Source organism: Hippoglossus hippoglossus, chromosome 3 (assembly GCF_009819705.1).
Source record: "Hippoglossus hippoglossus isolate fHipHip1 chromosome 3, fHipHip1.pri, whole genome shotgun sequence".
NCBI lineage: Eukaryota > Metazoa > Chordata > Actinopteri > Pleuronectiformes > Pleuronectidae > Hippoglossus > Hippoglossus hippoglossus.
The window spans coordinates 32,173,131-32,245,219 of NC_047153.1; the positions used below are offsets into that span (position 1 = coordinate 32,173,131).

General features: G+C 43.5%; 2 protein-coding genes and 1 long non-coding RNA gene across 5 annotated transcripts; 2 read left to right on the forward strand and 1 right to left on the reverse strand.

Moving 5' to 3' along the window:
• The first annotated feature begins 24,574 nt into the window (after positions 1-24,574).
• On the forward strand, positions 24,575-56,766 carry pdcd7 (programmed cell death 7). 2 transcript variants are annotated; one of them, XR_004613466.1, is made up of 6 exons: positions 24,606-25,676; positions 30,234-30,372; positions 30,632-30,862; positions 30,941-31,025; positions 56,402-56,627; positions 56,674-56,760. XR_004613466.1 is itself a non-coding variant. In XM_034581544.1 (5 exons), the coding sequence occupies exons 1-5, from the start codon at positions 24,702-24,704 to the stop codon at positions 56,520-56,522; spliced, it is 1,551 nt and encodes a 516-aa protein (XP_034437435.1). In that variant the 5' UTR covers positions 24,575-24,701; the 3' UTR covers positions 56,523-56,766. The 2 variants fall into 2 exon arrangements, 1 of the variants encoding a protein (XP_034437435.1); XM_034581544.1 differs by having other exon boundaries at positions 24,575-25,676; positions 56,402-56,766.
• LOC117759430 lies at positions 35,813-37,901 on the reverse strand. 2 transcript variants are annotated; one of them, XM_034581564.1, is made up of 3 exons: positions 37,736-37,901; positions 36,339-37,188; positions 35,813-35,898 (listed from the first exon to the last, which is right to left on the reverse strand). In XM_034581564.1, exons 1-3 carry the CDS (start codon positions 37,880-37,882, stop codon positions 35,894-35,896), a joined length of 1,002 nt encoding a protein of 333 aa, XP_034437455.1. In that variant the 5' UTR covers positions 37,883-37,901; the 3' UTR covers positions 35,813-35,893. The 2 variants fall into 2 exon arrangements, with proteins under 2 accessions (XP_034437455.1, XP_034437456.1); XM_034581565.1 differs by having other exon boundaries at positions 35,818-36,030; positions 36,457-37,188.
• LOC117759462 lies at positions 37,786-41,436 on the forward strand. Its single transcript, XR_004613480.1, has 2 exons — positions 37,786-37,901; positions 41,398-41,436. It is a non-coding gene; the product is annotated as an uncharacterized LOC117759462 (long non-coding RNA).
• Positions 56,767-72,089: the final 15,323 nt, after the last annotated feature.

Sequence of the window (72,089 nt, forward strand, 5' to 3'; positions counted from 1 at the left end):
AGTCATCTCACGCCTAGACTACTGCAACTCCCTCCTGGCAGGTCTACCTGCTAGTGCTATCCGACCTCTGCAGCTCATCGAGAATGCAGCAGCTCGACTGGTCTTTAACCTACCTAAGTTCACTCACATTACTTCGCTCCTCTGCTCCCTTCACTAGTTACCAGTGGCTGCCCGCATCTGTTTTCAAAACACTATTACTTGCTTACCATGCTGTGAACGGATCGGGTCCAGTCTACATCCAGGACATGTTCAAACCTTTCATCTCAGCCCGTCCACTCCGCTCTGTATCTGCCAATCGGCTTGCTGCTCCCTCACTGTGAGCTAGCCACCCCACAAAATTACGACTGTTTGCCGTCCTGGCTCTTAAATCACATCTTCCGCCGCAGACTAAAGACACATCTCTTCCGACTACTGACTACTTGGATAAAAAACAAATAATAATAATTTAGTTGCACTTATATGGCACTTACATGTAGCACTTGAAGTTTGGCTTTTTTAAAGCAAATTGTACTTACTTGATTCCTGTTGTTTGGGGTTTGTTCCCTCATGGTTGAATGCACTTATTGTAAGTCGCTTTGGATAAAAGCTAGAAATGTAATGTAATGTTAGTAGTGCCCCAAACTAAAATTATAGAATAAATATCACAGCGGCTGAAAGAACTCTGTTAGCAATCAGCTAAATAGCTGGAAATCATTATCTCAAACTCAGGCTGTTCTTCACTTTGCTTACATTGCGCCTTAATAATGTGGGAGTATATCCGTCAGATAAAGGGGATTTCCCTTTTTGTGGGTGAAAGTCCCATTGAACTTTTGCAGTCTTACCATCACACACGTTGGGCATGCTGGCACTGTGTGGAAAGGCTTGTTGATGATGGTAAACACAGGCTGGCAGTTTTGATAGCTATTTAAACATGTTAATCATAATTTAATGAGAATTATAATTTTGTACAATGCACCTGGTAGACTGTCAGTAGCATTCAATAGAAATTGTTTTCAAAATTGTATTTGGTAATTTCTGACTAAAAATACATATACTTTCGGGTGTGGGGCGCCAGCCAAACGAGAGTTAATGTAAGTGCCTAAAGTTTTGTCAACCAAGGGACCTGAGGCTGCTCTTTAATTGGCTGTTGCAGATTTTCCACGGGACGCAGCTCTTTGCTCCCCAGCAGCGAATTACACTGTATTTCAATTCACATCCGCCGTCATTGAGGTTACTCCCACTTCTTCACAAGAAGATACATCATATGTCAACTTCAAGTGGAACTGCAATGAATGCTGTAATTTCTTTAATAAAACACCCTTTCACAGGGCGTTCACTGGAAGAAAAAAAGAGAGAATAAAGGAGATTGGTCTGGACCGACCGGATTTACAGATTCAGCAGCCTGCAAGTGATCGAGGATGGGCTTACATCCGAAGCTTCTACCGCTCTTGTTATGAGAAACGGAGTTGGCTAACTTGATGTGTTGTAAGTAATGCCTTTTATTGCTTCCCCTGTTTACTTTTTCACAGTGTCGGCATGGAGGTACTGTGGAGAACGACGGGGGTGCGAGACCTGTAACTCTCTGTGTTGATCCTTTCTGCAGAAAGCCCCTATTAAAATACACGTAGATAAATTTGGTGTTCCAGCCTCTTATATTTTCAGATTTCCATCACAGACCTTAAACACTTACCTGAAAAATGCAAACGGCATGAAAGTGGCCGCAGCCATTTAGAAAACAAAATGAGACTGTAGTTTTTCAGCATGCCTAGCATTGCTCAGCAGCTTGACAAAGGCTACAGGATTAGCATTAGAAGGCACAACAAAGAGGGGACAAAAAATCAACACATTCTGTCCAGAGTCATAGTATGTTTGAAACTTTGTGGAGCCTTTGAGTTAGCTTTGCTTGGCCAAGAGTCAGAGCTCCGATAAACCCTGGGATTTTCCATGTTCCACTGTGTTTAAGGGAACTTAAAAAATTGTGCAGAACGAGCTACTGGATTATGTACTGTATGTTGTCTGTTGTGAGGGAGAACATCTTTAAAGAAGACCGGAGTTGTGACTTTTTATCAATCCAGGCAGATGAGACCATGGATATTGCCACACAGTCCCAACTTGTGCTTGTGCTGCGCTTCATTGATGATAAAAACAGCGTACAGGAAAGATTTTTTTTGTTCATCCCTTTGCAGTCAGCTAGAGCTGAACCCAGAGTGGGAGGTTGTTCCACAGGAGAGGAGCCTAATCCGTGTGTCATTCGTTCTTTTCATATTCAATTATAAAACCAAAATCGGAAAATTTAAAAACAAGTCATTTTTGAGTTATTGAATAATTTCACAACAAAACTTTCCATAAATTATGCAAAATTAAACATCTATTTTCGGTGCTGCACTTTTTAGATGCACTCGTCTCACAGTCGAGCTGTGTCCGGCTCGGAGGACAGCTCATATTGATGTTGTCTACCTTACTACTGTGGGAAAGAGGCGGCGTTTGTGTTTTAACAACATTTCGCTTATGACTTATTCATCCGAGTAATCTGACTTACTTACTTCGGCACGTGACCCGTTTTTCATTTCCTATTTTCGATCTGAGAAAAAAATCCAAACTCCGAAAAAAAAAAACGTTATTCGTTTTTTGATATCAAAATAATGACTTGTTTTTTAATTTTCAGATTTTGGTTTTATAATCGAATATGAAAAGAATGAATGATACATGGATTGAATAGCGCCAAATCATAATATACATTATCTCAAGGTACTTTAAATTGGAGGTCAAGACCTTAACCCTCGTGTTGTTCCTGGGTCGGATTGACCCAGAGTGTGTGTGTTTCTGTGTGTGTGTGTGTGTGTGTGTGTGTGTGTGTGTGTGCGTGCGTGCGTGCGTGCGTGCGTGCGTGCGTGCGTGAGTGCGTGCGTGTGATCATACGCAAGCCCTGGCCGGTCAGGGTTAGGGTTAGGGTGACCCAAGGATTGTCATGATCCAATTCTCCTGGGGTAATTCAGACCAATGGTTTGTCATTCTCGATTCTCCTGGGAGGTCATTTAGACCCCCCAGAGAGGGCGCTGTGGTGCTCTGTGGGGTCATTTAGACCCACACCTGATGCCAATTACAATCTAGGGGGGTATATTAGACCCGCATAGAATTCTCCGTGTGCCACTCTCTCCCGGACCATGACACGATGTCACGTCAGGAGCATTTCACCAGAGAACAGGTTCTCCAACAGCTATTCTCCCAGCAACCATCCTCTGAACCCGAAGAGGACGCGAAAGAGCCAGACCGATGGTGTGCCTTTCGGCATTCAATAAATTTGGTTATCAAGATAAAAATATTAAATATTAATATTTTATTATTAATATTAAATAATAACTTTAATTGATTAAAGTTACCTCGGGGCACCACCCTTCAAAGGAAGGCCAATTTATTGATTAAGTCTCATAAAGGTTCTAACTACAAATTTGGAACTCTGATTAACAATTAAATTAATAACTATAACCAAAATTACCATATAGATAGTTAGCTAAGTTGAAAGATATGGGGTTCTTGACAGTGTAGAGGTTGGCGAAATTCACTTATGCAACATTAATAAAAAAACATTTGTGAAAGAAAAACATTTATTATGAATATAATAAAGTATAAAAACACAAATTACTAACGGTCTAATTGCTAAACAAAGATAGGTATGTGTGTGTGTCTGTGTGAGTCAGCGTGCTTTCAAGATGGTGGCTGGCCAAAGAGATAACACCCGTCCCCCACCTATTGGAATGTTTACGACCTGTAGAGCTAATGAGGTGAAGAGTTATGCGTGTGTCTGTGTGTGTGCCAAGTTAGAGGAAGTTACTAGATTGGATGCAACGAAAGTGTGTAAGGGAATAACAGACTAACATTACTTTCTCAATAACTTGTACCCAAAATATCACAACACCACAAATCAAACTTATAAACCTCACACAGAATCGAATAAACAGTCTTGCTTAGCCTAGTATAATTATTAAGCCCAGTTGTGTTACCAGTCCGTGGAAAGGGGAAAACGGAAGTTGCTGTGCAGTTCGCAGTTTTGTGTCGTCTTGCTGGTTTCTGTTGAGTTCAGTTCAGTTGCTGGCTGAAGTTTGCAAGCAGGACATCGAGTCGCTGCTTGAAGGGTTGGCAGAGCTTGGAGTGCGAAGAAGTTTCCTTGGTAAGATGAGCTGGAAGCTGCACCTTGGTGCTCCCCTCGAAGAGTTGGATGGGAAGAGAAGATGTGAGCTGGAGAAGAGGCTCCACAGCCTTCCCTCCTGTAGAAGGATTGTAGGAAGAGGCAGGACGAGGCTCGACAGCCTTCTCTCCATTGAGGGAGTTTAGAAAAGAGACAGAAGAGTTGGATCAACCTGGCTTTATATTGGCCCGGTGACCTCACAGGTCATGGGGTCCAGAGTGACCAATGGGAGTTGAAACCTGTGTCCCTGGGGGGGGGGGGGTTTCACCCTCTGTGCCCCCTGGGAGACTGAGTCTTGGAGGAACATGCGGCTTCAGGCTCTTGACTGAACATGTAGGCCGAAGTGTGGTTTCACAAAGAACCATGGCCCAACACCGAGAAGCGGACGGACAAGGAGATGGAGAAGCAGACCGAAAAGCAGACCGAGAAGAAGACAGAGAGGACGGTGACGACGGCGACGGTGACTACGAAGACGACGACGGCGACGAAGACTACGACCCAGTGGGGGATGCTTCTGCAGATTCGTCATCCTTGGAAGAAGAAGAAGAAGAAGAAGGACAAGACCACGGTGACACCACCACCACCACCACCGGACTCGTGGAAAGAGAGACCTTCCCGTTAAGAAACCGGGAAATAACATGGTCCTTGAGGGCGTACGACAGAGAGGAGGGCCACTGCTCCTCCTCCTCCTCCTCTTCCTCCTCCTCTGCTGCGGCTCAAAGCGGGGTCCCCCGGGGCCCCACGATCCACGCGACGTCCCGCACCAGTGACCTAGCCTCGACGTTCAGCCTGTTCATCACGCCGACGGTAGAACATCATCCTGGAGATGACGAATCTGGAGGGTCGTCGAAAATATGGCGACGAATGGAAAGGGATGGACGAGACCGACCTGCGCGCCTACGTAGGGCTGCTGATCTTAGCGGGCATGTACAGGTCCCGGGGCAAGGCCGCCGCCAGCCTGTGGGACGCCGAGAGTGGCCGGGCAATATTTCGTGCCACGATGCCCCTAAAACTCTTCCACACGTACTCCAGACTGCTGCGCTTCGACGACCGCGAGACGAGACGCACGAGACGAGCCACGGACAAATTGGCGGCCGTGCGAGAGGTCTGGGACGTGTGGGTGTCGCGGCTACCGCACCTCTACAACCCGGGGCCCGAAGTGACCGTGGACGAGCAACTGGTTCCGTTCAGAGGTTAGTCTTTTTTTTCGTTTTTTAAAAAAAATATTATTATTATGTTATGTTATGTTATGTTATGTTATGTTATTATGTTATGTAGATAGCGGCTGCTAGTCCTCATCCTCATCTCATCTCCTCTCATCTCTTCTCCTCCTGTTTTTCTCCCTAGGCCGGTGTCTGTTCCGTCAGTACATGCCCCGCAAGCCGGCGAAATACGGGATCAAGTCGTGGGTGGCCTGCGATGCGAAATCAAGCTACGCTTGGAAGATGCAAGTGTACACCGGAAAGCCGAGCGGCGGACGCCCAGAACGGAACCAGGGGTTGCGGGTAGTGCTCGATGTAACGGAGGGACTGCACGGTTGTAACGTCACGTGCGACAATTACTTCACCTCCTACGAACTCGCGCGGCAGCTCCTGGAGAGGAAGCTCACCATGGTCGGCACGGTTCGGAAGAACAAGCCCGAGCTCCTGACCGGGCTGCTCGCGGTCAAGGGAAGAGAGGTGTTCTCATCCAAGTTCGCATTCACGCCCACCGCCACTCTGGTGTCCTACATCCCAAAGAAAAACAGGAACGTGGTGCTCCTGAGCACACGGCACCCCAAGGTCGACATCAGCGACCGCGAGGACGGGAAACCGGTCATCGTCCTGGACTACAACCGCAACAAAGGTAGCGTGGACAACCTAGACAAGGTGATCGGAACGTACAGCTGCAGGAGGATGACCGTGCGCTGGCCCCTGGTCGTCTTTCACAACATTCTTGACGTCTCTTCCTACAACGCCTTTGTGATATGGAGAGAGATCAACCCAGACTGGATGCCGGGCAAGCGGAACAAGCGGAGGGTGTTCCTAGAGCAGCTGGGAAAGGCTCTCGTGACTCCGTTCATCGCACGAAGGGAGCGCATCCCCCGCACGGAAGCGTCCGCCGCGGTTGTGAAGGCTGTAAAAGCCGCCGCCGCCGCCGCCGCACAGAGAGCTCTTGACTACGACGCTCGATCCGAGCGTCCGGCCTCCTCCATAGCCCTAGCAGCAGCCCCGCTCAGGGCGAGTAAGAGGAAGAGGTGTCAGATATGCCCCAGGAAAAAGGACTGTAAAACTCACACCGTGTGCCGCGGGTGTAACAAATACATCTGCAAGGGCTGCTCACTTGTCTATTGCCCTACGTGTGCGTCCTAATATGGGGTGGGCTATGTGAGGGGGCCAACAGCCGAGGGAAGCAGGGACAGCACAAGGGTTAAAGAAAATTTAAGGAGCTGTATGAAAGCTTATTTGTTTCTGAATCATCATTTACAACACATAATTTATTTCTTTGTCACTGTGTGGTCTAAACTTGATAGCTTGGAGCGTGATGCATGATTAGTGGGCTTGGTCCAGCGCCTCGTGACGGACGCAGGAGGTGAAGTGTTTATCCCTTCCGCGGTGCGCAGAATGCAGAAACACTGAGCCGTTTCACCCGGTCCCCGTCTGCCCTCCCCCCACGACCACATCAGGTCCCGAGTTCGCAAGTGCTCGGGCCCGCACAGTGCTGCTCGCAGCCGTAATTGTTCTTGTCTTTTGGCTAATTAGCTGTAAACTTGAGGCACTTGAGCTTAGTCCTTTGTACATCACCACTCACTTCCACACATGCAAAAAAAACACCACAACGGGGACAGGAGCTGGGAGGTTTGAGGTGCTGCCTGCCTGTCTGACGTGACTGCCAATGACTGTGTGCTCACCACTGTGCAGGAGACCTGGAGGGAGGGTAGAGAGGGCATCGGAAGTCGACAAAGTCTCATCTCCGACCTGATATTTTTGATTTGTTATTCAACCAATATATTAGTTTGACAGGGAATCTGTGCCCAAACAGGAATATAATATTAATTTATAAAAATAAAATAAAAAGCAGCCCCAGAAAAAGGAAAAGGAACAAAAAGGGCAGGGGCTCAAGCCCCCTTTGATGTCTATGTGTTCACACGTGCCAGCTGCTATGCTATGTCGGTTGCCAGATAAGTGAATTTGAAATGTCCATCACATCATTCCTGTTTTCTGTATTAGTGTTTATGTAAATAATGAAATCAATAGTAGTGTAATTATTTTGACTATTTCACATAAATGTACTCAGGCTTGTTTCATGAAAAACTCTTGATTATAACCTTTACTTCTATTTATTCAAGTGGCCCCTCTGGCTGCGCCACTGCATCCAGGCGCATTCCGCAGCATCGGGCAATAAGAGACTCTGCTCCTCTGGTTTTTTCCAATCACTCACATGTTGCACTTGTCTTTATAAAAACCTGCTGAATTCATATTTATGTTCATGGAAAACAGGGCGTCGCTTCTCCTGCAATGATGATGGTAGAACGCTATGTTGCGTCATTATCTGCACAAAGAACTGCTATCCTGTTTCTTCCCGTCTCAGTCGCTAAAACGATCACAATAATTTAGTAATTAATTGATGATGTTGGGACCTGGTATTTGTGAACTATAGTTCGGCCTACATGTTTAGCCAAATCCTGACCACATGTTTCTTTGTTCTGGAGACAAAGGAGAGCCTCCAGAACTCAGTCTCCCAGGGTGCTTCAACCTCACACCTAGGTGTTAAAACTGCCCCTGGACACAACTTTCAACCACTATTGGTCACTCTGGGCCCCATGACCCATGAGGTCACCAGGCTAATATAAGCGCAGTTCCTACTCTCTTCATGCTCTTTCGACTCAACTTTTCCACTCAACCCTCCTGGAGGAGAGGTGTAGCTCTCCAGCTCACCTAGCCAGGGACTCTTCCTCCTGATCCAAGCTCTACCAACCTTCAAGCAGGCCTGCCTGGAGCAGACTGCTGAAACCTTCCAAAAGGCAGCGACGCGACAGCCTAAGAACTTCAGCACAACAGCTGAATCGCACAGCAGAACCACAACAACAGAAGCCACAAATCAGCAAGACCACTTCACTGGACTTCAAATAGCACATCAACCTTTTTCCCCTTTTCATGGACGGGTAACACAACTGGGCTTAATAATTATACTAGGCTAAGCAAAGACTGTTTCAATTCTATTCATGTGATGTTTATAAGTTTGATTTGTGTTGTTGTGATAGTTGGTAATAAGTTATTTGAAAGTTAATGTTAGTTATGTTATGCACAGTCCTTCTTTGCATGCAACTAACTACTTTCTCTAACCTGGCACAACAATGATGTCACTGTAACCCTGATGTCCTGGCTTTTTTTCAATGTGTATAAATACATGTCTCATAAACTCTGGAGCGAATCTAACAAACACAAAGTAAACTTCAAATACTGTATGTGTCCTACTTACTTCTGATTAGTGATGGTGTTTATTGTTAACGGGTTAAAGTGAGCGCAGGTCAGCGAGGGAGTGAGGAGGGAGGACATGGTACAGGGTAATACAGCACAGTAACAAGGATACCGGGTCTATAATGTGTGTCTGCCGTGACCCTAAAGCAGCGGTGGCAATCATTTTGCAGCGCCACTGTATATTATTGCTGGTCAAGTTATCAGTTCAAGGCAGGCCAAAAAGACCACCAGAGGAAATTTCTGGGAGGAGGCTCAAAGTCACACTTTTTAAACTCACTCCCATGGTCACATTTCTTAACTTTAACCAATAAAGGATAGGATTTATAGTTTTTGAATAAGAGCAAGTTGTACGAGGGCTGCACTCAGAGCTTAAATTTCTGTCTTTGCCAGGTGCAAGCAGTTAGTGAGTTTCCATGGCAACGTGATACACACACAGAGCAGGAGGGGGAGGGGATAGTTGAACTAATGAATCAAATCTTACCCTCTTCCTTGTATGTCGACTCCTTCCTGAACTTTTCAATGCTGCTGCCTGAGCTGTAAGGTCGGGTTGGCTGTACCGGAAGTTCCTTCATACTGTCTCATAGTACATCTTACATGCAGCTGGAAAACACCATGAGTATGTTATAAATAAAAGGAAATAGCCTTGCTAATTCACCGTAAGAAGATCCACAGTAAAAAACACAATTACCACAGTCACTTACATACAATGGCGTCATTTTCCACACTGCAAAAAACTTGTAGCGAGAGCTTCGACCAAATGCACAGTGACTGCTTTGTTGTGAGGGGAGCAAAGACTGAAAACATAATGATAGAAATAGATCAGATAGAGTAAACTTAGAGAATGTATTTTATATAGCACAATGCAAAAGAAAGGCGCTTGGCCGCGTTGAGCACAGCTTCCTGTGGAAAGTAATGGAGAAGTTTGGGTTCAGTGCTTGTTTCATAGCTAAGATCAAAGTACTGTACCGTGAAGTTTGTCAGGGATGCTCTACGCACTCTCCCTGGAAACCTCTCCTCCACAAAATACGTTCCAGCCTTCGGAGATAGGTTTTTCCTGGTTTTGGTAGAAGCATGATTTTATGCATGCAGACAATCCTATTGTTTTTATTAGAAATCTGATAGATGTGGACCTTTTAGCAGACCTCCAGTGGGAAAATGTACACGGTGCCATTGCTTCTAATGATTTTATTTTGGTTCTTAATCCTACTGTTCTTAACAAATGTCCATTTTGTGATCTGGGTGAGACTGTTTTCAATGTTTTTGCAGAGTGCAAACGACTGTCAGGTTTCTTCTCTCTTTTAACAATGTTTTTTAGTCTCTTTACGCGTTTTTTACTGAAAAGGTTTTTATCATCGGAGTGGGCTACAAAAAAATGTATAGAGAGAAGTGACAGCTCCTCAATTATCTCTGAGGTGAAGCAAAAATGGCAATTTATGTAAGCAGAAAGAACAGGGTCAAGAACAGAGAAGGGCAGGAAGCGAAGGCAGTGTGGCTGCTGATCCTCAGGGCAAGACTCTGGCCAGAGTTCAGGTTTAACAAACATGTTTCTGATCTAGAGTCTTCTAAAAGATGCTAGTGTTTTAAAAATATCATCTGTTCTGTAGTCAATGATCAGCAGTCTTTTCCACACTTGTTAACCCAGGGGTGGGCAACCCGCAGCTCTGGAGCCGCATGCGGCTCTTCAGCCCCTCGGCAGTGACTCCCTGTACAGTGTTGTGCATGAACAATTATATTTACCGTGAAAGATGAACTGAATGAATCACTTTTCATATGATGAATGTGAACGTGAGTAACGTTCACTCCAGCGAGAGTGAGGCTGCATTTAAACATCATGAAAAATGACTCGTCAACATTTTGTGCTCAGTACAACACGAGACGTGATGCACACAGTCATTACTCAGTATTAAAGTGAGCGGAGCGACACACAGACATGATCCGACATCATCGATTAATAATTAAACACATAAATCATCCCGATAAAAAATGGAACAAATGAACGTGAACTAGTTCATTTTTGTAACCGTGAACTTAGTTCAAAATTTGCTATGAACATGAACTAGTGTGTACTGGCACAACACTGAGTATCAAATATGTTTTGCGGGCCCAGACACATTTTATTTGGTGGAAGAGGGGGCAAAATGGCTCTTTTGATAGTAAAGGTTGCCGACCCCTGTGTTAACCGAACGATGTATAATTATTTATTTGCATTAGCACTTTTTTTTGTGACCTACAGATTATAGTGATGAAAATATGTAAATAAAGTGTTTTTGTAAAATCTAAAATTTCTCTCTTTCCTCTCTATTTTCTGCTGCTCAGATGAACGGAGCTGTGGTGATTTTTGTCAATAGCGTTGAAAAAGCTAAGTTATCGAGAGCAGCATCCTGGTTAATGATACGTTTGTATCTGTGTCTCCTCTCACTACCCCCAACTGAGGAGTCTAAAGACAGAGCAGCAGAGAACACAGTGAGGGACAGTGATGAAGACCTGATGGTGGAGGACAATGTGTTTAAAGTCCCTGTTCTAAAATGGAAACAGTTGAGTAACATTAGTGGCTCTCAGGCTAAGAAAGGAGCAGTGAGCAGAACCAGTGAGAGGCAGCAGCAGGAGGAGCAGCCAGAGTCCAGCATTGAGGAAGAGGAGGAGGACTGTGCTGAAGACGGCCAGCCTCTCACTGACTCAGAACTGTCTGCTGATTCATAGCAGGACAAACCTTACAGAGTGCAACAGATTAAAAACTTCATGCATATAACCAAAAAGATGAAAAAAGTCAAAGTTGAAGATGCAGACAAAGAACTGTTTTTACTTTCAGCCAGATCCCAGATGAACAGCAAAGGAAATGGAGGTTATACTGGCCAGGAAGTCTACAGACTGAAGAAAATAGTCCTGAAGCTCAAACAAGAGATTTACAATGGCCGGTGAGAACTCAGAAGCTGTGTAAGGCAGTATGTCTGCTGTCTATTTTCTCCTGTGTGTCACATCTCACATCAGAGAACATGAGTGATTTCAGAGTCTCCACACTCAACTTAAATGGCGTCAGAGAGGTGAGGAAGAGGGCGAGTTTGTTTGAACATAAATGTGATGTTGGTCCAGGAAACGCTCAGTGACACTTTAAATGAGAGTGACTGGAGGAGGGAATGGGATGGGGAGGTTGTTTTTAGTCATTTAAGCAGAACCAGCGGAGGAATAGCACTCCTCTTCAGAACCTTTCTGCCAAAGTCTTATGTTGTGGAGGAAGTAATGAGGGGCAGACTGATGGTCAGAGCCAAATAAGAGCTTTTTACTATTGTTTTTATAAATGTATTGTAATGTAATGTCACTTGGGCAGCCTAGGGTGGGGTAGTGCAATATAACTGAAAAAACAGGCAAAAATTGAAGGTTCAAAAGAAGGTGAAGTTTTAGTCTTCCGTAAAAAAACAACTCAGGTAATTCTCTCAATCAAAATCAAATTACAACTGTTACGTTCCCAGATTTAGGTCAAGGGGATGAGGGAAGTAACAATATAAATAACCCAGGGAAATAGAATCGTGGGCAGTGAATGAATGAACAAATAGAGTAATTTATTAATAATGAACTGAAAACAACATTCTAAATCAAAAAATGGTGCCGTGGATGGCAGCCTCGGTACTGCGCTCTCTGGTACCTTTTCTGTTTTTGTTATTTTGTTTTGTTTCCAGCTGTCCCTCTCTGATCACTTTTAGCAAGGAGGAACTTTTAAACATCCAACAATCCACTGGTCAAACCGTTTTTTTTCATTGAACCGGAAAGCTTTACAGAGCTTTTAGTTGGAGGAGCAGCGGCTCTCTATGGGATTTGCCGGAGACGTCGACGGGTGAAGCGAGCAGGAGCACTCGTAAAACTTCCAGAGCGGGGATCTTGTACTGCGCTCCCGTCAATCCATCTGGCGAATGTCTGCTCTCTGGCCAACAAGATGGATGAACTGCGGCTCCTAAACAGAGCAAACACGGATTTTAGAAGATCCGCCGCCCTGTGCTTCACTGAAACCTGGCTTGGTGAGCACATCCCGGACAGCACACTACATCTGCCGGGCTTCCAACTCCTCCGAGCGGACCATGTAACGGCGCTATCGGGAAAAACGAAGGGAGACGGAATCTGCTTCTACATTAACGAAGGTTGGTGTACAGATGTCACAGTGTTAAAGAAATCCTGCAGCCCTCACCTAGAAACCCTCTCCATGAACTGTAAGCCCTTTTATTCACCGCAGGAGTTTTCCTCATTTATTCTGGTCGGCGTTTACATCCCACCTCAGGCCTGTGTTAGTGAGGCGCTACAACACCTGCTGACCAGATAACTAACATAGAGCACAAACATCCAGACTCCCTGCTCATTGTTCTTGGGGACTTTAACAGAGCAAACCTCAGTAAAGAACTGCCAAAATACAGACAGCACATTAAGTGTCCCACCAGGGACAAAAACACACTGGACCACTGCTACACTGTATTAAAGGACGCCTATCGCTCTGCCTCCCGTGCAGCTTTGGGACTCTCTATCATTGTCTGGTTCATCTTCTCCCAAACTACAGGCAGAAACTAAAATCTGCAAAGCCTGTGGTCAAGACGGTGAGGAGATGGACTAACGAGGCAAAGCTTGAGTTACAGGCCTGCTTTGACTGCACTGATTGGAGGGTTTTTTAGGCTTCTGCTATAGACCTGGATGAGCTCACTGACACTGTGACATCGTACATCAGTTTTTGTGAGGCCATGTATGTGCTGACTAACACCTTCTGCACATACAACAACAATAAACCCTGGTTCACTGAAAAACTCAGGCATCTTCGTCAGGCCAAGGAGGAGGCCTACAGAAGTGGGGACAGGATCCTGTACAACCAGGCCAGAAACACACTGGCAAAGGAGATCAGAGTAGCAAAGAGGAGCTACACTGAAAAGTTGGAAAACAGGTTTTCAGCCAACGACCCGGCGTCAGTGTGGAGAGGCCTGCAGGACCTCACCAACTACAGGAGACGCTCCCCCCACACTGTGGAGAATCATCAACTGGCTGATGACCTGAATGTGTTCTACTGCAGGTTTGACAAGCCCACTTTCACCCCCCCCCCAACTGCTCTGACTTCAAGCAACCACTGCCACTAGTTATGCTTGCAACATGACGAGGGCGGTTCGACCCCATCCAAGTCTTCTCCAGGTTCAAACTTAAAGGTGAAAACGGACGGTCTTCCTCTTCAAATCTCCCTCTGCCACCTCCTCACCTCTCCCAACCTGCCTTGAGGATCTGTGAAGAGAATGTGAGATTACTGGAGCTGTTTCAAACGCTCCACCATCCCAGTCCCCAAGAAATCCTCCATCACAGGATTAAATGACTACAGGCCCGTCGCCCTGACGTCTGTGGTCATGAAATCGTTCCAGAGACTGGTGCTGACCCACCTGAAGGACATCACAGGCCCCCTACTGAACCCCCTGCAGTTTTCCTACTGGGCAAACAGGTCAGTGGATGATGCAGTCAACATGGGACTGCACTACATGTTGCAACACCTCGACTCCCCAGGGACATACGCAAGGGTTCTGTTTGTGGACTTCAGCTCGGCGTTCAACACCATCATCCCGGAAATACTTCATCCCAAACTCTCCCAGCTCTCTGTGCCAGCCTCCACCTGTCAGTGGATCACTAACTTCCTGACAGACAGGAGGCAGCAGGTAAGGCTTGGGAACATCACATCCAGCACCCGGACCATCAGCACGGCGCCCCCCAGGGATGTGTGCTCTCCCCACTGCTCTTCTCCCTCTACACCAACGACTGCACCTCAGGAGACCCGTCTGTTAAACTCCTGAAGTTTGCAGACGACACAACAGTCATCAGCCTCATCAGGGACGGTGACAGACGTCCCTGATGAGGTCTGCGTACAGACGTGAGGTTGAACAGCTGGCCCTCTTGTGTGGTCAGAACAACCTGGAGCTGAAAAAGCTCAAAACTGTGGAGTAGACTTCAGGAGGAGCCCCCCAACACTGCCCCCCCCCCCCCCCCCTCACCATACTTGACAGCACTGTGTCTGCAGTAGAGACCTTCAGGTTTCTCGGATCCATAATCTCCCAGGACCTAAAGTGGGCCTCCAACATCGGCACCATCACCAAAAAGGCTCAGCAGAGGATGTACTTCCTGCGCCAGCTCAGGAAGTTCAACCTGCCTCAGGAGCTGCTGATCCAGTTCTTCACAGCCATCATCCAGTCTGTTCTGAGCACATCCATCACTGTCTGGTTGGGATCAGCCACCAAACAGGACAGGAACAGACTACAACAGACAGTCAGGTCTGCAGAAAAAAATCGGTGGTGCCGGCCTGCCCTCCATCCAGGACCTGTACATCTCCAAAGTCAGGAAACGGGCAGGAAACGGGCTGGAAACATCACTGCAGACCCATCACATCCTGGACCCAACCAGTTCCAACTCCTCCCCACTGGTAGGTGCTACAGAGCACTGAAGGCCACAACTACCAGACACCAGAACAGCTTCTTTCCTCTGGCCGTTACTCTGATGAACACTTAATTCAACCATATAGTGTCAGGAACAACCGTGAGCAATAATCCGGTATCTATATATTCTAAATTTTACTTATATATTGTATTGGCAGTTTCTGCATTTGTGTAATGTTTAATAGAAGAACAGATATGTATTTAGAAGAAGTATGAACAGATGTGGTTCTCGTGGGTTAACTTAAACTTTACGAGTGTTGCTTAAGGTAATAGATGTTTATGGCTTCCTCCCTTTGTGTGACACTGGACAAATGGTCACTGCAGGGGTAACTCAAGGGGTTTTGAGTAGATGGGTGCAGGGATCTCTTACGTGTATACAGGACGGGGGTATTTTGTCCTGTAAACGAAGATAAGGGGTCTCTGGGACAGATGGTCTCACGCCAGAAGTCACACCAGGGGGCTGGAACAGAGATGGAGACAGGATGTCTGCCCACCTTGATCGTACATCAAAGAGGCTGATTGATAACCTTTTGCTCCTCTTAGGGAGGGGCTTATAGTGTATAAAAATGTTCATTCTCCTGTAGATCTTTGCTCAGTGTATAATGTCCTTCTGGTGATTTGTACTCTGAGTCCACCTGCAGGTGCGAATTAAACTTACCAGGAGACAACTGTATGACTTATGCTTGACTTTACAGAAATTTCCATGACAATATATATACATATTCCACCTACCTCATGTACATAAAGTATCATGTGACAACCTTTCCATATTTATTCTAGCATCTGCACTCTGCATCATTGCAGTATTTCTCCATGTTATTGTCATTTCTGTTGTGTCTTATTTTCATATATATATATATATATATATATATATATATATATATATTTCTACTTTTACATAGGTTAATGTTTGCTGAACCTTGTTCTGCTTTGTTGTCCTGTTATTTGTCTATTTCTATACAAAGATAAAGATAAAAACAGAGTCAAATTCCTTGTATGTGTAGGCATACTGATAAGCTGATTCTGAAAAAGGAAAGCGACACTGACAAGCAGCAGTAACAATTTAACTCAAAACCACAACCTAAACAAACTAAATGGTCAGGCTACCAAAAACAGCACACACAACTTAACAGAGTAGATCACCAAATACACAACATACAGTAAAGCTTGAACGCTGCCAACTTGGCCCACTGGGGCTGCCTGTCTGCTTCTGTCTGCCTCTCAAACACCGTGGCCTTGATTGGTGCCAAGCCAAGCCGTATACACTCACACACTGCAGTTCCAGGGAAAAGGGTGGCACCTGAATGGACACTGAGGAGAGGGCAGAGTGAGAGCAGAGAGAAAACAACAGGGCACATAACACCAACAACAAACGTAAAACATCCCAGACAAGAAAGTGTTCTTTAAACTCAACAGATTTAGATTAAATAATAATTTCCATTTTCCCCTGGCTATAGGGTCTTCTTCCTCTTAATAGTTCTTAGTCCATTTTTGTACTTTCCTGAATGTAGTTGTCCATTCAAAGTCTGTTTTCCCAGCTCCTTCCAGCCATGTGCTATCTGTCTCTCTGGCCCTCACCTCTGTGAAGCTCTTCAGTCCTGGTTCAATTAGGTATCTTTAACGCTACTCCTGGGTGAGTGATGAGGCATTCTGGGAGATGTAGTGTGTGTGGGGTGGCCATTTTGTTATGTGGCAGCCGATCCTGTATGGGAATGTAGCACCCCTCTACTACATGACCCCTTGCAATGCCACATATCCCTCTTCTCAGGCCTGAAGTCCTCGGCAGGGTGAATGAGGACCAGGAAGTATCACGGCAGGATAGGGCTTCTGCATTTCCATGGCGCTGTCTCGGCCTGTGAACGACAGAGAAATTAAAGAGCTGGAGGCTTAAGAACCACCTAGTGACCTTGCTGTTTCTCTCTTTGTTTTTAGCCATTGTAAGGGGAGAGATCCATCCCAAGAGTGAACCTCCTAACAATAAGTTAGTATTTGAGTGTTTCCAGGGCCCATTTTATGGCTAGGCACTCTTTCTTTACTGTGGCATAGTTCTTCATTCTAGGCAGCAACTTCCGACTCAAATAAAGGACTGTGTGCTCCTTACCTTCATTGATCTTGGCCAGCACAGCACCAAGACCCACCTCAGAGGCATCTGCCTGAAACACAAACTCCTAGCTGAAGTTGGGGGCAGTAAGGACCGGTTTTGAACATAAGGCCCTCTTCAGGTTGCCAAACACTTCTTCTGCAGCCGTGGTTCATGTCACCATACTGGAGTGTTTCTTTATGGTCAGTTCTGTGAGAGAGGCAGCTACCACACCAAAGTCAGGGATGAATCGTCTGTAAAAATTAGCAAGGCCCAAAAAGGATCTCAGCTGCTTCTTTTGCAAAAGAGCACACAACTCTTTGGTGACCCTGGAAATAAATGGGCTCCCTTGGTCAGTAAGAATCTATTTTCAAATCCCTACACGGCTGCTGAAGAGGAACAGTTCTTTTGCTATTTGGTTAGCATTGCCTTTCTTAAGGGTCGGCTTCTGGATACGGGGTGGTGTCGTCTACTATGACCAAAGTGTACTGGTGTCCATGAGTGGACACACAATATCCATCCCCAGCCTTTCAAACGGGATTTCTATGATAGGCAAAGGGATAAGAGGGTTCTGGTAAGTCTGTTTTGGTGCTATGATCTGGTAATCTGGGCAACTGTGGCAGTAGTTCTCTACCTCCTTGTGAACTCCTGGCCAAAAGAACCTCTACAATACCCTTTCCTTTGTTTTCTCTAGCCCAAAGTGAGCTCCCAGCAAGTGAGTGTGTGCTAACTGCAGAACTGTGGAGCGATGAGGTTGGGGAACAAGAAGTTGCTCAACGACTTTATCATTACTTTTCCCTACCTGAAATAAGAGGCCATTTTTCGCTGCAAAGTTCCCTACAGGATCTGGGGCCTCATTTGTAACCTTTGCATATGCAAAAAACAGGGCCTGAAAGTTGCCTACGCCACTTCTTACGCAAACGTTGGCATTTATAAAAACAAACTTGACGGGAGAATGTGCGCACTTCCATGCTAACTCGGACCCATGCATACATACATTTTGTAGAAGGGAAAATGATGATGCAGAGGTGAGGAGGTGAACTGAAGCCAGACCAATGATCCACTTCATCATTAACATTGAAACCAACAGCTTTAGTTGTGCTCGCATGACAAAACTCTTCCATAAGAACCTTAAATTTCTCTGTTCAGTGAATTCAGTGAACTATTGTATTAATGACATTCTCTTTCAGTCTATTACCTGAGTTATTCTTTGTGTTCACAACTACTGACTAATAAACATTACCTGGAAATATTCCCCTTATTTAGTCTCACTTATATGGTGCAAATAAAACAGTGTAATACTGAAAATAAACAAATAAATTAGCACAATGCTACAATATAAATGCATGAGCTGAGCTAGCAAAGATCTATTTTTAACTCTATGAATATTAAAAATACAAACCTTGGACTTTAAAGGGGACATAGCATGCAAATTCCACTTTGTTAGTGCTTCTACAGGTTAATGTGGGTATCTGGCATGTCTACCAACCCAAAAACTCTGGGAAAAAAACACTTGCGCGTTTTGTTATGGTTCCTCTAAGTCAGAAACGTCATGCTTGAGTGACTCGATTGAGCTTCCTGGGTTTTGTGTCGTAACAAGGCACTGGAAGTCTCCCTACACTCGTTACGCCGGGTTTACACCGGAGGCAGCGAGGCAGCGCAGCGCCGTTCCCAAGCACGCAGCCGCCTGGCTGTTCACACGGGACGAGCATTTCTCCGCGCTGGTCAGCCCCATAGACTGTATATATAAGGTCAGCCCGCGATTCTGCTTTCTCCGCTTGTTGTTGTACCCGTTGAATGTCGGGGTTCGGGGGTAAATGATGGTCTTCATAGCCCCCCACCCCTCTCTTTCTCTCTCTGTCTGTCTGCTTGTGTGCTTGTAGTGGATGGGCAGAGGGGGACATTTAATTATGTGATTGGGAAAATTTAAACTCCAGGACAACAGAAGGGGAATACAAAGTATGGGATGCATATTTGATAATTTATATCATATAAAATATGTAATTTATATCGTTTAAAATCATGGGGGGAGGGGGGAGCTGGCTCATTAGCATTTAAAGGAACAGGCACTCAAAACAGGTCACTCTGTGGAGGGCTGTTTTATACAGGGTAAAAAGGGTGCTGTTTTAAATGATCCTTGTGGTATTTTGACCAAAGTATGTTACAGACATTTCATTAAGACCCCAAGGAACCATATCAACTTGTGGTAAAATGGGCATGCTATGTCCCCTTTAACAACATTTTACAGTATATGTATGTATGTGACCAACTTGTATAATCAGAATAAAAACAATTATTATTATTATTGTTGTTGTTGCTGCTATCAATAATAACATGTTTACACTCTTATTGTTGTCATTATAACTAGTCAGAGCTGAAACCTGAGGGTGCACAAGTATTTCTGGTCTCTCACTCCTTTCTCTCCCCCTCTCCTTCTAGTCTTATTTGAAGTGTGGCACACATGTCGGTTGGCTCCTAAATGGTGGAATGAGCTCCCCAATGACATCAGGACAGCAGAAAGTCTATACATCTTCAGCCGCAAACTAAAAACACACCTCTTCCGACTATACCTTGAATAAAAAAAAAAATGCACTTAAATGGCACTTACTTATAGCACTTTGTAGTTTGGCTTTCTTGAAGAAATTGTACTTTCTTGATTCTTGTTCTGGGTTTGTACCCTCATGGTTGAATGCACTTATTGTAAGTCGCTTTGGATAAAAGCGTCAGCTAAATGAAATGTTATGTAATGTAATGTTGGTGAGCTCCTGGCTGTGGAAGGATGGATCCATGTCATCTGTCCCGCTTCTATCAGCTGTAAACAAAATCAGTACAATCCGCACAGTTCAATGACAATATACACCTATACATGTAACTGAAAAATGATCTAATGAATCTAATCTTGCCCTCTTTCTTCTCTGTCGACTCCTTAACTTTTAAATGCTGCTGCAAGAGCTGCAAGGTCCGGTTGGATGTACCGGAAGTTCCTTCATACTGGCTCATAGCACGTCTTACAGACAGCTGAAAAACAACATGAATAACATGAGTATATTATAAATAAATGGAAATAGACTCGCTAATTCACCGTTGGAAGATCCACAGTAGAAAACACAATTACTTACATACAATGGCGTAATTTTCCACAATGTAAATCCGGACTTGCATCAAGAGCTTCAGCCTAATGTGCAGTGACTGCCTCGTTGTGGGGGAGCTCAGGCTGTGAAAACACAATGAGGAAATGGATCAGATAAAGTAAACCTAGAGAATGTATTTTATACAGCCCTGCACGTCTCTTCTTTAATCTTACCCTTGCTCCGGGTCGTGGCGCCGGCCATTTGCCTCAGAGGTGTGAAGAGACGGGCAGTTTCCTGTAAAATACAACAGGACAAAAAGTCACGTTTATGAAAAAACTTAACGAGAACAAACTCTTAAGTTTAACCAGTTCGTACATATTTAAAAATAAACTAGTTGTGCTCAAGCACTCGATGCTCCCTTCTTCTTTTAGCAACTTTCTCGCTAATGCCACAGTTGTTTACACGCTATTCAGATCTGCGAGTTACTTAGCTTAGCAGTTAGCAATGGCGTCTCTCTGTAGCTTAGCTCTTACCGTAATTTTCGACTCCTCCACACTGGGCCTGCGGCTTTACTTTCCAACGCAGTCATCATCTCCTCCAGGGGAAACAGTGTGGTGTTCACTTCAGCCAGGTTTTGACACCGAAAACAGAGTCATTCATCGAACCACGCAAAACAACAGCCAGGAGTTTCTTGTGTTATGGGAGACAGACAGGCTGTGATTGGACGAGCCCTCTAACGTGATGACGTTAACGACTGACGTGACATCTTCAGGAATGGCCGTATTCACGAGCTGAGTGTGACGTTTTCAGAGTAAAACTTCACAAATGACCTTTTCATTTTTGAAGCAGCAGTTATAACAGTTATTAAATTGTACTTTACATTTATATGGGATGAGTAGGTGACTGAGGACCAGTTGATTCTTTCTGGTGTTAAGTTAATGTACTTACATGATTCTTGCTGTTCAGTGTTTGTACTCTCATAGTTGAATGCACTTATTGTAAATCGCTTTGGATAAAAGTGTTGAGTGTTTTAATGGAATACTGGGAAAGTTTAATAACAACAATAGGACAATTGAAGTCTAAATTATGAGGCAATTTCCGCAGAGTCAACAGCTTAGTATGCCATGGACATGTGAATATGGTGCTGAGTTTTTTCCAGTAATTTGGGAGGACAAATATTTGGGACTTTGTCACGCGATGACACAGCTGATATGCTTTATGCGAAGCAGTGTTTTGTGTCAGCAGAAAGACTTCTCTTAGAAAACTGTACAGTGGTGCCACTCTCTCCATTCCAACAGATCTTCTTGGATGAGCTTGACAAACATGCAATGTTAACAATGTATCAGATGTACCCTGAAAATTGTATCACTGATTACACTCGTTATAGCATACTTACTTATATAAGGCAAATCTATTCAAGCTACAATTTATGATTCTATAATTATACTAAGCCTGAGGTATTTATAGGAGAGATTTTCTTATAAGGGAGTTAGTACCTTTTAGAAAAAGGTGTAACCTCTGCACCACTGAGTGAAACTATCCTGATTTGCATTTGTAAAGATCACAGTTTTGTCATTTACATGTCAAAGTCCCCTCATAGACCTAGGAGCAGGGGGGTCAACTGCCAAGCTTCTCAGGCTTGTAAAACTGCCAGAAACTGGAACCCCACGTCAGAAATTGACAGGGGCATTAACTGACAAAAATTCTTCTTTTCATGCAGTTTAACTCTCACCCCAACCGGTCAAGGCAAATGTCCACCCACATTGAGTGGGGTTCTGCTAGAATTTCGTCCAGTTAATGAGGGAGTCTGAATGTTCAGGATAATTGTAAACCAGTATTGGGGGTTATTTTATAAACTGCCGTCAAATAAGAGGTAAGGGAATCTGCAGTGGAGAATCCTGCAGGGGGCGCTGGATGTCAACAGATTTCTTTTTAAAAATCAATCCCACTGTGTCCATTGAATGTCGTTTCTGCCACGAACCAGTAACAATGTTTCATGTTTTCCTGGACTGTAAAAGACTTGAGTCTCTTTTTAAAACCTTAAAAACTGTGTTTTGAAACTGTAGTGAGAGTTGGTCTGAAACGGCTTTTATTTTTGGTGCTGGTTATTGTCGTGTTCTTTTTTCCTTAGGTAGAGATGGTAGAGTCGGTCTGGTTCAAAAAAGTATTTATTTAGAAGCAATGAACAGCTACTACATAGCTATGGGCACTCAACGTACAACCCCAAGCCGCCTAATACCGACGGGGAAGTCAAGAGTCGCCCCGAGCGGACGACAGGTGCAATACTTATAATAATAGGTAGAACTTCATTGGGAGGGGGAGTCACGTGGCTAGTGCACAGGCTGGTCCCAGCCTCAAGGCACTGGAATTCGCCGATGATGAGGAGCTGCTCCCCGTTTCGTCCCTCCTTTGACAGTAGCTGGGAAAATCTTCACATTCTGACAGTGTTTGGTTTGGTGTTTTAAAACAAGCCTTGAATCGGCTGACAGCTTGTGAGCTTTCAGTATGGCATGCGCATTTTCTAGACAAAACAACGCCTTTCCTATCTGTCCTTCAGACCCTAGTGGCCGCTGCTTGAATTCTTTCTAAGGGTATGTCACAGTTTTTTAAGAAAACAGTGCATTCATGTATGTGTGATGTTTGAATAAAGCTAATGGAGTTTATGCTGTAATATAGTAAGTTAGGTATGAGAACAAGTCAAAGTACAGTGTATTGTCTGCCACAGATGTACAGTCTTCTCAAACAGGCATTATCAGACAGGTGCAAGACTGAACTGCGATGTGACGCACACACACACACACACAACAATCAACTTCAAGATTAAAACCAGCCAGCAACGGCTACTATCAGTCACTATGTGAAGGCCGCACATTTTCCCACATATTCAGCCCAAACTGCCCCTGCCCCCACCCCGTCTAACACACTGCACTTGTTTAGAGTTCAGTTTCATTGCCATCTTCACAGACACATATTCAAAGGAAAACATAGATTTTAGTCTTAACAAATATTCAAAGAAAAACATAGATTTTAGTCTTAACATTATAAAAAAGAAATGTCAAGAAGTGGCAGCTGTTAAATTTTGTAGTGGGACAGGCCAAACTGTCAATTGAAAAAGCAAGAAAAAACAGGTAGAAAATGTTTCAGGTAAGGAGCTGCTCACAATGTTTAGTTCTTTGGTGAAAGCCAGAGTCAGAAAGGATTTTATATTTTAGTCTTTGATGAAAAATGAAGAAGAGTTTCTGTCTCTGTGCTGTTTCACCAAAGTTGTTTATACTGTGCTGTGTTTCTGTGGGTCCTTTTTAAAACATTTTATCTCTGTATGATTTGGAAATTATGTCATGTTTGAGATTGTCTTTATTTATTAGAAAATAAATGTGTTTTAAAAATCTAAAATCTCTCTCTCTCTCTCTCTCTCAAATCGGCACAGTCTCTCTCTGTTTCTCTCTCTCTCTCTCTCTCTCTCTCTGTCAAACTGAAACAGTCTCTCTCAGACCGGCAGCAAGCACTAAGCACACATCGGGAGGAATTTTCGAATTAAGAATTATTATTCATTATTCAAAAATGCCTCCATACTGCTCCTGTGGTATCATCCAAATTTCCGTAAGCCCCGACATTCAAATTTTACTCGAAACTGCGTCAATTACGGCATGTTTTTAGACAAATTATCTTCTGACATCTTCCTCTGGAGCCGCGTCCACACGTGGATCACAGCAGATATTTGGGCAAAAAACATGGTGTAAATGACTTTTGATGAATTTGAATTTCAATGTTGGGGCTTACGGACACTTGGATGACTCCACAAGAGCAGTATGGAGGCATTTCATGTTTATTTCTGTTTTTTTTTAAGTTTGAACAATCTGTCATTATACAGTATATTTCAATTGTATTGGATTTCGTTTTGTGGACTCAAACATGTTCAAGGCAGGCCAGAACAACCATCAGGCCATCAGGAAATGTTCCAGTCCTCCCAATGTGCAGTATAGTTGTAGTGTATGAATGTGTGTGTGAATGGGTGGATGGCAAAACTATACTGTAAAGTGATTGCTATATATAGAGAGAACATTTACAATATTCAACTTCACACATTTGGTAAGATTTTGTAAATTGTTTTGGGGAAGATGTAAAAGAAACTCTTATTTGGTTATTTTCATTCAGTCTGTCGACATGCTTATGTGGCATACTGTAGACCTACAATACATTGATACAGAATAAATTAATATTTATTTGATGTCAGTACAGGTTAGCTGCATTTTTTATTGTACTTCTACGTGAGTTTTTGTAGTGATGAGACTAGACAGGATAAGCCATTGGCTGCAGTACCAACTTTGGTCACTATAGGTGGTCGGCGATGTAGCCCAGTCACGGGTAGAAGTTGAAGTGAAGAAGAAAGTTGTTCGTCATTGCTGCCTTGCTAAAGACGTAGGTAGGTCAGTGGTGAGCGTAGATTGTATATAGTGCAAAGCGAGTGTTGCTTAGAAACTATCAGACATGGACAACCGATGTCTGCACCGGGCTTCGTCAGAAAATCAGGAGCATCCTGTCTATACTGGCGGCTTTCTGGAGAACTCATACGTCGACAACAGGCACACGTCAGTGGCTCCTGAACCGACTCAGTGTTCTCCTTCGCTGGGACAACTACAGCCGGATCACGCCGCTCCTCTATGGACTCCTTCACCAGGATTTGTTGCTCGCAATTTTTTTGCACCGTCTACCAGAGGAGAGGGTTTGGGAGGGTATCGCTTGGACCTTCCATATGCATTTGACCCCTCCGTCCCTCCGCCTTCCTTCGGCTGCCCTCCACCTAGACACTTGGTGAACATAGTACCTTCCGCCACGTTAAACGCGTTTACCAGCCTCCCGCAGCTTAGAGTTGGCCCTCCGGCCAACTCTGATGGTTTCCAGTCAGTGTTAGTTTCCGATGAGAATCGGCAGCAGGAATATGAAGATTACCGTGACCGGGGCCGGGTCATGGTCCTGAGAATGAAAACGAAAACCGCCCTTCAGAGGAAGCAGGATACACAGTGGCTCAGGCGGTTCTGTCAGAGCAGGGCTAAACTGTCGAATGTCACACAGATCCAGCAGCAGCATCGGTCCCACCGCTGTGACCATGTCCTGAGAGAGTCTTTGTACGGAGCAGTTCAGCTAGTCTCAGCGATTGAAGAAATGCAGCATTCTTTGAAAGATAACGTGGAGAATGACTGTGTATGGACAGACTCACAATTGACTGTTTTAAAAATGAAAAGAGAGTTCCAGGACATAGTGAAACTCCTCAGTGACATAGACTGTTTAAAGAAATTTAAAGCTAAACTGAGTCGTGTTGCTCAGAGGAGAGCCCGGGGCCTGAGGGCTAGTAACCTGATGCAGCAGGAGGAGAGAGACCGGCGGGAAGACATTTCTGAGAAAGAGGCTGCTATAGATATATGGAGGATGAAGCAGATAAATCAAGTACAGGAAAAGATGAAGGTAAGATAACGTGTCAACATAACATTCAAAGATGTAGTCACCTCAACTCTACAGCAAGCTTGTGAGCAAAGATAGTTAAAGGCGGATGTCACCTCTTCATATCATTGCAAATGTATCTTTAATTTTACATAGTATGATCATATTGTGGCGACCTTGTGTGAGAATGAAGAGGCGTGCACAGAGAACTTTCTTCCAACACTGGATCCCATCACAGACACCACATCCCATAGTCCCGGTGGCTGCACAAATGAACTCAAATGAACACAACACTAACCAACCAACAAACACAAATACACAAAACCCACATGAACCAATTATGAACATCAACCAAATATCAGCCAAAACAGCTACACACCACCAAAACAAAAAAACAGTCCCATGAGCCCCTGCAACATGCAAATCAGAGCGACAGGCTCACCGATCGCTATAGTATGAAAGATGTTTAAATATTGAATCCCCCTCTCATAAGCCTCACAGTGGTTTTGTCCAGTGGTGTTGTGGTCCCTGGAGAAGTTGGTATAATCTTAAGGTATGCCTCAAATTTTTTTAAAGCGGCCAGTCCAGCAAAGGATAAACGTTGCCTGTTATAAACAGGGACATTTAAAGATCCCATATTTTACACCATTTTACTAAGTTTATATAGATCTCTGAGATCCCCTGAACATGTCTCTGAAGTTTCCTACTTAAAATACCCTTCAGATGCTGCATTCAAGGATGTCTGAATTTCCTATTTCAGCTCTTCTCCGAATAGGCTGTTTCTGTGTTTGGCGATTTTAATGCAAATGAGAAAATTACTTTTCACCTTCCCTAGCAACTAAAAATCTTATCTGGCGACTTTACCCTATTTTCTCCATTTTCGTTGTTGAGCAACAGCGAAATCACGTTCAATGATTTGTAAATGCCGTCACTTTTGCCTTTCTTAGCATTTGAGTGTTCCCAATGTTAGATCTGTAATTGTACTTCCGTGTGGTCACAGCGGCTCACCTATGTAGAATGAGCCACTTTAACTACACGGGAGTACATCTACAGATATAACACACATCTCAGCGATGTGATTGGAGGGCAGTGTGCATTGCAGTCGGACACGGACCTGAAACCCATGATCCTATGATGCCTATCGCTGTGCTTGTGGCACTGTGCACTCAGTAGCTATGTCTGAAAAGTCCATTCATCCCCATGCACTATATAGAGAATGACTAGAGGTTGTTTACTATATAGGGGATGAATGGACATCAGACATAGCCCGTTTGTATGAACAGAGAAAATTGGGCATATGGGAAAACATACATATACTAATTATTTTAGGCTACTGTCCTGTAACTACGTCTAAGGTACCGACATGGCTCAGTAACCTTCATGCATGGGTTTGCAAAGAGAAAGAGTGGGAGTCTGTGCCGGAGTTTAAAGGATGGCTAAAGCCATTCTTAGGAGATGCCTCACGTGTCTGATCTGCAACAGGTAAAAAAACCTTCCCATGACGGACTACTCCTCAAGGATAAAAACAAAATGTTTATAGAGTTCAACGAATTCTCAACGAGACTGAAAGCTTTACATAAGTAAAATAAAATGAAAAATCGCACCAAAAACTGTTGGCGTACTTAGTCAATCGCCCAACCCTATTGTGATTCTCCACAAGCTTGTAAATGCAGTGTATAATACTGCTGCAAAACACAACAATACAGGTGTATTATAGGCCGACACACCTTCATTACTAGCTGCAGAGCCTTTTGGTTTAAATACAGCCCCTCAGCTCGACTCTGCAGCTGGTCAGTACACCTTTTGAGGTACTAGAAACTTAGCAGCTAGGTGCTAATCAAATTACTTTACCCGACACACAAACCACAAACATGTCACTTTCGCCGCTGACAGATTTGTCTGAGACCAGCTAGACAGCCCTCTTGTCTGTACTTATATTGTCCATGAGGCTAAAGTTCCTCTCATATTCTGCTCTGCCGACAGGGAATGTTTTCATATAGTTCACGAGAGGTTTTATTTACCATTGTAAATGTAGCTGATAGTGTAATTCACCTATACTGAGAGGTAATATTATAATAAGGACATGAAGAATGTTTGCTTGAACCAGGTCACGTTAAGTTTTTCACAACTAGTCAATACATCGCACCCAATACAGATCAACTTCCGTCGGTGACCCTTCACAATAAAACTCCCAAACACATACACTGCTTATGATGACAGGAAACACAAATTCAGTGACCAACCTTCCACAATAAGGCAACTAAAATAGCTTACGTAAATTACTTTTAAATAGCCAAACGTTACACTATAATAACTAACTTGATATAGATGATGATAATAATAAACATTTTAGTTCATTAGCTATATATTGCTTGTTGTGTCTTTTTCCTTCTATAGTATCGATAATCGTGAAACCATGATATTTCCTCTAAGATTTCGTATTGTGACATCCCTACTCTTATATGAGAAGAGTTAAAGAACGAGCCTGAAGCTCCTCTGACAGAATACTTAGTTCACAGTGTCATACATGAGGCCAAGGTCACAAAGAAATTCAGGACTTTGAACACGATCTGATAAATATATTAAAATAATTTCTGTACATTTGCTTCTCTTTGTTGGACCTCATCCCATCAGAACGAGCATTCTTTAAGTGCTGCACAAGCGCTTCCAGTGATGTCTAAACAGCACGAACAGTCTGCAGGCTACTGGCCACCCAGTGTACATCCAAGACTCTGCTCATGCAAAGATGTTTTGAGCCTACTTCAGCTACTGCAACTACGAGTTCATGCAAATTTTAGTTTGACATGCTATGCAGAGAATATGGCTTCTGCATAGGGGTGTGCGATATATATCGTCTACAATAATATCCTAATTGTTGTTTTAACGAGGTGCTAGCTCACGTTATCGAGATAATGATGATCCATGCGCCAGGCATTCATGCTCTGCATGTCAATATATTTGGCCGATCAGATGGAGCCCTGCTGCTCTAGATGATAAATGAGAGACATTCAGATCATTGACGTGTTTTTACGTTTTTAAGTTGGAATTTTCCACCAGCTGACGTTATTGTGACTTTAATTACTATATATATATATATATATATATATATATATATATATATATATATACTCACATTAGCCTTTTTAATGCCTCCGGGCCGGCTACAGACAGTGGCCGGAGGCATTATTTCTTCGGATTGTCCGTCCATCCGCACGTAAGTCTGTCTGTCCCATTCTCATAAATTCAATATCTCAAGAATGCCTTGAGGGAATTTCTTCAAATTTGGTACAAATATTCACTTGGACTTTTGGATGAAGTGATTTGATTTTGGTGGTCAAAGTTCAAGGTTAAGTGGCCTCACAAAGCAAATTTTTTGCCTTGTGAACCCCATTAAAGAGTCATTTTACATTTGGCACAAACATTTATTTGGACTCAAGGAATAAATGATTTGATTTTAATAGCCAAAGGTCAAGGTCATGGTGGCCTCATAAAATGTGTTTGTTTTTCTTAAATGTGATATCTTAAGATGAGCCAAAAGGAACGTCTTAAAATTTAGTGCAAACATTCACATGGACTCAAAAAATGAACTGATTTAGATTTTGGTGGTCGAAGGTCAAAAGGTGTAGGTCACATGACCTTTAGTTTTTTTTAATGCAATATATCAGGAAAACCCAAAGGGAATTTCTTCCCATGTGGCAAAAACTTCCACTTGGACTCAAGGATGACCTGATTAGAATTTGGTGATAAAAGACCAAAGGTCAAGGTCACTGCGACCTCACAAAGCACATTTTTTACCTTGTGTAAAATAAAAAAGAATATATATCTTGCTGATCTCCAATCAGTTACATATCTGAAGTGCAGAACTGAAGTGCAGTAAACTAAAGGAGAACAAATATCTGCCTCTACCACTTTAAAAATATTTAGTTAAATCAAAGTCGTAATATACGTAATAAACATGTGAAGTGTACTCCATCAATGGCAGGGATCAACATGTAACTGTTAAACATTGCCTCCTTCTTTGGATCCCCATCTTGTTAGGCACACTGAGTTATGAGGGTGTACTCAGAAAGTTTGATCTCCCTCTGGGCTTCAGTCATTGCTGCCTTCTTCTTCCAACTAGGGGAGAAGTGCCTCACAAGCTTCTTGCACAGCCCCTCAAACACGTTTTGCCTTGTGACTGTAATATTTCAGGAACATCTCAAGGGAATTATTTTTCAAATTTGGCACACATGTTAACTTGGACTCACTGATAAACCGATTCGATTTTGGTGGTCAAAGGTCAAGGTCACTGTGGCCTCAAAAACATGTTTTTGGCCTCTTGAATGTGAATCCCAACCATGACTTGAGGGAATTTCGTCAAATTTTTATCAGTTGTCACTTGGACTTACAGATAAAGTGATTGCATTTCATTGGTCAAAGGTAAATGTCACAGTGACCTTATATGAATCTAATAAAAAAAAAAGCTGGAATATGTACATAGAAACTGCACTGGTTGGCTGGGGCATACAACCGCTGTGCAGTAATTCTAGTTCTGTCACAAAGATGATGAGGAGAATACAGGTTACTGTGTTTGTGTATCAGGAGCAGGAACTGAAGCTGACCGCAGACCTGGTCCTCTGTGAGGTGAGGAAAAAACAGGCAGATGTCAAGAGGATGCAGGACATTCTGAGATCTCTGGAGAAACTGCGCAGGCTAAGGAAAGAGGCAGCATCCAGGAAAGGTAAGGGGAACATCTATCCTGTCTTCATCCCCTCCAGTCCCTTCATCAGTCTGTTGTGATGGAGAGACAGAGAGTCAAAGTGTTACATTTCAGAGGGAGAAAATAGTTTTGTGTCGTCTCAGACTGCATTACTTGTGGAAAAATATATTTAATCATGAAATCTCATAGATAAAGTGTCTCAAAAGGCAGTCGTCTAATTGCACAGAAAAACAGAGACATCCCTGTGGAGCAGCCTGAAAAGTGTGTCTGTGTGTTTAAGGTATCATCTCAGAGCAAGAATGTGATAAGGCATTCAGCAGTCGACTGGAGTGGCTGAGGAGTGTGATGAAAAGACGGACAGTGGTTTACTCAGCAGAGGAAAAAGCTCTGATGGTGATGCTGGAAGGAGAGCAGGAGGAGGAGAGGAGGAGAAAGCAGGAGGGACGAGTGAAGGAGGAGAGCGAGACACAGTTAAAGAACAAACAGAGAGTGCATACCATTCTATTTGGAGGTAATATTTTACCAACGGCATGATTGAGTCACATGTGTGTGGTTATGGTTAATAATTTTTTTATTGTTTGATTCCTAGATGATGATGTTGATGCAGTCCTGCAGCCATTCAGAAAATATTATACCCAGGCTCAACGCTCACTGCACGCTTTATTACAAGTCAGGTGAGGCACATTAAATTGTTAATCCAATCTAATGCTGTTGTGTCATACTGCAGTAGGGTTAATTTTCTTTATGAATACTAAGAAATATATAATTGTCAATGACCATTTTTCCATGATTAAGAGCAGCAACACAACATGAACACACTGACAATAGTGTTAGACATAACCTAGCTTACACTGGCTGTAAGAGCTCAGAAAACATACACCGGAGGGAAAAATGCAACAATACAGGACCTTTGGTCCCAATTTAATTATAATGACAGAACCTTGATTGTGTAGTTTTGTCAGAAGAAAAACCCTGAAGCAACAAAATCATTAGGAAACAAAACATAAAGAAACACCTTAAAGGGGTAGTTCACAGAAAATGTTAAGTCACTCATTATCTACTCACCACTATGGTGATGGAGGGGTGGGTGAAGTGTTTAAATCCACAAAACACTTTTGGAGTATTAGGGGTAAACGGCGTTGCAGCCAAATCCAATACAATTGAAGTAACTGGTGAGTGAAAAATAACAGAAAATAAACATAAAATGCTTCCACACTGCTGACCCCCTGTGGGGTCATCCAAGTGTCTGTAAGCCCCGACATTCAAATTTGTCTCCTCTCATATCTTTCTTCTGGAGCCACGTTCACATACACACACCGCACACACTGCATACACTGCATACAAGCTCTCGCCCAAGGGTACGCGGTAGCATTGCTACTTCCACTAGAGGACATTTAGGCTTAAACATGGTCGTTTTGAGTCAAATCTGAATGTCTGGGCTTAAGGACACTTTTTATGTTTGAAGAATCGCTCACCAGTTGGGTGAACTATCTCTTTAAGGTACCACACAGAAACTGAGGAAATGCATTATTGGATTTGTTGTGATTTGAAGACGCAATTTGGTCAATATTGATCAAATTTCAGTCAGTGGGGCGGGGCCGTGTGTCTCCGGACTGAGTTAAACACGTCTTCTACGTCCTCAGATAAACTACAGCAGTGGTTGGCCTCACTAGATAATTTTGATAATTCAAAAATTTTTATTTCACCATATTGGATTGACGGACATTCACGAGTGCTGATATCCGTCTCCTTGGAAATTCAAAAAAGGCCTTTTTGCATTGATTACCCTTACCATCCCCTCCCATCTCTCTCTCCCCCAAACAGTCTGTCTGTCCCATTCTTGTGAACACAATATCTCAAGAATGCCTTAAAGGAATTCATTCAAATTTGGTACAAACTAGGGGTGCATGATATTAGGAAAACATGCGATATGCGATAAAGATGTTGAATATTGCGAAGACAATATGACTTGTGATAAATAAAATGCTTAAGTATACAGCATTAAAGTCTTTCTGCTTTGTTTTCACTGCTAATACAGATCTGATACAGTAAGTGGTCGATGCACACACTGATAAAATAATGAAAAGCATGATCCCCATTCCAACATGTTCTTTTTTCTCAGAAATATTTTTATTAAGTTTTCACATTTAACATATTACAGAAATATACCCCACATCCCCTCCCAACTTCAAACCCAAGTTTCATGCCTGAGGGAATATCACATGGAGGTCTGGTTCATTACAAACAGATATATACATTAGAAAGAGAAGAAAAAATTAATAAAATAGACATTGAATTAGAGAATAATTCGTTCATACAAAGTCTATTACTAGCAGAGGTCAAATGAGGGACAGATGATACACAAAACATAGCCCAAAACAAACAGACTTTAAAGTAAGAAAAATAAATAATTAATAACAGTAGTAATAGTAGTCATACTTTTATAATAATACCAAAGAAACATGACAAGGGAGTGCATTGCTAGCTTGACCTAAGGTTCTGAAAGTATTTCAGGAAAGGTCCCCACACCCTTTGGAACTTATTATTGGAGCTATAAACTGAGTAGCGGATCTTTTCAAGTTGAAGACATACCATGATGTCCCTCAACCACTGAGCGTCAGTGGATGGAACAGCATCCCTCCACCTAAGAAGAAGTATCGCCCGCCTGGCTAGCAGGGAGGCAAAGGACAATGTGCGAGCCTTGGTTGGGGTCAGACATGTGTCGACATCTCCGGTTGTGCCGAAAAGTGCGACCAGAGGGTTAAGGGCCAGTTAAAGTTAAAAGTTGAGTTAAAAGATTAGGGACAGAGTTTGAAAAATGTCCCTCCAATATTTTCCTAGACTAGGACAAGTCCAGAACATGTGTATAAGGGAGGCCTCACCTGTTTTACATCTTTCACAGTAGGGGTTTGCATTAGGGTAGAAACGAGACAATTTGGCTTTGGACTGTGCACCACCTTTAACTGTAGTAGATAGGGATGCACCGATATGGAAATTCTTGGCCGATACCGATATTTAAAACAATAATCTAGCCGATACCGATACCGATATTTGTTTATTACTTGAATAATATGAAAAAGTGACAAGTGTAACTTTCGATGCCATGTTGAAATCCTTGGTGGTATTACCCCCTCTTGAAATGTTGGCTGAACATGTCTTGCAAATTGCTAAACGGCGATCTTTCTCTGAGACGGTGAAGAAATCCCACACAGCCGACGCTGCCGACATTGTCTCTGCTGTTTGTATGTAGTACCTGTTGCGCATGTGCACACCGGACCCGCATTTCTCCGCGCCGGTCAGCCCGCGATTCTCCGCTTGTTGTTGTATGTAACCCGTTCAATGTCGGGTGTCGGGGGTAAATGACCCCCCCTCTCTCTTTTGATCTATATGACTGCTTGTGTGGCTGTAGTGGATGGGGAGAGGGGGACATTTAATTATGTGATTGGGAAAATTAAAACTCCAGGACAACAGAAGGGGAATACAAAGTATGGGATGCATATTTGATCATTTATATCATATAAAATATGTCATTTATATCGTTTAAAATCATTTTTCAGTCTGTTTCCTGGCGCGATACGCTCGCTCGCACGCCGAAACCACCGGTGAAGGGTGCTGGCGCGGCGCGGGCGCATCGCAGCCCATGTGAACCGCACAAAGGTTTAACGGGGGTGGATGGGAGGCGCCTGGCTTTCCTTGGCGCTGCGCGGCGCTTCAGCGCCCGGTGTAGACCCGGCGTCAGTGTACCATAATCTGGATGCCAGATTGGCAGGCTGCAGAAAACATACCAATGAACATCGGCCAATGTTATCGGTGAAAGTCAAGTTTATTACCGATACGCCGATGGCAGTAAACGAGGCGAATATCGGCCGCTACCGATATACGGCCGATACATTGGTGCACCAATAGTAGTAGACAGTGACGGGCACAGAGGGATGTTGAATTAACCAGTTTGAGGATTGTGTCCCATACGTCTTTTGATATTGAAGAATTAAGGTCCTGCTCCCAGACGGTTAAAATTTATTTTTAGAGGAGCACTTCTTATATTTGTCAGCTTGTCGTATATAACTGAAATAAGACCTTTGCGCAATGGATGTAACCTAAGCAACACCGCAGCGGCGTTTGATTCAGGTGCCTCAGGGAAACTTGGCATCTAGAGTTAAGAAAATGTCTGGTCTGCAGATATCTGAAGAAGTTAGTGTTCGGAAGGCCAAATTTTTCAGAAAGTTGCTTGAATGTTGCAAATCTTTTATTAATAAAAATATCCTTAAAACATGTGATAACCTTCCTCTGCCCCCCCCCCACGAAACGCTGAGTCAAGTTATGACGGTTGGAAAAAGTGATAGGATAGAATAGGACTTGAGAGAGAAAAGAACATGAAAGCCAAAGTGTTTCCTGAACTGAGCCCACACTCTCGCAACTGGGTCCCCAAATAAGTTGTCTGGAGGAAGGGGGAGTGAGAATCCAACCAATGCTAAAATAGAAAGTCCCAGCTCGCTGTGAAAGTGTGACTAAAACACGATGGCTCATATTGTACATATTTCATATTTTATTATTTATTTTTGTTATTTTATATATTTTGTAAATCTTATATGCTTATATTTCTAATCTTGCATGGAGCTATTGGAACAAACACAATTTCCCCCTGGGATCAATAAAGTATTTCTGATTCTGATTGTGATTCTGATGCTAACTGCCCAGTAGTAAAAACTTGGGCAGCGACATACCTCCGTCACCCTTAGATTTTTGAAGATGGACTTTGTTCAACCGGGGGCGTTTGCCCTTCCAGATATAGGATGATATGAGTCTAGTGAGTGAAAAATTATTTAGGAATGAAAACTGGTATAGATTGGAAGACATACAGAAATTTTGGAAGAATATTAATCTTAATAGATTGTTGATAGGGCCGACAACTGCGCCAGGCACTGTTTCACGTGGTGTAATAGGGAATGAAAATCTTCCCTAAAAAGACTCTTTTGTTTTCTTGTGACCGTAATGCCAAGGTAAGTGAAGGCTTTCTCCGCTATCTTAAAGGGAAGGGTGGTGTACTTCAATGCGAGAGACTCATCATTCACATGGAAAAGTTCACATTTATTCAGATTTAGTTTATATCCTGAAAACTGGCTGAATTGGGCGAGTATTGACAGCAACGAGGTAACTGGGCTAGATATGAAGAGCAAAAGATCGTACGCATAGAGGGACACTTTATGTTCAACTCCACTCCTCCAAATCCCTGAAATGTCTTGGTTACTGCGGAATGCGATTGCTAGCGGCTCTATGACCAAATCAAAAAGTAATGGGCTTAAGGGGCAGCCCTGACGAGTGCCTCGCTGGAGGTTGAAAGGCTGCGACTGCTGGGAGTTTGTGAGGATTGAAGCCTTAGGGCACATATTTAATAATTTTATCCAAGTGATGAAATTAGACCCAAAGTGGAATTTTTCCAAGATTGCAAAGAAGTACTTCCGCTCCACACTTATTGAATATGTCCTAATTTGCATAGGCAGAAACACCATTCATATGTATGACAAATACATCGGCCCAATCTTCATCCAATCATCCTACTGCCAATGGGTGATGGCAATGCTGCTTTTAGACTGGCCTCTAACCTGAAAACTGCCTGGCTTGGTAGTACCTGCCAGGGGTATAACCCCCGCTGGCATAGTCTTCAGGGTCACGGAGGCACACAAGCCTCCCCACCACGACAAGGTAGCAACAACAGGGGAGGTTTTTTTTTGGTGTTTTTTATTTTATTTTATTTATTTATTTATTTTTTTTTAATGTTTTTTTTTTTTTTTTAATCCAGCCTGGATCCTCGACCCCTTCTCTGTGGCTCTTGGTTCTGGCACCCCCTATATCAGTTCCTGGTTAGTTCTTCCCCTCTGGGTCATATTCATCTGATAAATCAGGCAACTGTGAGTTTGTGTAGCTAGTACCACGACATTCTCCGCAAATGGCAGTGCAAGGGAGTCCATGTTTTTTGCATGTGCATCTCTTTGTGCTGCAGTCTTTCTTGCAACTACAGCGGACTACATCTAGTATTTCTGGTGGTGCCGCAGGCTGATCGGTCATTATTGGCATAAATCTCCCATCCAAAACATGCCACCCCCAGTCTTTTGGGTCCATACGTTCACTTCCCCCTTTCCACTCCATCATTTGGTAAAAGACCTGAAGACTATGGAACTTTGCAGCTGTTGACGTTGGAGGGAGAGTTTGAGGTTCCACTGGAGATGAGTTCTGAGTTACTTTATCACAGAATCGCCTGTATCTCAGCATATCCAGTGATTCATCTTTTTCGCCCCCATACAGTGATACTAGAGCTTTTTCACCTGCTGCAATGATGATGCCTTTTCCCACATTTTCCTGTGACTGGCTGAACACCTTAGCTTGTTCGAGAAAGCTAGTGTCATTCTTTACTTTTTTCAGTGCCATTCCCTTTCCTATGCCAAATAGACGAGACGTAGAATCACAGCCTAAAATGGCATGGATAAAGAGGAGATTGTCACACACCTTGGGACCAAGTAACTCCTTCGTCTGCTTTATGCACCATATCCGTCTTGTTTTTGTTGCTTTCTTTGGTTCTGGTGCCAGAAACAGCTCCTGTGCATTCAGATCAGCATGATGCAACAAGAGTACTAACAAGTCTGTGTCATCACCTACTAAGACTGTGTCTTTTGTTCTGGCAGAGGCAATGGCAGTTTGGACAATGAGCACATCTGCATCGTGCTTTGCATGGTCTGTGATACACCCAGCCCTCTCAAGTTTATCACTGAGATAAACCAAGAACCGTTGTTTGTTTTCCTTATTGTTAAGGAACTGGTCCTTTTTGGATTGGATGATCATGTTGTGGTGGCAGTTTCTGTTTAATAATGATACTCTATTGTATAATAATACACACATAACATTGTCTCTCGGAAAGTTCAACTAAAACACCTGCAGGTGGGCTCACCCCACACAGCCACCTAGTGTGACGTGTATAGAATGAGCACAGAGCACAGGAGAATCACTTCACTTATACAATCAGAAGCCCCTCCCTGCGAGGAGCCAAAAGGTATTCTTCAGTCTCTTGATGTCTGACCAGGTTGGGCAGAGTTCCTGTCTCAGATCTCCGTCCCAGACCCCTGGTGTGACCTCTATCTTCATTTACAACATCAAAAGACCCCAGTCCTGTATACAATGCAGAGTTCCCCTCACCCATCTCTATCAGACACACTAAGTAACACCCCTGCAGTGAAGCATTTGCTAAGACACACATGTGGGGGCCATAAACACTTATAGTCCCCTCTGCAACTTTTGTAAGTCACAGAAACACATTTGTTATCTACTTCTTCTAAATACATATCTGTTCTTCTATTAAACATTACACAAATGCAAAATCTGCCATTACAATGTCACCAGAGAAGTGTACAGTCACACCGGGAGTAACACCTGTTCGACGCAGTTGAGTGGCGTCTTTTATTGTTGGTTCTTCTTTGTAGCCATCAAAGACTATGACAGTAGCCGTACCATATTTCTGTGTGACATATCTGACATACATTTCACACACACTGTCATAAGTGGACCCTTGTGGCCATGGTAGACGATGTAGTAATGCACCCCCATCAAGGACATGCTGGACATCACTGCTGGGTTGTCTTTGCTGCTGCTCAATAGATTTCCAGAGGACATCGGCAAGAATTGCCTTGTTTGCCTGTAGGAGGAGGTAGGATGATTCAAACAAAGCAGGCGGGTGACTGCAGAGTTCATACTTGAACAGTGATGGCAAATCTTCACAACGGTCTCTCACTGCTACAAGCCGCTGGAATAACAGCTGTGGATCCACTACCACTGTCTCTCCTTTGATCTTGACAGTTGATCTAGATGCAAGTGTCACTGCTTGGTCAGCTTTCCTGAAGGTGAATTCCTCCACTGGTTTCCCTACCATAGAATCCAAAATCTTGCACCCAATTTCCCTTGATTTCTCAACATTGACTCCCTGCTGGGCTGTCATACCATTAGCAATGTTGTGCAGGGAAGGGTTCTCAGTGAATGGGTCTTTCACCCGTGAAGGACTGCATAGCATTGTTGATGTTTGCACATGCTGGCATTGAGAGGACCCACACCAAGCGTTGAGGCTCTGTAAATCCTTTTCCTCTTGTTAAGCCTCCATGTGTTTTTACACTTCTCATGAGCACCTGCTCAATAATGAGATCAGTGGACAGTCCAGCCCAATACCTGTTGCTCCGCCTCACTACGTGAAATCCCTCCTCAAATTTCTTGTGGACATCTGGATGTGTTTCAGGTAGGCCTGTCATCATTTGCAGGTATACATAGGCTGACTTTGCATATAGTCTGTGTCCAGAAGCGGCAAAGTAGGGTAGCATATCATGAACACACTGAAGGTGCAATCTCCAGTTGCCTGTCCTCTCAGCTTTGATGAAGTTTCTCAGAATATCAATCATGTCCATGTACTGCAGCCAAAGCTGTGCTGTCCTCATGTGCATTGTTTCCTTCTTGTTGTTGAGTGCACTCTGGATTCTCTCCAAAACCTCAGCAGAACAAAGTTCTTCCATCGGCATATTAGAGGACATGACTTGGTCATATAGCTCACTTGCAATACTCAAGTCAGTTGTGACTGTTTCTTGGGTATCGGGAACTTCCTCATCTGGCTCAGTATCAGCGGCAGGCGTCATCTCAACTGGAGGTTGTTCTACTGTGTCTTTGGTTGGTAGTGGCACATTGTAAGCATCAGCCAGCAACATGGTGTTAAGTGCGGCATCCACTAGCATGTGACCACGAACTGCCCTGGACACAGCCTTGCCAGACATCATGTGGCACACTGTATTTCCAGCATACACCACCTCTAGTAGCTCCTCCAGTCCAGACCTTGCCATTAAATGTCCAATGCTACCCAAGAAGCTCATTTGCATGTGAAATCCCCCAAGCCTGAGGACTATTCGCTTGAGTTCATTGTTGCTTGGCTGAGACTGGATAATGGTCAAGGCTTTCCAGAAAAGGGGTTGGTCGAACGTCAGAACAGGGGTCACATCATACTGCAGAGCTTGAGTTTCCACAAACCTCAATGTTGAGTATATGCAGGATTCATCACTGGGATCATGATCAATCATTGGAAGGAATGTTACTGAAGCTCTCCCAGGGAGTTCACCTAGATGCAGCATCTGCATCATACCAGACCATGATGGCCTTTGAGAGTGAAGGAGTAGGGATGTCTTCCACAAAACATCCAGCTGTGATGTTTTGTTATCTGCTGGCAACAGAGCCAGTGGCTGATACACAATAGGTTCACGTATAGGAGGAATCTTAAAGTACTGAATGTTTATGCGACCAACCGCAGCAATATCTGCAGCAGTCACTTGGATCTTTGGAACAGGTTTGTTTTGTTGCATTCCTGGTGTAATATACCCATTCCATGGAACGTCCCAGTACCATCAATGGTTGCCACATTGTGGTCGACGTTATCTGCAACATATTGTATATGATGCTCTTCTGTGAATCCAGGGATCTCAGTCCCTTGTGCCACTGCTGCACTCTGTTCATATTTCATCACATCTGTATAGGAACAGGCAAAACCATGCTCATGGAGTGTGTTTACCAAAAAGCGTGATGCAAAATGGTGATGCATCTGGACCCCTAGGCCAAGCTGAAGAGGTGCAATCATCGTCCTTGGTCTTATTGCTTGCATGATGGACTGTCCGATTGATGCAACCTTTGTATCAATGTTTTTACCAGCAAACATGTTCCTCAGTAGAACTTGTAGTGACTCTGGAACATAGCTTGCAGCAGCTGCAATGTCACTTGAGTCTGGGTAAGAATCGTTTAGGACTTCCAGAATTTGACATCACTTCCAATTAACTTTGCAGCGGTTTTAATTATATTCAGCTTCTCGTCTTCTGGATTCTTAGATTTTTGTTGCTTGTGAAATTCACGAAGAATTGAGTGGGCTGTGTCTCGCAAAGTGACCACACATTGATTTTCCAGGCCAGTCATTATTACTCTATCTCCAAATTGTTCCTTTATTTTAATTTTCATCCACTTTGCACAATATGGTTCACAACCTGTGTCTTGCAAGTACTCTGTCATCTTTACCATAAGGTCTTGAATAATAATTTGTTCATCATCGTATTCTCCTAAAAAGTTTGCCACCTTTAGGAATGCTGTTCTCTCATAATCTTCAGGTCTTCCGACTTTGAATCTTTTGGGTTTGTTGCCAGGGTTTGCAGAGAATTGACTCGGAATATTCTTCATATTTCGAAAGTTAGTGTTGCATATGTTGTGGTACATTGCATCGGCTGCATGAAGGTCATGGACAGATGATATTCTCCCCAAAACTGTATCAGACCATTCATCGTTCCTTAAGTGGCAAACCTGCACAATCCTTTCCTGGAAGTCTCCTGTTCTTACTGGGTAGATATCAATTTTCTCTCTCTGCTTATTTTTATTATCTATTTCAGTTGGTTGTCCACAGAACAAGCAATGCTCTTGAAAATTGAAGTTCTGTTCTGAGTGGAGATTGTTTGATTTGTGGTTGTTGCAAAGATGGTATTACATTATCACGTACAATATTTTCTGCTTTACAATAGCTGCGGCGGCATTCGATGTGTACTCTGTCTCCAGGAATTGTCACTAAGCTACTTCCACGTTGAGCACTGGCACGGTTCACACCATTGCTGCCTTTTGCTCGTAGAACAACTGATGTGTTTTCATCACTGAATGACTCATTACATATTTTACACTTCTCCATTTCTCCCTGTTTACATACATTACACACTGCATAAACAAAAAAGAAAAGAAAACAGTGTTGTCTAGCAATGAAATTAGGCCCAATAGAATTTGCTAGTGCTAGCAAGCTAACGTTAGTTCGTTTCAGTAGGCTAGGCGATGCTACTTCAAGATGAAAAGTAGTTTTGGCCTTAAGCAAAATGTGTCTACAGTAAAATGTCTAGTTAGAAAGGAGTTGGTAACTTAAAATGTTCCGATTGGGTTACTGGCACACATCTTGGATTGATGAGAATTAAACATATTTCCTCAACTAGGATTTCTTAGGACTTTTAGTATGTTGTTCTGGACACCTCATAGAAATGATCTATGCTGAAAAAAAATCTTTTACAATTAGTTCTATTTTTGGCTCCAAAATGAGTTACTTTGCCTGGACTATGGTGAGACGTCGGAAATTAACAGGTTAGAGAGAATAATAGTCTTTTAAGTGTACTTTATTCCTTGCAAGGAAGGTCAGACAATCATACAGCATGTGAAGAGCATTCTGCAGAGGGAATGACAAAGAAACAGTTGCAGGCGTGTGCTTTTTGTGCAGATGCAGTGAAGAGATGTGTGTGTGTGTGAAGAGTTGAACTGTGTGTGTGTGAGAACTGTGTGTGTATGTATGTGAACTGTGTGTGTGTGTGTGTATGCATGTGAACTATGTGTGTGAACTGAGTGAATAGTAAAATCCCAGGAGATAAGACACAGACAAATGCTGAAGGCCTCCTGGCCAAGCCAAGACCCAGACACAGGTTGAAGGCCTCTTCGAGGTCTTGGTGGGGGGAGACGAGCACAGTCTCAGATTTGTGGCCCTGATGTCATCTTAGCAGTTACACAAGCAGAAATAGTATGCATAAGCAGAGATAATATATAGTGTGATATAATGGTAACATTTTCCATTACAACTTAGTTGAGGGGAAATCAGGAAAGAAAATAATTTAAAGAATTCTACAGGAAATCCATCGGGTCCCAGGTTCGGAGGCTGGACTGGTACCGGCTGGGTGGGGCTGAGAGAAGACTGCGATTCCAAGATGACATCATACAGAGAGAAAGTAAAAGAAAAAGTCTGCAGAGTGACTGTTTTCATACTTTGAGGGTACCTACTGACCCCTTTCAAGTAATAACAGATAGTAAAAGCCCAGAAATTGTTGGGCTTTAAGAAATCCTCCATCAAATTGTTTGTCATTGTGGAGTTCAGATGAGTAAAGTCTGGAGTAGAAATTCCTGAATGTTTCATTAATTTCGGTGTGGTCAGAGGAGATGCTTCCATCCTCCCTTGCAATTTTTGTGGTGAACTGTTTTGCCCTAAATCCTCTCAGCTGATTAGCCAACAGTTTAGCAGATTTTTCATCATGGACGTAAAATAGACCCTTGCTCCTCAGAAGCTGGCGTTCAATTGGGTGTGTAGAGACGAGGTCAAATTCGGTTGGTAATTCCACTCGCTTTTTGTATAACTCTGGGTCTTTAGCATGAGCATAGTGCAGGTCTATTTCTTTAATTTGCTTTGTCAAATCAAGACGCTTATTATTGGCCTTCCTTTAGGTAGGAAATAATAAAAAAGGCTTTCAAAGTATCCCAAACAATCAAGCTGGAGGTTTCATGAGAAATGTTCGTGAGAAAAATTGTATCTGCTCTTCTATGAATTTCACAAAATCACTGTCCGGCAGTAGGGCAGAGTTAAAGTGCCAGTGTCTATTTGCTTTAGGAAGATCAGGGAAGCTCATTGCTAGTACTACAGGGCCATGGTCTGATATCACTATACTCTGATATTCGCAGGAGTAGGCAAATGTGAGCAAATCATTATCAATTAAGTAATCAATCCTGGAGAAGGTATGATGAACATGAGAGAAAAGGGAATACTCTCCTGCTTGGATGGAGTTAGCGCCACACGTCACAAATGCCATAATTGGATAGGAAGGACTTAAAGTTGCAGTGTATAGAATTTAATGACATAAAGTCACCACTTTATGTCATTAAACTCTATACGCAACTTCACCAAGTTGCGTGTTGCAGCTGAACACCACTCACCTCATTCTCCCCTTCCAAACATGACAGAGAACCTGTGGTAACCTCCAGTTGTCATAAAAACTCAAACGGTGTTTAGTTTGTCCAGTCTGGGCTACTACAAGATACATGGCGGCCTCCATAGAGAGGACCCCCCCTGATGTAAATATAAAGTATTTCAGTATAAAGGGTCCATTCTAGGGTAAACAAAACAACAATTTGTATAATTTAGCTGAAACACACTCGTGGAAACATCACTAGGATTATTTTATGTAAAATTTCTTTCAATAGATCCCTTTCTCCTAAATCTTACACACTGGACCTTTTTAATAAGTGAGGCAGATTTACTCAGAGTTCCAGGGTTAGGCGATGAAAGATCTAGCACTGGATCCAACCAGCAATTAAGATCACAGAATGAGAGTATGCGTTCAGATCAGGCATTAAAGAGAAGAGACGTTCAAAAAAGCGCACGTCGTCTGCATTGGGGGCGTACACCTTAGCGGGGAACCACCCTTGTATTATAGAGTTTCCCCAAAACAATAACAAAACAACCGTTTATGTCCAATATCACACTGGGATGTTCAAAGGGAACATTTTGATTAATGAGGATTGAGACCCCCTTAGCCTTGGCCTGAAAGGTAGAGTGAAAGTGCTTCTAAGTCATAGAATGGATACATAAGGCAAGTATTAAATCTGGAGCAAACCATGGAAGACCAAGGCTTGTAAAGACCACCAGGACGGGGGAAAACACCCTAACATCCCGCAACAAGACAGCTGCCAAAAAAACCAGCAGCAAGCTCTTTAAACTCCCCATCGTATAGCAAAAATAAATCTTCCTGTCTCTCTACACATCATCTTCAGCTCTGTTGTTGTCATAATAAAAAAAAAACAACCCTAGGTTAACATTTCAGCTTTGCTGGGAACATGGCCTTACCAGGGAGGGAAAACTGCCATTTCACTGAGTCTGAAAGAGTATATACAATACAGTAGGAACATAAAGTTGACATTCACAGAATACAGTTAAACTCAACACTATTCACCGTCCGAGAGACGGGTGTGTGACCGTGATCCTTGCCCGTGAACTGGACTTGGTCAAATTTAGTTTCAAGCACATTGAAGGAGGTCCTGAAGTCTGCGGCCAGCGCCTCGCGGTGCTGGTCCAGTAGCGTGGAGATAGCCTCAACTGTTCAGCTAGCTAGCTGCTGCTCTTCGAAGTAATTTCGAGGCGCACATCTATAGTGTAGCCGAAAAGCTTTAAATAGGGAACACTTTGGTTGTGAAATGAAGGGATAAAGGGGTGAAACATGAAAGAAGGCAGGAGCACCCACTTGTTGCTTCTACTCCATGCGACTGGAATCTGGAAATCCCAACAACATGGTTTTATTGAAAGAAATCCACCTGGCTATGGACGCAGGGACCCCGGACAGCTCCACAGCCCAAGGGATGCACAGGTCCACTAAGGGCCTGATTTTATCCCAAATAGACTCCTAATTGCGTGTGCATTATAACAGATTGCATAATAGTTTTTTTTGGTGTTTTGGGGGGGATCTACTAAAACAAATTGCGTGAATGATAACAGGTGCAAACATGGTAGAGGCGGTAGCATTTAAATGAGCGTTTTGCATGCGTTACTGGTTTCTGCCATGGATCATTACGAAGAGCAGTTACCGCAAGCGCAATGCGAAATTTAATGCCATGGAATTTGAGGTGTTAGTGGAAGAGGCAAACAAACGTGTTGTTGAGCTACAGCAAAGAAATATTACTATAACTCAAAGAAACGCGATATGGGAGAGTATCTGCTTGAAAGTAAAATGCTGTGGCTAAAACAAAAAGAACAACCAATGAAATTAAGAGAAGATAGCACTACATAAGAAGAAGAACAAAATGAAAAAATAGCTCATAATAAAACCTTGGCAAATCTTCTTCCATGCCATCTCCTCACCACAATAACTGCAGCCATCTGTGCGCAACGTTGTGCAGATTAGCACCTACCTTTCAAACATATTAAAAATAGACGCAGTCACAATCACCGCAATTATATTATTTATCTACTTATTTATCTGCACACTCGGGTAGAAATGCCCGATTTGCATATTCGTTAAGGCAAACGTACTAAATGAACAGTGTGTTATTTTGCACGCAATCCTCAGTGCGCACCGTTAGTAGATCAGCTTGCATGTTTTTTTTGCGGGTGAAATGAAGTTTGCACACGTTTTTACACGTGCAAACCATTAGTAAATCAGGCCCTACGTCCACTTACATATTTGGACCTTGAAAAAGTTATGTTTTACCATTTTTATTGGCTCTTGTAGGTGTTGATATCTGGATGTCAATTGGATAGTCTTTCTTAAACGTAACATTCCATAGCTTCCTCAGACTAGACAGGTGAGTGTCCAGCTAGACCTAATCAGTCTTTCCTTCGGGCACTCAGTTATTATTTTGGTAGGTGTTTCAGGGTCTCGGTCGGCGATGTTGCATTTCAAGATGCCTCGAGCCCGGCACGCTCCAGAAGATAGGTAGGTAAAGTTTTGATTAGGCAGGATCTGGGGATGTTTGCTGTTGTTAAGACCAGACTTAACGCTGATGTTTTCTGGTTGTTTGTGTGACATCCGTTTGTCACTGGAAGTAGTGAGTTGTTTGTGGCTGGTGAGCTAATTTGGCTAACAGAGTGATTTAGCTGTAGCATTAGCGACGTTGCTAGCTGTGAGCTAGTTTTGCTGTGTGTTTTTTAATGGGTCAGTATGGCAGCCTTTGATTTGAATGATTTTGTGACCAATCCCTCTCTGACTCAGTTTGATAAGTTTAAGAGTGATTTGCAGGAGATTGCAGTGTATTATATATTCCTGTTTCGAGTTTGCTCGCTAAAGGGGAAATCAAAGCTGTTCTATTAAAAAGTTTGTGTAGTAAGGGTGTTCTCAGTTTACTGGCACCTCTAGAGTCTCCAGGCTTGGAGGCCGCGGCTGTGGGAGGCGACCAAGCAGCAGCCTGTTAGTTTCACTCCGGCTGGGCAGAGCAGTGGGGTGGAAGCAAAGCCGCGCACATTGCCGCATTTCGGTCCCTTTCCTGTGGAGTCATCTCCTGGCTCCAGGTTTGATGCTCGATTAAAGGTGCGCCTGGCTCGTCTTCAGTTAGAGAAGGAAGAACAAGAGCAGGAGTGAGAGATTCAACTCCGGAGAGAGTTAGAGTTAGAGACTGCTTTTAAGATTCGTGAGTTAGGGCTGCAGTCAAATTCTGTTGCATCTCTGCTGGTACGCAGTTAACCAGCAGAGATCAGGTTCTAATGCTGCATTTGATGACAGTAAAAATATGTCTTTGGTCCCTATGTTCCGTGTGTCATATCGCAATTGCTTTGCATTGGCCAAGACGTGACAAGATGTGTGGGCCATACTACTTAAGTGTAAGTTGGTAGGTAAAGCTCAGGAAGCTTGCTATTCACTTTCAGTGGAAGATAGTCTTGTCTATAAAAAGGTTAAAAGCGCCATTATGCGAGCGTATGAGCCATTGCCAGCGGCTTACAGACACAGTTTTCCAGAGATAAAAGGATTATTTTTGATCGTTGGTGTAGGGCATGTAAGGCTAAAGATTTGGCCTCTGTGGTTGAGCTGATGATGTTGGAGGAATAAAAAAATTGTGTGCCTGAGCGTACTGTCATCAGAAAGTGACCACCCTGCAGCAGGCCGCTACTCTGGTGGATGAGTTTGCTCTCACGCACAGAAAAGTTTTTTCTATGCTTGATTCTCCTCAATGTGACTCTTACCAGAAAACCGGTGGCACAATCCAATGTCATAATCCTGGTCACTTGATTGCAGACTGCGCAGCCTGGAGGCAGAAGCACCAGGTGGCAGTTTCCAAGCAGCAGCCAAAGGGGTTGGGGTTAGTTAAGACGGTCACTACGGTTGGCCAGGTCGCCGCTCCAAAAGTGCCTGATGATTGCTTTAAACCTTTCATCTTTTAAGGATTTGTGTCTCTCACAGGGGAGGCAGATGACCAGTGCCCATTACGAGGTTTACGACACCGGCGGCTGACAGTCCTTCATCCTTTCCAGTGCTCTGCCCTTTAGTGTATAGTCTGCCTGTGATGTGAGTGCAGTGGTGAGAGGTATTGAAATGTTTTTTTCTCGTGCACCTCTTCACCGTATTTATGTGCCGGCCAAACTGGTTTCTTCCCAGTGGCCATCCGCTCATGTTTTACTGTTGATGGTGTGGATTTCATCATGGGAAACAATATAGCAGGAGGTAAAGTTTATCCTGCCCCTGATGTTTTATGGATATTCTGACTCAAAATATGATGATCTGCCTCAGAGTTTTCCAGATGTATTTAAAGTTAGCGTTCTGACTAGAGCCCAGGTCCGTAAAAAGGCACAGGATGTTGATTTATCTGAATCTCTGTTTGCTTCTGTTTTGCTTTATCTCCCGCTGTTGGTTGGTAGGTGAACGGCACCTCAACAGACCCTAAAGGTGAAACCGAATCCATTACTGCTACTTCAGTGTCACTGCAACTGACCCGTGAGGTGCTCACCAGCGCCCAGAAAAGTGATCCATCTTGTGTTTTGCCGCTGCTGGTTTAGGACCTAATGAGTTTATTAAGAAGCAGTTTTTTCTTGTTGACAATGATGTGTTGATGCGCAAGTGGGTTGCACAGTCAGGTAAGGCAGCAGTTGATTGAGGTGAGGACTGGGATACAGTTTACCAGATAGTTATTCCTGTTGGTTGTCGCCAGCAAGTGCTAGCATTAGCACATGAGCATCTATGGTCTGGTCATCTAGGTGTCATTAAGAATGAAAGCTGATGTTGAGAGTTTCTGTAAGATCTGCAGCGCTTGCCAAGTTGTGGGCAAACCAAACCAGGTAGTGCCTCCAGCCCCTTTGCACCCTGTCCCTGCTGTTTGTGAGCAATTTGAGCATGTCATTGTTGACTGTGTTGGTCCGTTGCCCAGAACTAAGTCTGTAAATGTGTGTTTCTGCTCATTTTCCTGAGGCCACAACGATTGTAGTTAGCTGTTCCATTTGTGTGGACCAATGAGTGTTGTCATGCCTTTAATGCTGCTAAGTCTCTCCTCTGCAGTGCTCCAGTGTTGTCTGCTCCCAGCTTCTCGCTCCCATTAAGCTTGAAGTTGATGCTAGTGCTTCTGGAGCCGGTGCTGTGCTGTTGCAAAAGGGTGAGGGAGATGTGTGCCATCCTGTGTGCTACTCCTCTGACGTTCATGCGCCAACAGCTGAACTATTCCACCATTCTCTCTGCTTTCTCTCCCCAGTGTCCATTCAGGTGCCACCCTTTTACCTGCAGCTGCAGTGTGTCAGTGTACACGGCTGGGCTCAATCACCAATCAAGGCCATGGTGGTTAAGAGGCAGAGAGAAGCAGACAGCCAGCCCCAGTGGGCCAAGTGGCAGCATTCAAGCTGTGTTTGTGTTGAATTTGGTGATATCCTCTGCTTAGGTCGTATGTGCTGGTGTTGATAGCGTGACCATTTAGTTTGTTTTAGGTTGTGGTTTTGAGTTCAAGTGTTACTGCTGCTAATCAGTGTTGATTTCCCTTTTTAGAAAGTTGTTTTTAGTTCATTATTATTGTTGGACCCTTGGACTTTACTCGAGGAACGTAACAACCGTCAAGGAATTTTATGCTTTTCCTGCCTTGCCTAGCCAACGTAATGTGGGTGCTGAACAAAACATACGGTCCAAGTCTTATTTTGATAACTTCAACCTGAGCTCTAGTGAACAGGGGCATGCATAGACCTTTTTGTAGTTGTAGTAGGTCATAGATATATTTTAGTGAAAAATGCAATGCTCTAGGTTTAATCCTAGTGGAAGTACACGTTCTTTATGCCATCTACCGTAATGAACGGCTTTCCATCCCTATTATTAGCAATATTTTTCTCCAAGAAAGGTTGCTGAACCATTCCCATAATGTGCTCGTCTTAGTATTCCAATTAGAATTATCTACATGCTCTTTTCCCAGTGTCTTCAATTTGTTCAATACTTTCTTGAGTCTTCCACCTCTATACAGGACCCCAAACATTAGCACGTGTGCTGCTCCTCCGCCTACGCTCTGTGCTGTGTAACTCTATTCCAGCCACACGATTGGGTCGGCACAGCGCTATGCTCATTATCATTGGCTGTTCGTGTTGTCTGTCAAAACATGGATTGGATGAGTTCTATCGACGTTTTATCGAAATGTCTATCGAAGAAAAGTTACATCGCAATAATTATCTATATATCGTTTTATTGCCCAGCCCTACTTGCAATCAAAGATTGATTCAGTATGGGCTAAATACGTATTGGCTTAACCTGTATGGTGGGTGCTTGTCATCAATTAGTGTAACAACACATAATCAATTAAACATGCTTAGCTGAATGAGTGCATTTCCTTTCGAGAGGGACTGTCTCTATGCCTGTTGTTAATTAGACATTTGTCAGAGGCTATGACTGTATTTAAGGTCATACACAGTGTCAAATGCTTGTCAAAGGTTTTTCTACAACCGTTTGTGTGAGAGAGCAAGAGAGAGAGAGGAAAAGAGCGAGCAGGACTACTGATGAATGCGAGTGCTGCTCTGAAAAAAGAATACAATTTTGATCATTATGTGATGATCAGTGTTGATATTGTGGCATCATGAGAGAGAAAGGGGGAGGGAGGTAGGTCTTACTTTCCCTCAGGTTCTGGTTCTATCATAAATAAGTTACGCAAATCTTTTATATAATCAACCGCTCATAGTGATGAATTTGACCCCGGACAAACATGATCACTAGAAGTTTCCACAGTAGAATTTAGTCTGGAGGAGGAAAAGTGAGATTTGAAGGAACCGCCGCGCAATTCTCTTATTGTCGGAAAAACCCTACAATGATCTGAATATCTTTAATTTATTATTTAGGGCAGCAGGACTCCATTTGATTGGCCCAATATATTGACATGCAGAACGTGAGTTCAAGCAGTCTTTTACGCTATGTATATTGCGGATGTTGATATTGAGGTGACGATAAACCTTCGATATATCGTGCATCGAAGAGTTAAGGATAAACTGATTCAAATTTGGGATCAAAGGTCAAGGTCACTCTGTGAAGATTCTCAGTCATCCAGGTCATGGTATCTTCAGAAGTTGTACAAGTGCACGTAGGCAACTGGACTTGTTTGGGTTTCTTGAAGACGTGTCACCTCTCATTCAAGAGGCTTCTTCAGTTCTAATTTCACCAATGGGAGTTTCAGGTATGTAACCTCTGTGGGTCTGTTTCTGTGTTGAGAGTAGTAGGCAGGTCGTTGATAGTGCAAAGTCATTGTAATATACATGTTACATGTAAACATGTGGATTGCACTTTTTAAACATGGTGTGAACTTTACTAGACAGTCTTTAAATAAAAATATAAAAAAATAAATACCTTACTGATCTCCAGTCAGTAACATATCAGAAAAACTAAATTGCAGAAAAATAAAGGAGAACAAATATCTGCCTCTACCACTTTGATAATAGTTTGTTAAATCAAAGTCGTAATAAACATAATATTAACATCTAATTAAATCTTAAAAGAAACCCTACATTAACATTAATATTAGGGCTGGGGCGACGTTATCGACATAATCGATTATGTAAATACATCGATTTACGTAACGTGCGTCGTAAGAAGAAGGAAGATGGCTGCGCCTGGGCAAAGCATGGATTCACTACAAGAGAAAGCTGAAGGGAATAATTGTTCTCTTCATGGAGATCCTCTCTCAGGCCAGCTGCATTGTTTTCCCCTGTGTGATCGTCTGGAAAGTAGGTAGTTTGAAGGCAGTGAGTGTTGAGGTCGAACTCTTCATTAATGAAAGGCACCGTAAGACTGATCGGGCTCCGCTGTACAGCTTGACCACATGCCAGTTGTAGTAGTGAAAAAATACTGTTTTCAGTTCCGCTGTGACCCTCTGCTTGCATTTTTATATGTAGCTCCGATATGGCAACCTGGCTAAAATATGTGCGGTAGGGCATGCTGTATCGCTTATCCAGTATATTAATGAAAGCCGTAAACCCTTTCCCTATGAACTCTGTTATTGCCTGAGCAATTTCCCTGTGCCATTTTGAACTGCGTTCATAGTTTCATAGACAGTTTCTGCGCTTGCGTTGTCGTTGTGTGTACCACTGAGAAGCTCTGTCTACTCCGTCTTGAATCGACATTTATCAAATCTACACTTATTTTTCGTACTTGACCAGGTAATATCCTAGCTTACAAAGGCAATCCCTGTAGCAAGGTGTCAGATCTCACCGACCAGATCTCGGGATCTTGAGTTTCAGACAGTTTGCGCTGCTACCTGTAACTGACTTAGTTAGAGGTAGCAGCTAGAATAAGTAATATTCTATTGTACAAACTAGGGCTGAACGATTTGGGAAAATAATCTAATTGCGATTTTTTTCCCCCAATATTGCGATTGCGATTTAATATGCGATTTTTTAATTTTATCCTCTTTTTTTCCCCAACAAAACGTAATGAATGATTTAAATATGACCAACACAATATTAGATACATTTAGTGTAAAATATTCTTTCCCACATTTTACATTTTTATTTAACTGCTCATTACAGAAACAAGAACAACAAATCGGTGGCTTTGCCACTGTGCATTTAAGTAATTTAAACAAAGTCATTGTAAGTATAAACACAAGGCATGCACTTTTTAAACACTGTGTGCAAAATTTACCATCTTAAGAAAAAAATTATTTAAAATTATAGGTGTCTTACTGCTCCCAAGTCAGTAACATTTCACACAACTGAAACATAGAATTTGCCTCTACTACTTTGAAAATATTTTGTAAATTAAAAGTAAATAAAGTTATAAATAAAAAACGGAGAAATGCACTTTGTAAATTAGACAATAAAAAAACAATTTGAATATTATAATATAGATCAACCTCACTTATCTGAAATACACAACAATAACACACCTCACAGACTAAATTTCACAATGAGTATGGCACTGCCAGCCATAATGATCCAACAGTTTTTTTCTCAGTGGCTCACAGGTTTTTTGCTAAGAAAACCAGCATATTAACTTTTGCTGGCTTCAACGATGAGCGAGTGCAAGTCACAATATTCCCTCCTGTGCTAAAAAGACGCTCTGAGGGAGCACTTGTGGCAGGTACACAAAGATACTTGCGGGCCATGGTGGACAATTGTGTGTAGCTGATCTCGTGCACCCTCCACCAAGCCAAGGGATCATCTTCTCCATCAATGGCAGGAGTCATCAGGTAACTGTTTACCTCTGCCTCTGCGACATCTTCAGGTTTTACAGGCAAAGACGGAGAGGCCGCACTGGTCTTGAAAAAACTGCCAAGAGACCTCTTCGCCTTTTCCCCCAAGGGCTGTGCACTTTGAGGAACAGTTTCAGTGCGAGACCTCTTATCCTATTAGATGAAAAAAACAGCCATTAGTTTTCCAGTTAGATTTTACAGAAAAACTGTGTTTTTGTGAAATACATAATTATCATTTACCCGATATGTACGTTTTGCTAAGTCTACCATCTCTGTCTTCAGTCGGGTCTTGATGGCAGGGATGTTGTCATTACTGATGAACTGTGTTTTGAACCTAGGGTCCAGGAAACAGGCAACATCCAAAAGCTCCTGGATGTTTGGGTCTCCATATTTGTTATTGAGGTATGCTAGGACTTTGGTTTTTATTGATTTAGTCAGGTCAGTGTCCTCAGCATCTTCAGCCAGGACTGATGTGGCAAAAAGGTGGAGAACTGGCTTCAGGTAGGAGATGCTCACATATTCCTCTCCAGAAAGAGCATCTGTAAATTCTAGTAGAGGATGCAGTGCCTTGTGAATTGACTCCAACACGTCAATATCCTGCCAGGTTGGGATGAGGGAGCGTGCATATCGATCACCAGACAATACCTGAGAAATGGCTTTGGCCTGTTCAAGCACTCTGGCAATCATCATTTCTTTAGATCCCCATCTTGTTGAGCACTCAGTTATGAGGTTGTGCTCAAGGAGTTTGAGATCCCTCTGTGCCTCCGTCAGTGCTGCCTTCTTCTTCCAACTGTGGGAAAAGTGCCCCACCAGCTTCCTGCACAGTGCTGTTGCCCTTGACACTCTGTCATCTTTGAGTGCATTTTCTGAAAGAAATAAAAAGTAGTGTATTACAAACAATTTGACTTTTGTGATACAAGGCTATCACCATTACACACTCACATTCTCTGTCATTCTGAAATACACACATCCACACCCCTGTCCTCTCTCTATCTCACACACACACAACACATAAACAGTTTGTGTGTGTGTGTTTATTTCGAGCATGTAAAAAATAAAAAAATAAAAAATAAATGCAGGTGGGCATTCCACCACAGACAGACATATAAGCACATAAAATCAAAACACATAATATTTCAATTTACATATTCGAAAAGGAATGGGGGGGAGTATGAATTTCTTTCATCCCACCCACTTTCCACAACTCAACATAATTTATATATTTGTATATTCAGCTTCCTGATTACTAATCAACACATTAGATTTTTATACTATAGGCCTACACTGATTTCTGTAAATTGGTGAATCTCTCTCTCTCTTGCACACACACACACACACACACACACACACACACACACACACACACACACACACACACACGACATGATAACTTACCAATGGCAAGATGTAATCTGTGCCCAAAACACTGGAGCCTCGTCCATTCATTAAGCCGTGCAGCCAGCACCATATTTGACGCGTTGTCTGTCGTGATGCAGACGTGTTTCTCCTCGTGGAGATCCCAGCTGGCAAGCCCCTCTCTCAGGCCGGCTGCAATATTTTCCCCTGTGTGGTCGTCTGGGAAGTACGCAGCTTGTAGGCAGCGAGCTTTGAGGTTGAAATCTTCATCAATAAAATGGACTGTAAGACTCTGGTAAGGCTCAGATGTGCGGCTTGACCACATATCAGTAGTAGTAGCAAAAAACTCCACCGTTTTAAGCTCCGCGGCGACTTTCTCTTTGCACTTTTTGTACAGCTCCAGAATGGCAGTCTGACTGAAGTATGTACGGGAGGGTATACTGTACCGTTTATCAAGCGTAGTTATCAATGCCGTGAACCCAGGCTTGGTCACCGTGCTGAGAGGCACCATATCTTTAGCTATGAACTCGGTTATCGCCCGAGTGATTTCCCCGTGCCGTTTTGAATTGCGGTCATATGGAGTGACACTATCAAACATTTCGGTCAGTGATCCCTGTCTTGAGGTATTTGGCTTGTCTGGCGCACTGGTGCTCTCCATTTTGGCCATACAACTTTCGTACATGGTTTTATGGTATTTTTTTAAGTGCTGAAACAAGTTTGTAGTGTTCCCCCCGTGAAGTAGCAACGGTAGCACGGCATGCTCTGCACAACACCTGACACTGCGCAGCATCATCTTTTTTTAAGCCAAAATAATTCCACACCACCGACGTGCTGTTCCTCTTCTTGACTAAAGTCTCCGTTGAGTCAGTTTCTGACTGTTCCGTTGAGCCAGAGGCCATTGTAACAGGTTAAAGGGCAGCATGAAATGTTGATGCAGCCCAGTGCCCTACTCTCTTTCGCACGTTGTAATCGCGCACGTTGCGGTTAGAAAATCGCGTTTTATCATATCGCGATTTTATCGCAAATGCAATTAATCGTTCAGCCCTAGTACAAACTCAACCACTGTAGTAAAGCGTTAGATCTCATTGATCGGATCCCAGGATCGTAAATTTAGACAGTCTGTGCTGCTACCTGCCCCGACTGCTGCCACTAGCACCACTTCCGGCTAGCTAACCTCCGTCTCAATCCACCAACTACCAAGTATTCGCTTCTTTCTTGTACTCGAACAGGTAAGATCTCGGAATATAAACGCAATATTTGTAGCAAGATGTCAGATCTCACCGACCAGATCTCAGGATCTTAAGTTACAGCCTACATTACCTGCTCCGGCCGTTATCAAAAGCCTCCACTCAACGTCACTTCCGCCTGCTTAATGCGACAATCACATCCAGTCTACCTTGTATTTCTATACTTGACTACTAAGCTAACAAACCATCATGCCATCCCTGCCTTGCGACTGTATCTCACTTCAGAAAGCAAATAAAAAGATTGTTGACCTTAAGGATGACATCCGGCGGCTTTCGTATGAGCTGCGGAACAGAGACTCCATCTTGAGCAGCTTCATTGATGAGCAGACCAAAATACTTGAGGCAAACATCCCTGACACAGTTCTTTGGGAGCCCTCCACCTGTCCCCGGCTTTCATCCTGCTCCACTCCAAATCACCAGTTCCCTTGGGCTGAGGCCGTAGTCCGCGGGCGGAAGTGTGGCTCTGGTGAGGCTGTCTCACCACCCCCACTCAATCTTTCTAACCGCTTCACCGCCTTGTCTGATGACCCTCTGACACATCCAGAATATCTGTCTGAAGCATTTGATCTCCCCTCTCGGGATCATTCTTTGAAAACAGCACCTTTTGGCCTTGAGCTCATCCTCCCCCCAGTGGATATCAGTGTTCCTGTAACTAAGAGATCCACGTGAAAACAAACTCAGCGGCCCCAACCACGAGCAACATCCTCACACCATCCTCGGATGCTGAAAGAGGCTGTGCTCCGATGCTCTGGATCTCTTCGTCGCCCAGAATCGTGAAATAATCCTTCGTCCAAGTCAGAGGTCGCTCCCTCCTCATTTAGCTCACCTACACATTCACCACTTCATCAGTGAGTGGCAGTTTAGGCAGTCCTGCCAAGCGAACACACAGGAGGTTTCTCCTCGCCCTCCAATGACACGGCTGGTCAGCAGTCTGAGTTCACCAACAAGGATTTTGAACAGCTCTTCAACTTCTTGAAAACTTGTGGCAAATCTGTCTTTATCTACGGTCCTATCCCCACACTGGACTGCAGAGTTGGGTACTTTAGCAGAATCCTCAGTCTTAATAGCTGCTTCACTTGCTGCCCCATTATCACAGATACATTTTATAGTTTTGAGGCCACTATGGTCAAAATTTGCAGCAGCACTCAGTTCCGTTTTACTGCTCCTTGACCTCAGTGTTGCATTTTACACTATTGATCATAAAATTCTGATCAATAGACTAACGCAATGCGTCGGCATATCTGGAACTGCCATTAGTTGGTTCAAGTCATATCTCTCAGATAGACAAATGTCAGTTTCCATTGGAGATAACACCTCATCCTTGGCCACAAGGTTCCATTCTTGGTCCCATACTATTTTCGCTCTACATGCTCCCATTAGGAAACGTCATCAGCCGTTTTAATGGGATATCATATCATTCCTATGCCGATGACCCAAATATACTTGTGCTTGGACTGTAATATGTTTTTTGTTTTTTTTAGGAGAGAGTGGGATGTGTTTACGGTTGCAGCGGATCATCCTGATGGTTCTCTGGTTCCTCAGAGCTGGATCCTCCCAGACCCCCCATCACACCACGACTGGGCCTCCACTCTGCACACATAGTGAGACAGACTCACTGTATGTACTGTCAATAAGAGACAGAATTAAACTCACAGGTGTCAATCAAAGCTCCCACTCCTTATCCTTATACCTCCTATGGAGGACATGAAATTAAGACAAATCTACTTGCATCAGACTGGACCAGCACACTAAAACTGTATAAATATATACTAAGAATAATTCCAATTACTGTTAGATAAAGAGAGGCCTTGGTTTTCTTGAAATAATGACAAAATTGACAAAATAATGAACTTGTGACTTAAGATTTCATCTTTGAGTTTTCCATTTGTACCAAGTTGTCAGACCAAATTTCTGTATTTCAGACCTAAAAAGTGATGATGTGATAACTGCAGTTAACTCACTGCAGCATGGTGAGGAGAAAAACAATGTCACAATGTTCATGTGACAACATGCACATATGTAATAAGGTCTAATGATGGCTCTGGACTACCTGATGAAATGCAGTATTAACGGAACCCAAGTGGAGACCAACTAATAGTGTCATTCTATTGTGATAGATTCTCTCATACAAAGCTAAAGCCATTCATATATAATTTTTATTTCACAAATGAACAGTTTAACTTTGGTTGTACCTCCCTAGTTCTTGTTAGTGTATTTAAACTAATCTTTACCGCCCTAATAAAATTGTATTGTAATTTTTAATGTCAGGTTGTCATTCACAGAATTGGAACAGTAATTAGTAGGTTATTTGTTTACTAGGGGGGTGTTAACCGGCATGGTTCCTGCCTTCAATTTATCCAGTAATCTGCCTTCCCTCCCTACTAAAATTGTTTTTTTTATAACTTTGTAACAAGTCTTTAAGTTACTAGTAAACACACCTTGCAGCAGTTTGTCTTAATTAAGGCAGGGTTCTCTCATGTTTACAATTACCTGACGACTCAGAAGTCTTTTAGCATATAAATTCTGACACAATGAACAATGGGCAAAATAGATAGAGAGCATGACCTGAAATGGGCAGTTAAAGTTTGTTGTTATAATTAGCCATTGCAATGAGATGTCTATAGGTCTATGCTTCATTACCTTGCATGCAACAGACTGTTCTTTTCTTCCCTGTGTGTGTGCCTGTGTGAACATGAGCAAAATAAAGATGGTTAAAGACTGACCAAGCTCCTTTATCCTCTTTTTTTCTTGTTTGGGTGTTGTAAAGAAATAACTGGATTTGCCAGTCTGCTCGCAGCGGATGTACCTGAGACGGCGTCGAGGGTCAACCAGGTGCCTTGTAGGAGTAACCTATTATTAGATAATAAAATAATGTTTAGCATTTATATATAGGCTTTTTGTCTCAGGATTTTGGAGGGGGCGGCAACCCAGCGCCCCGTATTAACCAGCCACCACTGCTTGGGAAGGTATCTCCAGATGATCAACTTTTGGAGCTGATCGGGGGGAGGGCTACACTGCTACAGTAGAGAACCGTATGTTTCGCTGCAAGAATACGCAGTCAAAGCAGTATCGACTGAGTTTATGCTGAATCCTGCCTGCCTGCTAAAGACTGAAATCTTGATGGATGGCCTCAAAACTCTGTCAAAGCAAGTCTTTGACCCCGATTAAAAATATCATGGAAAGATGTATAGAAAAATTCACCAAGAGTTAGGAAAAGAAAACTGGTGTCAAAGAAAATTGGACTGCAAGGACACTAGCTTTTTTTTAACCAACTCTATAACAGTGATAAGGCTAGTGCTTTATGCCTACAATGCAAGTAAGGTTTCCTGTCCAAAACAGGATCCCAATGAGAGTGGGGACAGGTTTAGGGGTTCGACAACTACGAAAGAAAGTTATTCCGGCCAGAGAATTGGTTCAATTTCCATATGCAGTGAATGTGTGTGATTCTAAAAATTAACAAAGAAAAGAACATCTTCCAACCCAACTGTTTACTATCATAAATTTCCAACCTGTCAATCTATCCGAGGATAGAGGAGGATAGATTGAAAATCAGCCAGAGTTTCCTTTTCAGAATCATGGAGTAGTCTATCCCATTTTTAAAAAATGGGAACTACTATCCCCGTCTTCCACTCGCAGTGTCCCCAACCTCCATGCATCATTGAAGAGGTGTGTCAGCCACGAAAGCACAACAACATCCAAAGCCTCCAGCATCTCAGGGCAAATCTCATCGACAACTGGCACCTTGCCACCAAGGATATGGGAAACGCTTCCTCTGAGTCTTCAGATTATCCCTCATCCTCAAAGGATATGTAGCGCGGGTTCAGGATCACCTCAGAGGGCTCCTTTCGCCACTCAACAATGTTCCCCTTATGGGTCAGCAGTTCTACTCCCCTATCATACTGCCAAGCCCTGCTTTCCCTTTATGAGCCATGGATGGTTTGCGAGAGCTTTGTTTGATGCAAACTGAAAGTCCTTCTCCATGGCCTCCTATGTACTGGACACTCTTCCCCCAAGTGTCCGGTACATATAACTGCAGATCTGATGATGCGACCACAAAGCCTATCATAGATTGTTCACCTTAGGTGTATAAAACACACTTATATATATACACTTATGAACTACCTTATATCCGAACAGGGTGTTTGTTTGGGCCAAACCATGACTAGCACAGAAGTTCAATTACAGAATACTACTCAGGTTCTAACGCAAGCCGTGTCCCAATCACGGCCTTCCAGGTCTCAACATCATTGACCATTCTCCTATCGGAGAAAATGTATATGATTTATTAATAATCAGTCTTAACCTTCTGGCCAAATGTACTGGTCAAAAGTTTGGGGTGACAGTTGAATGCCAATTGGGTTCACCACATATATCCAGAATAAACGGGACGGGAGGCTGATGATTCCAGAAATAGACAATTTATTCAAGTCTGACACATAATTTAAAAAGACTGATCAAACAGCACAGCATCATGTGCAAAGTAGGGAGTACTGGCATGTACTTGATATAAATAACAGATTAAAAAGAGAGAAGTTAAAGGTTCAAGACCCAATTTAACAAGGCTAAATTATAATGCGTAAAACGAGCACAGCACACTTTAAGAATCCTAACACTGGTGTGATTGCACCAGTGGATTATCACTGCAAGCGATATTATACAATGAAATAACAGAAGAGGGCCTCTAGTTTACAGAGCCAATAACTCACCAATATTCAAGCCATTACACCAGGATTGCACAGTACCCGTCAACCATATTTGCTGTAGTTTACCGTAGTTTACCGAGTTTTTATCAAACCTAGTCCTAAAGACCGATACAATTATTATTGTTGGTGACTTTAATATTCATGTTGACAATAATAATGATAGCCTTAGCGTAGCATTTATTTCAGTACTAGACTCAATTGGTTTCAGTCAGTGTGTACACCAACCTACTCATTGTTGTAACCACACACTTGACCTTGTACTATCATACGTTGTCAAAATTGAACATCTAATAGTACTTCCACGTAATCCAATTCCATCAGACCATAATTTAAAAACCTTCGATTTTTCATTATCAGAATATATGCCACTAATAAAAAACAAATTCTTTAAAAACCCTAGCTCCACTGAGATTGACCATCTCGATGATAGCTCTGTAAAGTCATTACGATTAACATTAGACTCAATATCGCCTCTAAAAAAGAAACATGTAAAACATAGTAAATTAGCTCCGTGGTATAATTCCAAGACACATGAATTAAAACAAGCATCAAGAAAACTAGAAAGGAAGTGGCGCTCCAGCAACCGTGTTGAATATCTCCTAGCCTGGAAGAATAGTGTTAAAGCATATAAGAAGGCCCTCCACAAAGCAAGAGCTGCCTACTACTCCACATTAATAGAAACAAATAAAAACAACCCCAGGTTTCTCTTCAGCCCTGTAGCCAGGCTGACAGAGAGTCACACCTCCACCGAACCCAGTATTCCTCGATCCCTGAATAGCAATATCTATATGAACTTCTTTAATGATAAAATTCTAACTATTAGAAATCAAATCAACCATCTCCTGCCCTCAGTTTGCACTAATACCCTACCAAGAACAGAAATCTCAGAAACGGCTGAGAATCTTACCAATTATTTAGACAGCTTCTCTCTGATCACCCTTGATCAGCTGACCAAAAATAATCTCATGTTCTAAACCAACAACTTGTATCTTAGATCCCATTCCTACAAAATTACTTCAAGAAATTCTGCCCCTAATTAATAGTATGTTACTAAACACAATCAATCTGTCATTATCATCAGGATATGTACCACAGTCCTTTAAAATTGCTGTAATCAAACCCATCTCAAAAACCCACCCTAGACCCGGAGGTTTTAGCCAACTACAGACCGATATCTTACCTCCCCTTCCTGTCTAAAATCCTTGAAAAAGTTGTAGCCAATCAGCTGTGCGAGTTTCTCCAGGAAAGTAATGTATATGAAGACTTTCAGTCAGGGTTTAGAGCCAATCACAGCACGGAGACAGCCTTGGCAAAAGTCACTAATGACCTTCTAATAGCTTCAGATCAGGGATTTGTGTCTGTCCTCGTTCTGTTAGATCTTAGTGCAGCATTCAACACTATTGACCATCAAATTTTATGACAGAGACAAGAACAGTTAATTAGCATTAAAGGAACCGCCCTAAACTGGTTTAAATCATATTTTTCAGATCAATTCCAATTCGTGCAAATTAATGAGTCATCTGTGCGCACCAAAGTTAACCACGGTGTTCCACAGGGCTCTGTGCTCGGCCCAATTTTATTCTCATTATATATGCTTCCACTAGGAAACATTATCAGGACACCCAGTTATATTTGTCAATAAAACCTGAACAATGTAATCAATTAACTAAACTCCAAGCATGTTTCAAGGACATAAAAACATGGATGACCTGCAATTTTCTCTTATTAAACTCAGATAAAACAGAGGTTCTAATACTTGGCCCTAAACACCTTAGAGATACATTATCTAATGATATAGCTGTGCTAGACGACATTGCCCTTGCTTCCAATGAAACAATCAGAAACTTGGGAGTGATCTTCGATTCTGATTTGTCCTTTAATTCTCACTTAAAACAAATTTCTAGGACCGCCTTCTTTCACTTGCGTAATATCTCAAAAATCAGACATGTCCTTTCTCAAAAAGATGCAGAAACACTAGTCCACGCCTTTGTTACATCCAGACTTGATTATTGTAATTCCTTATTATCAGGCTCCAGCAGTAAGTCGTTAAAGACTCTGCAGCTTGTCCAAAATGCTGCAGCACGTGTCCTGACAAGAACCAGGAAAAGAGACCACATTTCTCCTGTATTAGCTTCGCTACACTGGCTTCCGGTTAAATCTAGAATAGAATTTAAAATTCTCCTCCTCACCTTCAAGGCCCTTAATAATATGTCACCATTATACCTCAAAGAGCTGATAGTACATTATCAACCCACTAGAGCACTGTGCTCCCAGAATTCAGGCTTACTTGTCGTCCCTAAAGTCTCTAAAAGTAGAGGAGGAGCCAGAGCTTTCAGCTATCAAGCTCCTCTCCTATGGAATCATCTCCCACTTTCAGTAAACGTTGATTGGATGATTAGATTAGTATTCCAGCGTTTCCTCTATCTAGTGTGTTTGTGTTTATTAATTGCCTCGCAGGATCGGATCAAACAGTCTTGTCAGATGTTCCCCACCCCGGCTCTAATTGAACCTTTAAAAGCCAAACACTCATCTTGTATAATTACAAAATTATTGGGAAAATTACCAGCTGACCCGGGGCTTTAGACCTTCACACACTTGGGATAAGAAACCTTTAATAATTACATCAAGTAGGAACACTAAAATTGATTGAACAAAAGACAAGCTCAAACATAAAGTTAAACTGGGAATTAAATATTTGAATTGAATACAAATTATTATAAATAATTAATCCCCAAAAGTTAACCATCCTGTAAATCATTTAGAATGTCTTAATTTTCTCAGAAATTAAAGCAACAAAGGAGAACTTATTCACTGTCTGATTCCTAGAAATCACACTTGTAACAGAAATCATGGAAAGCATTAGGGATTTTTCTCAGGTAGAAACAGACATGGATGGCCTCACCCCCAGGGGTGAAGTCCTGCTATCTCCATTGTCTTCTCAGAAAGATTACTTTAAATTTACCTTTACCTATAAAATGTCCAATCAGTGTCAGGCTTTGGGTCAGGTATCTCATCAGCCACACTTATATACTTGGAGGTCTGTAATCAGCCTCATTATTAAATATGGGATTCAATATTTGAGAATGCATCAAACCCATTATATTTTAACTGATTCAGTCAAAGGTCTTCATCGTTTGTCTTTGCTCATAGGAACTCAGAGGTGCATGCTTTTAGTCAAGTCTGCTTTGTTAGTCTCTCGCCCCTTTTAACCATGTCAGTGTGATTGTCATCAGTCATTCTGCTTAGCAGTTCGTTTAGCTCTTTTTATTCTATTTGTTTGCACTTTGAATAGTGTTTATTGTGTGTGGAACATTTAGGTTACAAGAACAAGCTCTTCCTCTTGAGACCACTCATTAGGAGGAGGATGAAGAACCACTCCCTTTTTCCCTCTGCAACACCTCTCCATGGACATCTGGGGGAAGGGCTGGAATGCATCTTGAAGCGTGGATCCATTCTGTTTTACCTTGGACCCTAAGGGCTGTTCTGGTTGTTAACAGCACCTGGAATGGGCCTTTCCACCTATATGAGATAGAGACACTTTTCCAAATTTGATTAGTACATAATCTCCTTCATGAAAGGGATGAATGAGTTAATTTGAAGGCTTTGGCTGTCTGCTTGATACCTGTAAATTAATCAAGGTCTGGTTGTGTTTAGTTAGTTAGTTAGTTTTGATATATACTAATCAGTCCAAAGCAGAGTAGTTTTATTGGGTGTCACAGGTGGGCATGCACAAGGTGTGCTTTAAATGGAATAAAGCACAATAGGCAATGTATGTGGCCACAAATCAGTGGTCATCGTCATTTTGGTCAGTGTTTCTTTTATTGTGGATGTCATTCTCTCAACCTGATCTGAGCTATTTATAGCTAAAGGCGTCCACTTAAAGGAATAGCTCATCCAAAAATGAAAATGTACTCATTATCTACTCACCACTATGCCAATAGGGGGGTGGGTGAAGTGTTTGAGTCCACAAAACACTCCTGGAGTCTCAGGGGTAAACTTTGTTAGAGCAGAATCCGATACAATTGAAGTCAATGATGAGTCCTTCTTCAGATGTAATAAAACAACAGAAAAACCATAAAATGCCTCCATACTGCTCCTATGTTGTCATCTAAGTGTCCGTAAGCCCTTAAATTTATATTACATTACATTACATGTCATTTAGCGGACGCTTTTAATCCAAAGCGACTTACAGTCAGTGTATTCAACTCAAAACAAGGTCATTAACATTGTGTTTTAAGCCTAAATGTCCTCTGATATCTTCCGACGAGGTGCAATCAGGGACCCTTGGAAATGCTAACGTCCGTTGGTTTAGCCACTTCTGTTTGACTTTTAAGCTTAAAACACAGTCTAACGCCGGGTTCAGACCAGAGGCGGAAGCGCCGCACTGCGCAGCGCCATTCTCGCGTGCGCAACTGCCTGGTCAGCCCAGGATTCTGCTTTCTCCGCTTGTTGTTGTATGCTCCGTTCAATGTAGGGGTTCGGGGGTAAATGATGATCTCTTATCTTTATAATTTACTCAAAACAACCCCAAAAGCATATCTAGAATCAGTGTAAATTGTTAGGTTTGGATTTTGTTTGGACCCAAAAGCAGAGACTGATACAGGTCAGTAGAAAAGTTTATTGCTCAACAAAAAGCAAAGAAGAGCAGGCAGTAGAGGCAGAGAGCAGGCTGGCTGGTAGAGTCCCAGGGACGGCACGAGGGCTGAGCACATGAAAGGAAAACTCTGGACCGAAGACACTGTAGATGAGCAGCAAGGCACACAGGATTACCTGAGCAATATGGAGAAAAATCACAGAAGATACACAGAGAACAAGCACGCAGAGCAACTACTATAAGCGAGACGGAATATCTGGCAGAGCAGTGGAGTGAAGACCTGGCTTTTATGGAGAAGCCAGCCACGCCGCCTGCCACACACATGCCCTGCAGGAGAAAGAACAGAAAGGGGAGGGGAAGAGAGAGCACACAAAAATCTACAAACAAAAATGGGGGGGCTGGTGGAAACTGGCTTAAGGAGTGACACATGAAAGTATGGGTGGACATTCAAAGAGGGGGGCAGCTCCAGTTTAACCAAACTTGGATTAATAATGCGTTCAATCTCATATGGGCCAATGTACCTGGGAGACAGTTTCCGGGATTCAGTTTGAAGTGGGAGGTCACAGGAGGATAGCCAGACCCTTTGGCCGGGCTGGTAATCTCTGTTTTTGAGCAGCAGTGTGGGTCAGAGCTGACCGGGAGGCCATGAAGGGGGACATACCTGTGGTGGAGCAAACAAGGGGGTGATGGGTGGATCAGGAATCTGGGTGACGAGAGGTAACACAACGAAGGGCTGTGCTCTGTCTGGCCGTTGGTTTGTGGGTTGTAACCTGATGACAGGCTGGCGACGTCCCCAAAGCCTGGCAAAAGGCTTTCCATACCTGGGAGAACTGCGGACCCTTGTCTGAAGAAATATCCTGTGGAATGCCATGCAGTCTGAAAACATGCTGGATGAGCAAAGAAGCAGTTTCAAGGGCAGAAGGTACTTTAGGCAGGGTAATGAAGTGCACAGCCTTAGAAAAATGGTCAGCTATAGTCAAAATAGTAGGTTTACCTTCTGAAGGATGTAGGCCAGTGACAAAATCCGCATCGATGTGAGACCAAGGCCAGTGAGGAATGGGAAGAGTATGAAGGAGGCCAGCAGGTGCACAGTGAGATGCCTTACTACAGGCACAGACAGAACAGGCATAAACATACTTCTTAGTGTCTGCAGACATGGAGGGCCACCAGAAGCGTTGCTGTAGAAGAGCCATAGTCTGATTGAAACCTGGATGGCATGCAACCTTGGATTCGTGTCCCCACTGGAGCATTGGCAAACAGAGGCACAAACAGCCAGTCCGGTGGACAACCTTGAGGAGCTAGATGATCATTTTGTGCCTCCTGGACCACTCTTTCAATCTCCCACCTAGCTGCTCCCACCACACAGGAAGATGGCAGGATGGTTTCCTCAGACGAATCCTAAACCAGAGGGGCAAACTGATGTGAAAGGGCGTCAGGCTTGATGTTCCTGGAGCCTGGCCGGTAGGCGAGTGTGAAGTTGAACCGACCCAGGAATAGAGCCCACCGAGCCTTGCGTGAGTTGAGCCTGCGAGTGGAACGGAGGTAAGACAGGTTGTTATGGTCAATCCATTACACAAATGGGTGAGTGGAGCCCTCCAGCCAGTGCCTCCATTCTTGGAGGGCTAACACGACCGCCAGCAGCTCTTGGTTCCCCCCATCATAATTCCTCTCTGCTTGGGTGAGCCGGAGGGATAAGCATGCGCAGGGATGCTGCTGGTCGGAGTAGGATCGCTAGGAGAGGACCACCCCAATACCAGAATCCGAAGCGTCAACCTCCACCACAAACTGGGCTGCAGGATCAGGGTGAGTCAACACAGTGGAAGAACAAAACAAGCATTTCAACTTCATAACATCAGTCTTGCATTTGATTGTCTGCAGGTGACCACACAAAAGGAACTTTCACAGATGTTAGCTTGGTTAGCGGTGTAGCAACTCAACTATAGTCACGGATAAACCTATGGTAGAAATTGGCAGACCCCAGAAACCTTTGAAGTTGCTTTCTTGTTGTAGGAGTGGGCCATTCGGCCACTGCCTGAACCTTGGCAGGGTTGGTTTGGATTTACCCTTTCTCCACTAAAAAACCCAGAAAACTGACAGAGGAAACATGAAACACACTTCTCAGCTTTAGCATAGAGTCTGTTCTCTTTTTGGAGTGTGCGGGAAAAGATTAAAATGTCATCCAGGTAAACAAACACAAATCTATTCAGCATGTCGCGCATAACATCATTAATGAGTGCCCGAAAAACAGCTGGTGCATTGGTTAAACCAAAAGGCATAACCAGGTACTCATAATGACCGAGGGGAGTGTTAAATGCAATCTTCCACTCATCCCCCTCCTTTATTCTAACCAGGTGGTAGGATTTGCGAAGGTCCAACTTAGAAAGGATGGTGACTTGGTGAGAGTCGATGAGTGGAAGGGGAAATTTGTTCTGCAGAGTTATGTCATTCAAGCCCCTGTAGTCAATACAGGGGCAAAGAGTCTTGTCTTTTTTCTCGACAAAAAATAACCCACCCACCCACCGGTGAAGAAGAGGTTACGAATGAGTCCAGCAGGAAGTTAGTCAGTGATGTAGGCTTCCATGGTCTCCTTTCGGGCTGGGAGAGATTATAGAGTTTACTGGAATGTAAGGGGGCGCCAGGGAGCGGGTCAATACAACAATCATAGGGTCTGTGAGGTGGAAGAGACAAAGCACAATCATTGTTAAATACCTCCTGGCGGTTATGATAATCAGTGGGTACAGAGGTGACATCAACATGTTTGGGTGGAACTGGTGTCATAGTTGCAGTGGTAGGGATGGCGGCGTGTAAACAGTGAGAATGACAGAACAGGCTCCAATTGGTAATGGAAGAGGTCGACCAATCTATGTGTGGGCTGTGGATCTTAAGCCAAGGGAGACCTAACACTAGCGGTGAAGTAGGCGATGGAATGATGTAGAGTGAAATAGTTTTGTTATGGTTACCAGAAAGTAGTAGTGACACTGGGACAGTACAGTGACTGACACGGGCAAGAAGCCTCCCGTCGAGGGCAAACAACTCCGTTCAGGAAGGGGCTCAGAGGGTAGGTGAGACTGCGAAATAAAGTCAGAGTCAATAAAGTTATCATCTGCACCGGAGTCTACTAGGACTAGAAGAGGAAGGGAAACTCGCGATCAGGACACAGTACCTTTAAGTTGAGTGCGATTGAGATTGAGAACAGATGAAAGGCTCACCAGCGCCCCCCCTGTGGCTGATGAGCCTGCTCTTTTGGCAGAGCGGGACAGTGGGCTAGAATGTGGCCAGCCTGGCCTTAGTAGTCTCAGAGCCTCTGGTGGAAACTGCGTTGCATCTGCAGGGGTGAGCCTCATCCTCCCCAGCTGCATGGGCTCCTCTTTGCTGAGGGGTGAAGAGGCTGTTGGGGGAGAGACACTGGAAGATGGTGGCCCTGAAGGTGGGAGAGGAGATGCAGGGGAAGAGGGGAAAAGGGAGACTCGGGCTGCCTGCTCTCTCACAAGAGAACATAGTTGAAGGAACTGACTGCTTGACCCTAACACTCCTGAATACCTGACAGGTCTTGGGATGAAGGGTTCCAGGGGATGGGTGAGACAAATGGACACCGCAGAGACTGACAAGATTAAACAGGCTTTATCCTTTCAAGGAGCTTTTGTAGGGTAGCACAAAGAAGCCCTACAAAACCTGACTGAACCTACAGTTCCTGTCACACGCTTGGGGGTCCGGCCGATGCCCCTTCCTGTACCTGTTCCACGTACGGGGGTCCGGCCGACTTCTCTTCCTTTTCCTGTTTACCCTGTGTCTGAGCTAATGTCCACCTGACCCCACGTGCACTGTCCCCGCACCTCTTAACCGTCGCAGTGTTTCTTTTGGACCGTCTGGAATCCGGCCCTTGGGGGGGGGGGGGGGGGGGGGGGTTCTGTCATGACTCTGGACTCAATACCTGGACTTTGACCCTTGAATGAAGAGTGTTTTCGTTTTGATTATGTACTCCTTGTTTATTTTACCTATACCGTTGTTTTCCTTATGTTTGGATTTGTGTTCTCCCTGAGTTTTCAGTTTCCTATTTTATTTTGTAGTTTTTGCTCCTGTGTTTCCAGCCTTTGTGATTGTCTGCACCTGTTCATCATGTGTTTCACCTGTGTCTAATTATCCCTGCCTCCCCTGTGTAGATAAGTCTGTGCTTCCTTTTGTCTTTGTTACTTCGTCGTCGTCTTACATGGCCGTCTCACCACCCTGTCGTCAGTTCTCCATCAGTCCCCTTCTCTCGTGAGTTTCTAGTGTCTCCTAGTGTCTTCCTTTGTTTTTGCTGTTAGATTTTTTGAGTTTATGGATTTGGGGATTTAGTTATTTCTCTGTAAGAACTTTGCCTTTCATTAAAGGACACTTTTTGTTTTACTACCTTTTTGCTCTGCATTTTTGGGTCCACCTACTTGACAAAACCTGACACCCTGCCCCCCAAAATGTCTGTGCACATTCCTGCATAGCAGCCAAAGATATTACACACTCTAAAAACTCATGTCTAGGCTCAGGATGTTCTCATCCAGGTTTTGTAGGAAATGCTACTAAATGCACTAGAATTCATATGAAATCCACGTAATCGTGAGTCGGGAGGCTGGTGACATGTCACCAATGCCCTTCTGTCTCTCTCCGTGAAAACAAAAAACATGGCGGACATTCATTTTATTGAATCCATCTTCGACTCCTCTTGCCAGGGCACTGATGGCCACACCAGATACAGCGCTGACCAGCTGCCTGGTGTGCATTACAATGGCCCGAGTGTCACGCCTGAGTGCTCGTGCCACAGAAAGTGAACTACACCAGCTGCTCAATAATGGTCAGAGGCATCTCTTCCACCGGCCACCCACCTGTTTTATTTGCCAAGGTTTTATTATGAGCTATTTTTTCTTTTGTTCTACTTCTTATGTTCTGCCATCTTCGCTGTATTTCATTGGTTTTTGTTTGAGCCACAGCATTTACTTTCTCCCAGATACTCTCCCATATCGCATTTCTTTGAGTTATATTTATATTTCTTTGCTGTAGCTCAACAACATATTTGTTTGCCTCTTCCACTAACACCTCCAATTATAGGCATTAAATCTCGCTTTGCACTTGTGGTCACTCTGATCTCCGTAATGCTCCATGGCGGAAACCAGTAAAAACACTCATTTAAATACTACTGCCTGTACCATATTTGCACCTGTTATCATTTGTGCAATTATTTTTAGTAGATCACCTGTAAAACGCCCAACAACCAAACATGCAATCTGTTATAATGCACATGCAATTTAGTACTCTTTATTTGAGATCTTAGTAGATCAGGCCCTTACAGTTCAGCTCATATTCCAACATCACTGACGGACACCGACTTTAACAATGTCAAACCGCAGCAACAACAACCATGTCCAGACGTATTCATCACTTTTAAGTGTCCCCTGGTAACACTTCCGTTCTTGTTTTCTGTAATTGCAGCGTTCTTTCAGCAGATACTTTGTGCAACATGCTGCCAATTTGTTATATGGAACTTAACCACGTGAGTTTGATGAGGGGGACTAGGTAGTTTGGGCAATAATGTTCCCATCTTCATCACGTTGTCTCCACCAAAAAGGTTCAGCAGGTTGAGATTCTCTACTTTTTTCACCTAAGAAGGACCATGTAATCTAAGTCAAGAATATAAAACCATATAGTATCCCTGAGCAAATAATTTAATGATAACAGATAAATGGAACATGGTATTAAAAGTGTTACAATACCAGGGTTTTGTTGAGATCGTTTATCAGAGTTTTTGCTTTTCTGAGCATCTTCTGATGACATAGTGCCGAAACAATACAGATTAAACATGTTAAAGCCACAATATATGATATGGCCACAGTAGCCAGGCTTCCGTAGTCCTTAAATACAATGTGTTTTGTTCTTGACATCGAAACATTATGCTGGTGAGACATACAGCAAAAAACAAATAGAGCCAACTATAGGTATATGGAAAACAAAGAGGCGGCGGCGGCGGCTTTTACAGCCTTCACAACCGCGGCGGACGCGTCCGTGCGGGGGATGCGCTCCCTTCGTGCGATGAACGGAGTCACGAGAGCCTTTCCCAGCTGCTCTAGGAACACTCTCCGCTTGTTCCGCTTGCCCGGCATCCAGTCTGGGTTGATCTCTCTCCATATCACGAAGGCGTTGTAGGAAGAGATGTCGAGAATGTTGTGAAAGACGACCAGGGGCCAGCGCGCGGTCATCCTCCTGCAGCTGTACGTTCCGATCACCTTGTCTAGGTTGTCCACGCCACCTTTGTTGCGGTTGTAGTCCAGGACGATGACCGGTTTCCCGTCCTCGCGGTCGCTGATGTCGGCCTCGGGGTGCTGTGTGTTCAGGAGCACCACATTCCTGTTTTTCTTTCGGATGTAGGACACAAGAGTGGCGGTGGGCGTGAATGCGAACTTGGATGAGAACACCTCTCTTCCCTTGACCGCGAGCAGCCTGGTCGGGAGCTCGGGCTTGTTCGGAAGAACAAGCCGTCGGCGTCGGCACTGTGGCGCGGCAGCTCCTGAAGTAATTGTCGCACGTGACGTTACGGCCGTGCAGTCCCTCCGTTACATCGAGCACTACCCGCAACCCCTGGTTCCGTTCTGGGCGTCCGCCGCTCGGCTTTCCGGTGTACACTTGCATCTTCCAAGCGTAGCTTGATTTCGCATCACAGGCCACCCACGACTTGATCCCGTATATTGGGCATGTACTGACAGAACGGACACCGGCCTAGGGAGAAAAACAGGAGGAGAAGAGATGAGAGGAGATGAGATGAGGGACGAGGACTAGCAGCCACTATCTACATAACATAACATAACATAACATAACATAACATAACATAACTAACATAACATAATAATGTTAAAGCGCACCAGTCTGGAGTACGTGTGGAAGAGTTTTAGGGGCATCGTGGCGGGGACCCCGCTTTGAGCCGCAGCAGAGGAGGAGGAGGAGGAGGAGCAGTGGCCCTCCTCTCGGCCGTACGCCCTCGAGGACCATGTTATTTCCCCGTTTCTTGACGGGAAGGTCTCTCTTTCCACGAGTCCGGTGGTGGTGGTGGTGTCGCCGTGGTCTTGTCCTCCTTCTTCTTCTTCTTCTTCCAAGGATGAAGAATCTGCAGAAGCATCACCCACTGGGTCGTAGTCTTCATCGCCGTCGCCGTCGTCTCCGTCGTCTCCGTCGTCTCTGTCTTCTTCTCTGTCTGCTTTTCTGTCTGCTTCTCGGTCTGCTTCTCCATCTCCTTGTCCGTCCGCTTCTCGGCCTGGCTCTTTCGCGTCCTCTTCGGGTTCAGAGGATGGTTGCTGGGAGAATAGCTGTTGGAGAACCTGTTCTCTGGTGAAACGCTCCTGACGCGACATTGTGCCATGGTCCGGGAGAGAGTGGCACACTGAGACTTATATGTGGGTCTAATGTACCCCCCTTGATTTCAATTGGAATCAGGTGTGGGTCTAAATAACCCCACAGAGCACCACAGCGCCCTCTCTGGGGGTCTAAATGACCCCTCCCATGACAATCGAGAATGACAATCCATTGGTCTCAATTACCCCAGGAGAATTGGATAATGACAATCCTTGGGTCACCCTAACCCTAACCCTGACCGGCCAGGGCTTGCGTATGATCACACGCACGCACACACACACACACACACACACAGACACACACACACACAGACACACACACACACTCTGGGTCAATCCGACCCAGGAACAACACGAGGGATAAACGAGTTGCAGAGCAGAGTCATTAACAGTTTTTGATAATATCTTCTAACACTGTGCGTATATATTCAAGTACCACTGTGTGTAAAATCGCTGCAGTGAATGTGACTGTGCCATCAGGCACACAGAGGGCACAGAGCGC

Bases quoted from the DNA above. Each gene is read 5' to 3' on its own strand.
- pdcd7 (XM_034581544.1), top strand. From the start codon at position 24,702: ATGGACAACCGATGTCTGCACCGGGCTTCGTCAGAAAATCAGGAGCAT. The intron at 30,373-30,631 runs GTAAGGGGAACA...TGTGTGTTTAAG, and splicing joins AGAGGCAGCATCCAGGAAAG to GTATCATCTCAGAGCAAGAA. The intron at 30,863-30,940 runs GTAATATTTTAC...TTTGATTCCTAG, and splicing joins GCATACCATTCTATTTGGAG to ATGATGATGTTGATGCAGTC.
- LOC117759430 (XM_034581564.1), bottom strand. From the start codon at position 37,882: ATGTATGTCAGATATGTCACACAGAAATATGGTACGGCTACTGTCATA. The intron at 37,189-37,735 runs ATTGTAATGGCA...TGCCACCACAAC, and splicing joins CTGTACACTTCTCTGGTGAC to ATGATCATCCAATCCAAAAA.